Genomic DNA, 72089 nt, shown 5'->3' on the forward strand with positions numbered 1-72089 from the left:
GTCAACGAAGGATATTCCTTCTAGCGGGAAGACCCGATCAGACTCGGAATCCCGGTTACAAGACATTTCGACAAAGTAAAACTAAACCAGCAACACCGGTCGAATGTGCCGACAAATCCCAATAAGAGCTGCACATATCTCTTTCTCAGGGCACACTCAGATTGTCCAAGGTACGGGTAGGCCAGCCCAGAGTTGCCCCTGGTGGCCACCGGCAGCTGACAGGTTGGACCAACACTCAGAGGAGCACTGGCCCGGGGGGTTTAAATAAGATGACCCTTGGGCTCCGGAAACCCAAGGGAAAAAAGAGGCTAGGTGGCAAATGGTAAAACCAAGGTTGGGCATTGCTGGAGGAGTTTTATTCAAGGCGAAATGTCAAGGGGTTCCCATTATTGCCCAGCCGCGTAAGGAACGCAAAATCCGGGAACATAACACCGATATGACGGAAACTAGGGCAGCAAGAGTGGAACAAAACAATAGGCAAAAGGCCGAGCCTTCCACCCTTTACCAAGTATATAGATGCATTAAGATAACAAGATAATATAATGATATCCCAACAATAAACAATGTTCCAACAAGGAACGATCTCCAATCTTCACCTGCAACTAGCAACGCTATAAGAGGGGCTGAGCAAAGCGGTAACATAGCCAATCAACAGTTTGCTAGGACATGGTGGGATAGAGGTTTTGACATGGCAATTTGGGAGGCATCATAAGAAAGTGGTAGGCATCGTAGCATAGGCATAGCAAAAGAGCGAGCATCTAGCAAGCAAAGATAGAAGTGATTTCGAGGGTATGATCATCTTGCCTGCAAAGTTGTCAGAGTTGACTAGATCCTCAAAAGCAAACTAAACGGGCTCCTCGTTAGGAAACTCATCTCCTGGCTCTACCCAAACAAGACAAACAAGCAAAAGGAACACAATCAACCATGTGCAAAGCTCAAACAACATGATGCAAAACATGGTATGCTATGCGGGATGCGATATGTGATGCATATGCAAGATTTGACAAGGAATGATTGAACCTGGCCTCAAATTGGAAATACAAGTGTGCCACTGGAAAGGTGAGGTGATTTCGGTTGAAATCGATATAAAGAACACCGGAATCGGATGCACGGTTTGGAAATGGCAAGCAGAACAAATATGGCACCGGTCTGCGATAAACAGCAAGTAGCCATCTAAATGCATCAAGATAATTATGCTACAGCACCCAAGCATGACAACAAAATACATGGCAGGGATCCACTCATGATGCTTGACAAAAGATGAGCACTGAGCTACGGCCAATTCATCCATTAACAGGTTCAAACAAGCATGGCAAAAGTGCAATTGATAAACAGGTTTCAGACTTAGTGAAATTAACACTAGTCTGGAATTTCAGATCAGGTAGCACACTTTGGAGCATGAAAACTATAAGCTACAGGAACTTAACATGGCAAAACAAGGCTTGTCATGGAGTTACTCAAAGAGCTTAACAAAAGTCCCTTAGTGACCTTGAGCCAAAAGGGATTAGAAAATACAATTGCAAGCATGTGAACATGGCAAAAACATAATCAGATTACAGACTTAGTGAAAAACTGGAACATGCAAATCTGTTAACGAGTAGGCATGTTTACGAGCTCGATGCACTCACTACAGAGCAAGGCATGACAATCTAAGCATACACCCATCAAGAATACATATTATATAAGCTATACATGGCAAGAACAACAACATAGCATGCACGGATCAACAACAAAATCCTCGGCAAAATCGCTAACAAGTAGACAATCTGCCAGGAATCACGAAATAGCAAAAGTAGAGCTCGATTGACTCAAGCTACGGTGCTCCATAATTGCAAACAAGGACATGGATGGAGAGAGCACCACAATAATAAAAAATCGTCCTTACTGATCATCCTCAAAAGAGGCACGGATCACTAGGAAAGAACATGAACATATGGCATATTGATAAAAACAGATCAAGGACTTAGAGAAATTCTAAGTCCCTGTAATCAGCATTAACGAATGCCCCACTTTGCAAGCTTGTGCTAGTCACCACACATATCACAAAAATACATGGATAGCACCTCCGAAAAGATGGAATGGCATACAACAAAACTCATGTAGACCTCAGGACCATATCATGCACACAAAAATCATGGCAAAAATGACAAATAGCTATTTGGTGCAGCAGATCTGACAATTAACTCAAATAGCTCTCTTCAAACAGCATTTCAGGCCTCAAGATGAGCTTAAATGACAATGATGCAATGAGATGAAATGATGTACTCTCTGAGACGAACATTTTGATATGCTACACGCCGAAAACGGAGCTACGGATACAAAGATATAGCATGATGAAAAATGCAATTTATCTAGGATTTCGGTAGAAAGTCAACCGAGGAGATAAACTCAGATCTTGATCGGCACGCTTCCCGAGGTCGGATCCAAGCTCGCCAGAGGACTTGCCGGAGTTCGCACGGACGGCGGCCGGAGATGGAAGGGGCCGGCGGGGGCGTGGTCGCCCGAGTCGGAGGGAGGCTCGCCGGAGTCGGATCCGGCCGTGGCGCGGCAGGGCTGCGAGGAATGTGGCTGCGGGCGGCGTCGGCGGCGAGGTTCGGCAGGGGGTCCGGCATGGCGGAGCTTCGCCGGTGGAGAGGCAGCGCGCGGGCGGCGGTGGCCGGCTCCGAGGAAGAAGGCGGCGGGGCGCTCGGGCGCGGGCGCGGGGCGGCTCGGGCCGCGGGGGCCGGCCTTAGGCCCGGCGGGCCGGCGAAGTGGGCGCGGGACGCTGGCGACTCATGGGGCGACACATGGTGGCGGCGCGGGGATGTTGGACATGTCCGGCCCGGTTCGGACGCGTCCGACGGCGTGGGGAAGATGGATCTAGGGTTTAGGGGGGAGAAGAACCGTGAATTTCGGACGGGGTGCTATTTATAGACATAGGAGGAGCTAGGAGAGTCCAAATGAGGTGTGGTTTTTGGCCACGCGATCGTGATCGAACGCTCTAGATGATGGAGAGGTTTTTGGTGGGTTTTGGGCCAAATTGGAGGGGTGTTGGGCTGCAACACACACAAGGCCTTCTCGGTCCCTCGGTTAACCGTTGGAGCATCAAACGAAGTCCAAATGGTACGAAACTTGACAGGCGGTCTACCGGTAGTAAACCAAGGCCGCTTGGCAAGTCTCGGTCCAATCCGGAAATGTTTAACCCACACACACGAAAAGAAGGTAGAAAGGACCACCGGAGGAGATAGGAGCGCTGGAATGCAAAACGGACAACGGGGAAAATGCTCGGATGCATGAGACGAACACGTATGCAAATGCAATGCACATGATGACATGATGTGAGATGCATGAAAACGACAACAACACACGGAGACAAAAAACCGAACCCGAGGAAATAAAACAATTTAGCGCCGGAAACGGCAGGTAAATTACATCTGGGGTGTTACACCTAGGCGCAAGGGAGGCCCAAGGGGGGCGCACCAGCCCGCCAGGGGCTGGTTCCCTTCCCACTTCAGCCCATGGGGCCCTCTGGGATAGGTGGCCCCACCCGGTGGAACCCCGGGACCCTTCTGGTGGTCCCGGTACAATACCGGTGACCCCCGAAACTTTCCCTGTGGCCGAAACTGGACTTCCTATATACAAATATTTACCTCCGGACCATTCCGGAACTCCTCGTGATGTCCGGGATCTCATCCGGGACTCCAAACAATTTTCAGGTTACCGCATACTAATATCTCTACAACCCTAGCGTCACCGAACCTTAAGTGTGTAGACCCTACGGGTTCGGGAACCATGCAGACATGATCGAGACAACTCTCCGGCCAATAACCAACAGCGGGATTTGGATGCCCATGTTGGCTACCACATGTTCCACGATGATCTCATTGGATGAACCACGATGTCGAGGATTCAATCAATCCCGTATTCAATTCCCTTTGTCAATCGGTACGTTACTTGCTCGAGATTCGATCGTCGGTATCCCAATACCTCGTTTAATCTCGTTACCGGCAAGTCACTTTACTTGTTCTGCAACACATCATCCCATGACCAACCCTTAGTCACATTGAGCTCATTACGATGATGTCTTACCGAGTGGGCCTAGAGATACCTCTCCGTCATGCGGAGTGACAAATCCCAGTCTCGATTCATGCCAACCCAACATACACTTTCGGAGATACCCGTAGTGCACCTTTATAGTCACCCAGTTACGTTGTGATGTTTGGCACACCCAAAGTATTCCTACAGTATCCGGGAGTTGCACAATCTCATGGTCTAAGGAAAGGATACTAGATATTAGAAAAGCTCTAGCAGACGAACTACACGATCTTGTGCTATGCTTAAGATTGGGTCTTGTCCATCACATCATTCTCCTAATGATGTGATCCCGTTATCAATGACATCTAATGTCCATAGTCAGGAAACCATGACTATCTGTTGATCAACGAGCTAGTCAACTAGAGGCTCACTAGTGACATGTTGTGGTCTATGTATTCACACATGTATTACGATTTCCGGATAACACAATTATAGCATGAACAATAGACAATTATCATGAACAAGGAAATATAATAATAACCTTTTATTATTGCCTCTAGGGTATATTTCCAACAGATGCTTCATACAAATCAATGATTTCAGAATGACTAGTGGATGCAGCCACTAAAGTTTGTCTTCTCGGTTTCCAAGAGAAGGTCGTACCATTCAAGAAGACAAAATCAGTCTATGATGTGGGTTATGGGGATTTGATACATGCCCAACATCACTACATCCAACTATGGTCATTTCTTGATTTTTCTCATAGAACAAACCAAGATCTATGGTGCCCCGAAGATATCTTAAAAATACTCTTCACACCAACCTAATCCCATTTCATTGGCGATGCACTATATCTAGCAGATGAATTTACTACAAATAATATGCCAGGCCTGATGCAGTTTGCTAGATACGTTGGTGCTTTGGTTGCATCAAGATATGGAAACTCAAATCCCAATGTCCTTTCAGCATCACCCTTAGGTGTAAATGGGTCTTAATCTCTATTAATTAAGAGATCTCACAACCACAGTTCTTTAGCGGATATGATTTATCCATGTTGAACTTTTCAACAATCTTATGGTTAGATGCAAATTGATGAACAAATATTCCCGAAGGAATAAGATCAAGTTCCAAACTCAAGCAAAGTTTGGTCTCAAGCAAATCTTTCATCTCACACTCCGTCTTAAGATGATTTGCTTGTCTCGTATGTTTCCTATGTGGTTCCAATAACATTCAGATCATCAACATACACATAAATGAGGCAAAATCCATCTTTAAATTTCTTGATGAAAACCTATGAGCAATCATCAATGTTTGAGTAATACTTCTAACAAAGGAAGTCACCCAATTGGTTCTACAACATCATTGCCGACTACCTCAAGCCATAAAATGACTTTTGAAGCTTTACACAACACATGTTGTGATTAAACTCGAAATCTCCGTTCCCTTGGGGACTATCATATTGATATCTGAATCAAGTGCCTCATACAATTATGCAGTCATAACATCCATCAGTTTGATATAAAAATTCATTATTCTCTGCCAGTGATATGAAATATTGGAACATTAATCCACCAATAACAGGAGAATAGGTTTCATCATAAATGATGTCAGGTCTCTGCGTGAACTCCTATGCTACAAGTCTCCCTTCATGTCTCACCACATCTTTATTTTCATTCTGATACGTCCATTTTGCATCATGATTTTATATCGATATTTGTTGCATTATGGGTTGTTATTACACATTATGTCACAATACTTATGCCTATTCTCTCTTATTTTACAAGGTTTGCACGAAGAGGGAGAATTCTGGCAGGAGGAATTCTGGGTTGGAAAAGGAGCAAATATTAGAGACCTATTCTGCACAACTCAAAAGTCCTGAAACTCCACGAAAGTCAGTTTCGGAATATATATAAAAAATATTGGGCGAAGAAGCACCAGAGGGGGGCCACCCACCATCCACGAGGGTGGGGGCGCACCCTACCCCCCTGGGTGCACCCCCCTAGCAGGCCTCCGATGCCCATCTTTGGCTATATGAAGTCTTTCGCCCTGAAAAAAATCATAAGCAAGCTCTCGGGACGAAACTTCGCTGCCACGAGGCGGAACCTTGGCGGAACCAATCTAGGGCTCCGACGGAGCTGCTCTGCCGGGGAAACATCCCTTCGGGAGGGGGAAACCATCACCATCGTCATCACCATCGATCCTCTCATCGGGAGGGGGTCAATCCCCATCAACATCTTCACCAGCACCATCTCATCTCAAACCCTAGTTCATCTCTTGTATCCGATCTTAGTCTCAAAACCTCAGATTGGTACCCGTGGGTTGCTAGTAGTGTTGATTACTCCTTGTAGTTGATGCTAGTTGGTTTATTTGATGGAAGATCATATGTTCAGATCCTTTATGCATATTAATACCCCTCTGATTATGAACATGAATATGCTTTGTGAGTAGTTACGTTTGTTCCCGAGGACATGGGAGAAGTCTTGCTATAGGTAGTCATGTGAATTTGGTATTCGTTTGATATTTTGATGAGATGTATGTTGTCTTTCCTCTAGTGGTGTCATGTGAACATCGACTACATGACACTTCACCACTGTTTGGGCCTAAGGGAAGGCATTGGGAAGTAATAATTAGATGATGGGTTGCTAGAGTGAAGGAAGCTTAAAACCTAGTTTATGTGTTGCTTCGTAAGGGGCTGATTTGGATCCATATGTTTTATGCTATGGTTAGGTTTACCTTAATACTTCTTTTGTAGTTGTGGATGCTTGCAAGAGGGGTTAATCATAAGTGGGATGCTTGTCCATGTAAGGACAGTACCCAAGCACCGGTCCACCCACATATCAAATTATCAAAGTACCGAACGTGAATCATATGAACGTGATGAAAACTAGCTTGACGATAATTCCCAGGTGTCCTCGGGAGCGCTTTCCTTTATATAAGAGTTTGTCCAGGCTTGTCCTTTGCTACAAAAAGGGTTGGGCCATCTTGCTGCACCTTATTTAATTTTATTACTTGTTACCCATTACAAATTACCTTAGCACAAAACATATCTGTTACCGATAATTTCAATGCTTGCAGAGAATACCTTACTGAAAATTGCTTATCATTTCCTGCTGCTCTTGTTGGGTTCGACACTCTTACTTATCGAAAGGACTACGATAGATCCCCTATACTTGTGGGTCATCAAGTCTCTTTTCTGGCGCTGTTGCCGGGGAGTGAAGCGCCTTTGGTAGGTGGAATTTGGTAAGGATAAATTTATATAGTGTGCTGAAATTTACTGTCACTTGTTACTATGGAAAGTAATCCTTTGAGGGGCTTATTCGGGGTATCTTCACCCCGACCAATAGAGCAAAGAGTTGCTCCTCAACCTACTGAACCTACTGAAAATGTTTATTTTGAAATTCCTTCAGGGATGATAGAGAAACTGCTAGCTAATCCTTTTACAGGAGATGGAACATTACATCCCGATTTGCACCTAATCTATGTGGATGAAGTTTATGGATTATTTAAGCTTGTAGGTATGCCCGAGGATGTTATCAAGAAGAAGGTCTTCCCTTTATCTTTGAAGGGAAATGCATTAACATGGTTTAGGCTATGTGATGATATTGTATCATGGAACTACAACCGATTGAAATTGGAATTTCATCAGAAGTTTTATCCTATGCATCTGGTTCATCGTGATCGTAATTATATATATAATTTTTGGCCTCGCGAAGGAGAAAGCATCGCTCAAGCTTGGGGGAGGCTTAAGTCAATGTTATATTCATGCCCCAATCATGAGCTCTCAATAGAAATTATTATTCAAAAAAATTATGCTCGACTTTATCTCAATATTGCTCCATGCTTGATACTTCTTGTACTGGTTCTTTTATGATGAATACTATTGAATCCAAATGGGATTTACTGGAAAGAATTAAATGCAACTCTGAAGATTGGGAACTCGATGAAGGTAAGGATTCTAGTATAACACCTAAGTTTGATTGTGTTAAATATTTTATGGATACCGATGTTTTTCGTGAATTTAGCACCAAATATGGACTTGACTCTGAGATAGTAGCTTCTTTCTGTGAGTCATTTGCTACTCATGTTGATATCCCTAAGGAGAAGTGGCTTAAATATCATCCTCCCATTGAAGTAAAAGTAGTTGAACCTATTAAAGTTGAAGAAAAGACTATCACTTATAATGCTGACCCTGTTGTTCCTACCGCTTATATTGAGAAACCACCTTTCCCTACTAGAATAAACGATCATGCTAAAGCTTCAATTGTGGTTCGTAAGAGTAATACTAGAACACCTACACCCTCTGAGCAAATTAAAGTTGAACCTAGTATTGATATGGTTAAGGATCTCTTGGTCGATAAAATTGATGGGCATGTTATTTACTTTTGTGATGAAGCTCCTAGAATTGCTAGACCTGATACTAAAAATAAACATAGACCTATTGTAGGCATGCATGTTATTTTTGTTAAAATAGGAGATCATTGCTATCATGACTTATGTGATATGGGTGCTAGTGCGAGTGCTATACCTCATTCTTTATATGAAGAAATTATGCATGCTATTGCACCTACTGATTAGAAGGTAATGATGTTACAATTAAGCTTGCCAATAAAGATACTATTTCACAGGTTGGGATTGTTAGAGATGTTGAAGTCTTGTGTGGGAAAGTTAAATATCCTGCTGATTTTCTTGTTCTTGGTTCCCCACAAGATGACTTTTGTCCCATTATATTTGGTAGACCCTTCTTGAATACTGTTAATGCTAAGATAGACTGCAAAAAGGATATTGTTTCTATTGGACTAGGGGATATGTCTCATGATTTTAATTTTGCTAAATTTTGTAGACAACCCCATGATAAAGAATTGCCTAGTAAATATGAAATTATTGGTCTTGCTTCTATTGTCGTGCCTCCTAATGATCCTTTATTAAAATATTTGCTAGACCATGAAAATGATATGTTTATGAATGAAAGAAGGGAGATAGCTGAAGTATTCTTTAAACAGGGACCTACTTTGAAACACAACTTACCTGTTGAAATTCTAGGGGATCCTCCTCCACCCAAAGGTGATCCCGTGTTTGAGCTTAAACCATTGCCTAATACTCTTAAATATACTTATCTTGATGAAAAGAAGATATATCATGTTATTATTAGTGCTAACCTTTCAGAGCACGAAGAAGAGAAATTATTGAAAACTCTAAAGAAGCACCGTGTTGCTATTGGATATACTCTTGATGATCTTAAGGGCATTAGTCCCACTCTATGCCAGCACAAAATAAAATTAGAGAAATACACTAAACCTGTCATTGATCACTAACGACGGTTAAATCCCAAGATGAAAGAAGTGGCAAGAAAGAAAATACTAAAGCTTCTTGATGCAGGTATAATTTATCCCGTTGCTGATAGTCAGTGGGTAAGTCATGTCCATTGTGTCCCTAAGAAGGGAGGTATTACTGTTGTTCCTAATGATAAAGATGAATTGATCCCACAAAGAATTGTTACAGGTTATAGAATAGTAATTGATTTCCGCAAACTAAATAAAGCTACTAAAAAGGATCATTACCCTTTACCTTTCATTGATGGTTATTCTGGTTTCTCTCAAATACCTGTGTTAAAAGAGGATCAAGAAAATACCACCTTTACTTGTCCTTTCGGTACCTTTGCTTACAGACGTATGCCTTCTGGTCTATGTAATGCACCTTCTACCTTTCAAAGACGCCATATTCTCTGAATTTTTTGAATAGATTGTTGAGGTTTTCATGGATGATTTCTCCGTATATGGAACTTCTTTTGATGATTGCTTAAGCAACCTTGATCGAGTTTTGCAGAGATGTGAAGAAACTAATCTTGTCTTGAATTGGGAGAAGTGCCACTTTATGGTTAATGAAGGTATTGTCTTGGGGCATAAAATTTCTGAAAGAGGTTTTGAAGTTGATAAAGCTAAAGTTGATGCTATTGAAAAGATGTCGTGTCCAAAGGACATTAAAGGTATAAGAAGTTTCCTTGGTCATGCTGGTTTTTATAGGAGGTTCATTAAATACTTCTCAAAAATTTCTAGGCCTCTGACTAATCTCTTACAAAAAGATGTTCCTTTTGTCTTTGATGATGATTGCGTAGAAGCATTTGAAATACTTAAGAAAGCTTTGATTTCTGCACCCATTGTTCAGCCACCTGATTGAAATTTACCCTTTGAAATTATGTGTGTTGCTAGTGATTGTGTTGTAGGTGCTGTTCTAGGACAAAGAGTTGATAAGAAATTAAATGTCATCCAATATGCTAGTAAACTCTAGACAGTGCCCAGAGAAATTATGCTACTACTGAAAAAGAATTTTTAGCAGTTGTATTTGCTTGCGATAAGTTCATACCTTATATTGTTGATTCTAAAGTAACTGTTCACACTGATCATGCTTCTATTAAATATCTTGTGGAAAAGAAAGATGCTAAACCTAGACTTATTAGATGGGTTCTCCTACTACAAGAATTTGATTTGCATATTATTGATAGAAAGGGACCTGAGAACCCCATTGCAGACAACTTGTCTAGGTTAGAGAATGTTCTTGATGACCCACTACCTATAGATGATAGCTTTCCTGATGAACAATTAGTTGTCATAAATGCTTCTCGTACTGCTCCATGGTATGCTGATTATGCTAATTATATTGTTGCTAAATTTATACCATCTAGTTTCACATACACTACAAAAAAAACACTTCCGTGATGATACGTGTTTGTCACAGTAGGTCGCTTTTTTTTGTCATGCATGTACATCCATGACAAATTTATGACAGAATCAGGATAGTCATACCTGTGCTGTCGTAGAAGTGTTCCATGACATTACCAAAATTATCATCACGGAAGTGTCCATTTCCATGACGATAAATCGCGCGTCACAGAAGTGCTTTCGTCAAGGGTGACCGACACGTGGCATCCACCATAACGGAACGCCGTTAAGCTATCGGGTCAGGTTTTGGATCCGATAACCCATTAACAGCCCCGACCAATGGGAAATTTCCATGTGTAAAATTCTTATTGGCCGGACGAAACACGTGTCAACTCATCAGTGGGTCAGATAGGCGCCTATGATACGTCAACACATGGCATGGACCAACAGAGGCCCATTCCTGTGTAAAGGTCGGCCCGTTTGACTTGATCAAAAGCTGGCGGGCCGGCCCATGGAAAGCCTGTTAATGGCCTGTTCGAATATAGCCCATTTACAGTCCGCTAACCCAAGCATTACGCCCTATCCGAATTAGGCCCAGTAGCGTCATCTGGGCCATCCAATATGATTCCAGCCCGTTTTCACTTCTGGCCCATGTATGGCCCATGACATCTTTCGGCCCATATGAGGCCCTATGTAACTCTTGGCCTATTAACGGCCCGTGGTGAAACTGGCCCGTAATGAACAGTGTATCACTTTACACCCGTTAACGGCCCGTGGTGAAACTGGCCCGTGATGAACAGTGTATCACTTTATACCCATTAACGGCCCGTTATATCATTGGGCCGTTTCCAGCCCATGTTATCTTCCGGCCTTCTTCAGAGCCCATTTATTCTTGGGCTCATTTCCAGCATTCGTTTACTTACGACCCGTTACTGTTATTTTCTGCTTGTGGGCCAAATTCAGCCCGTGGTTACAGTCGGCCCGTTTGTGGTCCGTTAATATGTTGGGCCGTTTTCATAGCGTCATCAAATATGGCCTATTAACGACGGCCCGTTATGGTCGGCCCATGAACAGACGATCCCAACTCTAGCCCATTTATGGCCAGAATGCGGTCTGTTCGGCCCATGTTTGGCCAATTGATCATATGGCCCGTATAAGGCCCATCGATGATATGGCCCGTAGAAGGCCCATTGATGATACGGCCCGTAGAAGGCCCATTGTTTCTATGGCCCGTAGAAGGCCCACTGCTTCTACGGCCCGTAGAAGGCCCACTGTTTATACGGCCCGTAGAAGGCCCATAGTTTCTACGGCCCGTAGGAGGCCCAGTGTCACTATAGTAAATATTAGCCCATGGTTATTGTGGCCTAGTTTTAAAAAATAGGTCATTGCAGCCACTAGCAAACCGCAGAAAAAGAACTGCACTGACTACAAGCAAACAAATAAACAAGACAACAAGGAAATAAATAAGCAAGAAACTTAAACTAGGCTATCATGGCTATTACACATATTACATCCACTGGGCATCAAAGTTCGCCACCAGTGCAAATATAGGGAACACAACAGCATATAACGCTGCAGCAGAACAAGTCCAGAACTGAAACCACTTCAGAAGAGCTCAAGAAACAATATCCTGGGTACCCATAATGCTGGAAAGATGCTTAGCAAGCTTATTAAATTTCTCTTGTTTCGCGCTTAAGTCCTCCAGCGCTTGCTGTTGCACCAGAAAGTATGCATCTAAATTCTGCAGGGACTTCCTTAGTCCTTCGGCTTCCTGTCGCATAACATCTGATCGATGTCTTTCAACTTGAAGTTGAGACTCAAGAAGCCGAACTGATTCAGGCAACGAGTTCGAAGAGCTGGTGCCAGCAGTGGTAGCCAGTAACTCGAACACTACATCAAGACAGGACTTTGGGGTTGTCTCAGTGTCTTCAATATAGTTTTTATCAGCTTTCTTGGAGACCAACAGGGATGTCTCACTATCTTGAACCTTATCTGGATTGCTTCCTTTACCATTGCATAACAGGGTACTCTTCTCCAATATTTTATCCACGTTCTAAAAGAGAAACAAACAAACACATCTCAGGTTTACCAGTTCGGTAGTAAGGTGGACATGATAACAACATGAAACAAACATATATCTATGTAGTATGGTCATTGTATGGCCTATATCATTCTAGTTTATGTTGCCAAATCAAGATAGATACAGTTCGAATCATATCTATTTAAGACAAAGCAGCATAGACAGGTGTGGGAAACTACACAGCAATAACAACACTTGTAATGTGCATGGCATGAGAACATAACTGTTTATTCAATTGAAACTGAAATCAACATAGAGCAAGTTACAACAGCAAACAGCCAAACACGTTGAAGAAACAAGTTTAAAACATACCTGTTGCGCCATTGGAGTTTCAATTGCATCCTTCAAATTTGAAATTAGTTGGTATCAGTAAATACAGTGATGCAAGAGCAAAGTAGTATGAACCATAGATATGGAACCTGACTTGAGAACAATTCTTCTTCTGCTTTAAGCGTTGACTTCGGGTTCGGAGTGGTGGTCCTCGTGATTTGGGCACTGTAGTTGCCTTACTATCTGCTCGTGTTTGGGTGCTCTGTGGTGGAGACGGTGCTGTGTCAACGGGAACTAGGTGTCTATCTGCTGGGGTTGGGGTTAGAAGGGGTGTAGCTGGTTCTCTGTCCAACTGGGTAGGGGTACAATCTGCATGAGTGTGGGTTATGTGTGGTGGGGCTGGTTCTTGGGCAAGTACAACCGTGGTTCTACCTGCATCGACAGGTAGCACAATCTTTTCTGAAGACCGTGTTTTTACTCCCACAGATACTGCCATCACTCCCTCCAATTGAAATGGCTGATAAACAAGAAAAGTATTTGAATGTACAGAAATTGTAAGATAGACAGGTGCAATGGATAGTAGGGAAGAAAACAGGGCATGAAATAATTCACATTTATGTTGTCTAAGCAAACAGAATAGCAGGACATAATTTCACATATATGATGGCTAATTAAACAGGATAGCATGACACAATTTCACATGTATGATGTCTAACTAAACATGATAGAATGACATACATCAAAATATGATGACTATGTAAACAGGATGACATGATATAACTATACGATGTGTCTATTAAAGTGGTTGGCATGCCATAAATCACAAACATGCCGTCGATGGAAACATGATGGCATGATATAATTCATAGATAGAATGACATAATTTAAATATGATGACTATGTAAACAGGATGAGATGATATAACTATATTATGTCTTTAGAAAATGGGCTGGCATGCCATAATTCAGATACATGATGTCTATGTAAACATCATAGCATGACATAATTCAAATATATGATTTATATACTAAGGAAGTGAGCAGAGGGCAAACGCATATATGATGTGTCAACTAAGGAGATGGCATTCAATATTGTGTATATGATGTAAAAACTAAGCATTGCAATACAACATATGCATTATATGAGTAATATAACCCTGCCAAGTTTGAGCATACACCTCAGGGGGATAATAGGACTGGTCATCTGCCTCTGAATCCTCCTCTGAAGAGCTATCTGTAACCAGCAAGATATCTGCTTCAGCAGGTAGCATTGTCTGCTCTGAAGACCTTGTTTTACTCCAGATTTCTCCATCACCAATTCAAATGGATGATGCACAGGAAGAGCAGTTGAATATACAAACATTGTCGACAAAAGCAATGAGAAATACAAAAAAAGGACGACATGATATAATTCACATATATGACGCTTGCCTAAACAACATGGCATTGCATAATTCACATACATAATGCCTTGCAACAAGATAACATGGCATAATTCACATATATAATGTCTTGCAACAAGATGGCATTGCATAATTCACATATATGGTAATTAGACACTAAACAGGTGGCATTCACACAAAGCATGTCTAAACTAAGCAAATGACATAGCAATGCAAGGTACCATACACACGGTATGAGCAACATAACCCTGCCAAGTTAGGGCATGCACCTCGGGGGGGGGGGGGAATATGACTGGTCATCTGTCTCTCAATCCTCCTCTGAGGAGCTATCGGTAACCAGCAAGACATGCGCTTCGTCAGATAGCATTCTCTGCTCTGAAGACCTTGTTTCCACTCCAGATTTTTCCATGACCGTGCCAAATGGCTGATGCACAGGAAGAGTAATTGAATGTACTAAAATTGTTGACAAATTTAACACGTAATAAAAAAATGATGGCATGATATAATTCACATATAAGATGACTGGCTAACCAGGGTGGCATTGCAAAATTCACATATATGATGCCTGGTTAGACAAGATGGCATTGCATGATTCACATATACGATAAAGAAACTAAACAGATGGCATTGACACAAAGCATGTCTAAACTAAGCAGATGACATCTTTAATGTATACAGTAAGCAATGCAAGGCACCATATGCATGATATTACCAACATCAGCATGCCAAGTTAGAGCGAAGACCTCATGGGGTAAATAGGAGTGGTCTTATCCTTGTGAATCCCCCTCATAACAGTTATCTTCCTCTTGATTACGATCCGAAATGGGTGGAGGGGGGCTGCCTTTGCGCCCACCATGGAACGACGTCTGCATGAAATTTTATTGCCACGCAAGGCTCGTCTCTTTTGCTCTACATGATCAGTTCCATTGTGTACATTAACTGACATGCATAGGAATAAAACATAGTGAGATTATGTAAGGAGTGCATGCACAAATCCAGAGTGATGGTAGCAAACAGTGGATAGACCCAAAACCAATGATAACAGGCAGATAATAGCTTTAGTTAAAAAATACAGATAATGGCTCCTTTAATGTTTATTTGCACCCAACATGAAACTCATAGTAGACACTGGAGATTAACCAGATAGTAGATAGATAGTACTGATTGCTGCCCCAATATGTACCCCACAACCATTTAAAAACTCAAGTTTCAGCATTAGTTTGGAACTGACTCGGAGTCTAATAGGTGAACACGACAATAATGTAGCATGTCATCATATTAAGCGACGCATAACGTAAGCAGACACGGAAGAGTGCGACCTCTCTTGTGGACCCGTGTAGTCCCCAAGGTCATCTGCTCAGTTGATGATGGTAATGCAGTTGCCGTGGCTGCCGGCGGCGGGGAAGAAGATCTGAGGCGGCGAAAGACAGTCTATAGAGCGGATCCCTGCTGTGGTGAAACCTTCCGTCGTTGGAGCAGCTGAGCTGGGGTGGAACACAGCGCCGCAGGAGCAGGACAAACCACACAAGGTTTTCTTTGACACATATCTGTAATAGAAGTAATTGAGTAAGGGCTTGTTTGAATTTGAGGATTCTAACAATGCAGTGATAGGAAATAGACAGGAATAGGATAGGAATGCACGTGCAAAACAGAGAATTTAAAAACACAGGATTTCTACCAATCTGGGTGTTTGATTCACAACAATTGGAAGATCACAGGATGCAAAAAAGCATGGTGAGATTAAGTCAAACCACAAGAAAATGTACGGTTATAATGCTATTACTAGATCATCGATGGCGCGCGTTGCTGCGCCCGTCTTTCAGCAATAGTAAATATTAGGGGTTGATGCAATAATGTGGAAGTATTTTATCCAAATGTCAAAAATTAGTACTCTAGTATCCAATTATGTGTATATACTTTTGCATAATTTCATTTTAAAAAAACATATTGGAGGCAATCATTTTAATGTTAGGGACTTAGTCGAATGCCAAGCGCCTTGCCACATTCAGAAGGCATGTGACATGAAAGCGAAAAAACTATATCGTTGATCAATGAGTTTAAAAGTACATGCGTTAAATGTTGCAGGGACAATCTTCAGTACGATTGTCTATTCTTATATAATATTTTTTTTCAGGTGATATTCTCATATAACTTTGCATGCTAAGGCAGAAATGTTGCGGGTGATACATTTTAGTTTGATATGGTGTATCAAAATGTGATGGCAAATATTGATATTTATATAAGAAACCAGAGCCATGTACATGGGTAAGTATTGACCGAAGGGATATCATGAATGTATATTTTACACACCAATGTTTTCTCTAAATCTTGCTAGTCTATGAAAATATGTGTCTCAATACAATACATTTGAGCCTAAATGTCCTTTGGGAGCGTTTGACTAAAATAATGTAGGAAATATTTCATAGGCAGAAAACCAATTTAATACGCAGCACATCAGCAGGATATAATTCTTGCAACAAACGTTTTACTATTCTTTTGCATAATCCCCTGCTTACGTGTCTTGCTAACAATATTTCTGTTGGCATGTGCTTGTAACAGATCTGATCTCCGCGCATGCCAAAAGGCATGAGCACCCCGAGAAAAATGCTGCAAAATATGAATGTAAAAACATCAATTAATCATGCAAAATAAGCTGATATTCCTAATAAGATCATGGTGCCCTCTCAAAGTTAAAATTAAAATGGCTAAATGAAAATGGACAAATGAGACCTGAAACTTCTAAGTTATCACCCTCTAACAAGTTCAGGAGTACAACATAATTCGGTAATAATCAGAGCAATTTCGACATTGTTCTTTACTCCAATTTCAACACTTCCAATGGCTCAATGCATTACATATAGAAGACTTCAATGGGCTGAATCAGAAAGGCTAGTGAATATCGGTACTTTCACTACACAGCAATCAAAGTATTCGGGATTCAGTATCTATTCTTATAGAAAAACTACATTTCTGAGAGGAAAAACCCTGCTGAAGACTGGCTTTTAGAGTAGTCCATACCAAGAACACCAGCCATCTCGCCTTCAATCTAGCAGAATTGGCTTGGTTGCGGAGGAAAAAACAATATGCCAGTGAGGGCGGAAAATGCCATCCATCGCCTTTTCTGACGTATTGTCGCTATAACGCACATGCAAACCACTATAGGGCCGGCCCATGTAGCTGTTGTTTTACTTTTTGTGTGAATTAAAATATTCTCTATTGTGTTAAACTCAAATGTAGCATGCCTCAAAATAAAATCTCTGGTACAATAAACCTCCGGGAGGTAATTTGTTAAGCATCCAAAAATACCCGGAGAAAAATAATGTGGGCATGCAATAACATGGATCATGGAACAAAATTACAAATCTTCGTAAATTCTAGTACAATACTAACAAATGATTTAAAGAGTTAGTATTGCTCCACGTACCTAACAAAGTTAATTATATTTTCTTGTATAGCTTCCTGCAAGTAAAATTATAATCGTATATTGGCAGACTGCTCAAGTGCTCAACTATATGGTAACAAATTGATTGACCATTGAGAAATCCAGACATATAGAAACTTCAGTACTCAGTGGTTGGAGAAGTCAAAGGTTTCTTATGTACAAATAAAAATGGAGAAGCCAAAGATTTATTATGTTAACAAATAAAAATGTATGATCAGCTGTGAACTGATACAAAATTATATCCAGAACAAGTAGGCATTGCTATTTCTTTGCAATATATATCAAATCACACTTCATAATATATGTAGGTGCCAGCATATATTTAAAACTCAACGTCAAATGGTAAAATAGGCAGGAACCTAGGAATAGTCAAGACAACATGCGTATTTCCAAAGCCAAGGTTCATAGATTTTGAGAAGAGCTAATCACAAATCTATAACCTGCACCATCTCAACATTATTCGAATAATATTCAGGACTCCATGGAGGGAAAAGGAAAAGGGACTGACACAAAATACATAACAGCAAGGAAATTTAATGGTGGCTAGTGAATCATGTAAAACTATAGGTTCTGTTTCTGTTATATTTCTTGTAGCGACAAGAGGAACAGAATAAAAATAAGCTTTTATATACAACAGGAAGGCTTAGCGATCAACAACCTGAGAAATAAATCTTACATGTACTTGAGGTTCTTGAGATAACAAACTGAATTAGGGTGCTGCTACCTAGATGCCTTTCTCACCAAGTAATTGGGCCAGAAATTGAATTGTTCTGCCATAGCATGTTCATGAACAACAAACACAATCACTTCGATTAATTACTGTCGAGACATTAGCGGCAGCTCGCCCAGACTCACCACCTCGCATATGAAATTGGCCGCCACTGCCTCCTTGTCGTTCTCTTGTGGTCAGTAGTTCTGCATGATACAGAGAGAAGTGGCAAAGAAATGGAAGATCGACAAGAATTCAGCTTTGGAGATCCATGACTGATCTAGGAGGTATCGCAGGAGTAGTGGAGACATCGAACACGACGACGGAAGACCGGGTGATCAGGCGGGTGATGACATATAAATAGGAGTAGGAGGGAGGCATAGGAGTGGTGCACCTCCACTACCATTAACGACAGCTTAACTCGTTAATTCGATGGTGCACTTCCGATCGAAGCACCAGAACGATCGGGAAAGAAATGTCCAATATGTGAAACTGAATCTGCATGGTATATGAAAAATAGTTACTTGCTGACCTGAAAATCTGTTTTGTGAAGTAGGAACTCAACCACAAGAGTACCTTGTACCGAAAAAATACGTCTGAAATGAAAGGGCAACGGAAACATAGATGCTCGCTGGTCAGTGGTCACCACTCACCAGGGAATGAACGGAGCGCGGACACACGACAATTGCAAAAATTGATAGAACCAGAGGGATAATCCTAACGCTTTGTTGCTATTAAATTCAGAATCGGTGTTAGCAGCCTCCGTCATGAACTGAATCAGGTGGGTAGGATTGAATTTCACGAGATACCTTAGTCGTTGGCCTTCACTCTACAGACGGCTGTTAAATGCATCGATGGCAGGGACATCGAACTGCAATCAGGACGCGAGAGTTATTCATCGCCCCTTGTCTCTCCTGACCGTCAACCTTCACGGACGTCTTTATGAAGGGGCGGCCGCCGCCGCCTCTGGGGTTGCAAGTGTAGCACTTCTCCTTCGAATTTCCTTGTGCATCGGCGACATCTCGCAAAAGTGGCGGCACACAAAGGATTCACCCTCGGTCACAAGAGGAGAAGGATTGGGAGGGTCGGGGTTTGGGGATGAGTGGAAACGACGGCTGAAAGGGTAGCAGCGTTCCAGACGAAAGGAGATCGGGGGAGGCGGCGTACCGCGTAACGCGTACGTAGGTTTACCCGCATCGCCGCGCTCCGTACCTTTTTCTCTGGAGCATTCGCTGTGTGCGGGGAAGCCAGGGAGGTTGCTAAAGGCCCATTAGGCCCATATTAACCTGGAACGCCCAAAAAAGTTACCGGAGCAGCGGCCCGACATGGTTAGCGATTGTTATTAGCGAAGGAGCCAGATTATGAGTGATTCATTGCAAATCTGATGGCTGGAAATGCTAAAAAGTGCCGATCCGACGGCTGGGAGCGTTGATGGCCTGAGAGGGCTGGGAGGATGCTCAGTTTTAATGTATTTAAATGCTACTATCTCTTAGTTTTGTGCTTGATGAATAGGAATATTAAAAGGAGGAGAAGTGGAAATTAGAATTCCTACGGTTTTTCTTTCAAGGAGACACTAAAGGAACAAATCCTACAGTTTTCCTTTGCTCCATTCCTTTGCACCAAATTCATGAAAAGTAGTACCATAGGAAACTTTCCAATTCCAATGTTTTTCATTCACTTTTCCTTTCAAGCACTGGCGATTCTAGTAGGCAGGCTTGAGCAAGGAAAATCCTAGACTCAAAAAATGTTTTTGTGCTACTTCTATTACTTTGGACCCAGGCCACTGCCATACTAGCTCAACTCCCAGGCCCATCGACAAATGCACAGCTGAAACGCGCAGAGATGAATAATGATGGCGTTCAAGAGAGTCCATCATGGATAGCTAAGTTGCCTGGTACCTCACTGCTTGTCATATAGTAGGATAAAATAATTGTATTTCCCGTTACTACAAGTGCTCAGTGGACAATATATATAACATGTAGAGTAAAAAAGAGATGCAACAAGTGTAGAACCTCTTTGGCGAAGCCATGTCGATCTCAGCATGATTGGGTTGGCCGGTGAGGATGCTCTGGCTGACTTGGCTGTCGGAGGAGGGGAAGAAGATCTTAGGCGTCTGGAGATGGAGCCCGAGGTACTGCTCCGCTGTGATGGAGGGTTTCGTCGTTGGAGCAGCTCCGGTGAGTTTTACGACACCGAGGCTGAAGCAGGACAAGAGAGACAACGAACAACGTTAACCTGAGTGGAATTCTAATAGCATCTCCAATACATGACGTAAAATACATAACCACAAAGTGCTAGATGTAAAATACATCAGCCGCTCATCTCTGAACTTAACTGTCGAAACTGAACTTAACTGTCAAAACTGAACTTAACTATCAAAACTGAACTTAACTGTCGAAACTGAATTTTGTTGTCGAAACTGAATTTTGCTGTCGAAACTGAACGCACTAGCAAGGTGAGGCTACACATCGGTCGACTGACTTTTTCATCTCTGGTCAGTTGATTTTGCAGCAGTTGGATACGAAATCAAGGGCATGCGGTTCATCTTCAACCTCCACCCCCCTGAGCCGGCCAAACAGCAGCCCCCCGCCGCCCGCGGCCGGCGGTGTGCCGCCCCGCCCACCCTGAAAACACTCCCCACCGCCGGTCCGCCGCCGCTCCGGCCATCCCTCTCGACCACCCTATGCCGAGCTTTTTCTCCGGCGATCCCCACGCCACCGCCCCGCCACCGCCGGCGACCATTGCCCCCATCCTGAACCCTAAGATAGATAGTGGGGTATCTCTCCGACGAGCCCCCCTCCCCGTTGCGGCTGGTTCTTCCTTCACCTCGGCGAGCCCCCGCCCCACCACCTAAAAATCCACGAACCCAAAAGTCAATTCAGTCGACTGAAGTGTAGCTAAATCGGAGTAGCATCGCAAGCAAGAGCAAGAGCGAGAGCAGCAGCGCGAGCAAGAGCAATAGTAAGAGCAGACTAGGCAGGGGACCGAGAGCAAGAGCAGAGCAGCAGCGCGAGTGAGAGCTAAAGCAGCAGCAGGTCCTACTGATGTGGACGTCGCCGCCGAGGGAGCGATGCCGTGGAGGAAGTGGCCGGCGACGCCGCCGTGGATGGAGCCGCGCCGTGTCGGCTCGGGACCGAGCGCCGACAGCACTGTGAGATCGAAAGACCTCTTTGGTGGCGCCGATTAGGCCGCAGCTTCATCCGAGGAAACGGTGATAATGATGCTCTTCCGGTGGTGCAGGTGAAGACGGCGGTGTGGGAATGGAGGTGGCCCGAAAGACGAGGGGAACATCGGGGAAGCTCCTTGGAGGTGGAGGACGGGGTGGCTGAACCGGCGCGACGATGAGATTGACGACGGATCCTCATCCGGTACGGTGGATGAGGGACGTCGAGGTGTCGCTGTGGATGACGTCGTCGGGGAAGAGGCTCCGGCTGGGTGGCAGACGGAGCAGGGTGTGGGGTTTCGTCGCGGGTTTTCGCGGCCTCGGTGTACAAATGGGTGGGCGGATGGGATGGCGTGGGGAACCATGGCTTAGAGACGCGCTTGTCCGAAATGTGGGGTAAGTTACGAAAGTACCCCCACCGATTTGAGGCGGTTCTTTCGGTTCAGGGGTACCACGGGCATTTCGCATGTCTGGATTTCACAGGAGGTGGGAGTTTTCACGCGCGTTGTAATTTCGGAATAGCAAGGCGCGGGTTGACATGGAGGGAGTTGTCGGAGCACAACGAGACAAAGATATATCTTAAATATTTCGGGCTAACAAGGCGCGGGTTGAAGAGGCGGGAGTTTCGCAGCATGATAGATAGAGACACTAGCTTGAATTTTCGGCATAACAAGGCGCGACTTGAAATTTCGGAAGAACGAGCTTAACGTGTACCCCCAAAAAAGACAATTTGCACCTCAACACGCACAACACACACATAAACACCATTTAGACTAGAGTAAGGTACACGTGCATTGCACGCATGAGATTTGGCAACCAAATTATGAATAAATACCACATTATAGCATGCAAGCTTTGAGTCATATATGCATGATGTAGATATTCGTTTAATTCTTATAGTTCATTTCATTCAAAATCATCTAGTTTTTATAAGAAAGCTAATCTATTTTAAGATTCATGGAATTGTGCGTCGTAAGACATAAAGTAAAAACAAATAATGGCAAATCATGTAGAAAAACATTTGGGCAATTCTGACACGGAAGATTCTAGAACAAATAAGAAGTGCTTGTGTTTTGATGTTTGTGCATTATGCTTAAGTTCAGCCATGGAGTCTTCTAGATTATACATGTGGCGAAATCTGGTGAAATCTAGATGGTATCCAACGGCCAGTAGTGCTCAAATTTGCCATCTTTGGATCATCGGATTCGCCTCATCCAACGACTATCTTTCAAAGTTAAAGTTACCCGCACATAATATAAAAAAATATAATATATATAGGGGTGTAGATATAGATATGTGATGCAAAAGCCGCCCATCATCTCCAATTAGAATAGTGTGTCCATGCACGGATGCGATGTGGCCAAATGATGTGTGCCATCGGTATCTCAAATTCAAATCAGTCTGACCTTGTTCAATGTGTATACATTACAACATGCTCGTTTCCAAACCACACCGCGCAGATCTCCGTTATATTCATGCATGCATGGGTTTCAAACATCAGGATCTCTTATTCAAATATTTGAATTCAAGATTGATTGTGACCTCACCTATTCAGCTATTCTTTTACACCCACACAGTAGTCTTCTCTTTATAATTGTACCACTAACTTTCTCTCGTGCATGCATGCACACACACTACCAGTCGACATTATCCATCGCACGCATGCAATCTTTTTCTTCAGGTCGGTCTCCCATGAAGGCACACACCAACGCACATACCCCTCTCCATCATATCGGGCATTCTTTATCTCTCACGCGTGCATGCGCAACGATCGATGTTCCTCTATGTATGTGTGTATATAGCTAGGTCTTTCATAGTTTTCCACACAAATCGATCAATCGATATATCCAGTGAGGTCTCACCCTCTTTCCCACGTCCACATCGATCAATCTATATCTCTCTATATAGGATTAACATATATAGCTAATACACCCACATTAATTATGTATCCAACATCCCCCTCTCATCATCCATGCCTTCCTCTTCATCTCTCAGACGCATGCACAATGGCGAAGACAGGGGGCAGTAAGGGCCCTGCCCCCTCCCCCCTAACATCACTATATATCAAGGCCAATATGAATGTGATCATTAGACAATTGCTGCTAAAAATGGTTTAAGTTCATGAATTGACCCTTCTCGTAAAGGATTAGCAATGCTTGGCCCCCTAGCTCATTTATTTTTCATGGCTCCGCCACTGCGCGCATCAGCGCCCATGTTCGCCCCCTCTCTCTAAATATCGATCTCCACTTGTGCATTCCTTCATAGTCTCCCTCCACTCGGCCCCTCGCACCATCTTCTATCCCACCCACCCGATTTTGCCACATGTACAATCTAGCAGACTCCATGGTTGAACTTAAGCATAATGCACAAACCTCAAAACAACAATGGTTCTCTTTTGTTCTAGATTCTTCTGTATCATAACTCCCCAAACTTTTTTTCTAGTTGAATTGCCATTATTTGTTTTTGCTTTATGCTTTACAACGTACAATTCCATGAATCATAAAATATATTAAGGGCTTCTTTGATTCAAAGGATTCTCAAAGGAATTTTGGAGGATTCTAATCATTAGGAATTTTTCCTATCTTGGTTGTTTGATTCGTAGGATTGTAAACCATAGGAATTTTTCATATGATTCATTTGCACTAGATTTCATAGGAAACATCCCATCCACTCAAACCTCTTTGAAAGAATTCTGTGTTTTTTCTATGCACAATCAAACACTCGTACAATCCTGTAGGATTCAAGACAACATTCCACTATAATCCCATGTTTTTCCTATTCCCGCGTTCTTAGCTTTTTTATAAAAACTAATTGATTTTGAATGAGATGAACTATAAGAATTAAACAAAGGGCTACATCAGGCATATATGACTTAGAGCTTACATGCTATAGTGTGGTATTTATTCATAATTTGGTTGCAAAATCTGATGCGTGCAATGCATGTGTACCTTACTAGTATTTCGAATTTGTGCAAAACACGTAAACTAGAATACCAATGGCACGCTACACAGTGTCTCTCTTATAGTTCATGAAGCCACGTGGCACATGTGTAGGCGTTGTCGCGACCTCCTTGCGTGGATTGATCACAGTGACGTGCTGCTGGTTCCAGAAGAATGTACTCGTCCTCCCTGAGCCATACTGGCGGTACATGCACGAAGCGAAGATGTGCACGCACGCCATGCATGCACTCATTCCTCGCACGCACACGCGGGTACACGGGCGGACGCAATTTTGTACCAAGATCCACCCCATGTGATAATTTGACGCATGTAAAGTCGTTCACTTCATTGATGGTCGATTAATACAGCGCACGCAAATTGAGTGGAAGTGAGGGCGGAAGAAAGACATTATTACTCCACTACGCGCATGCGAGTAATTAAATCGTGGGTTGCTAGTAGTACCTCCATTGGTCTCCTTCATATTTTGTGCCAATTTTTGACAGTAACATACTACTCAATATTTACGTATTTGAGCAGTGTAGTACTTGAAATTTATGTTCCGCTAAACTCATCAGGAGCCGTTTCGGGCCTCGAAACCAAAACCATCAATTAATCTTTACCTTGTTCCCATCACATTCGAAAGCCTGCTCACACCTACTAGTAGTAAGTACCAAACCTGAACGTTTTCCCACTATGCAGGTATTAGTACTAGTGCTAGTACTTAGGTTATAAAAAGGGGAACTACCTAACCGAAAATCACTCTACCTTTCCTCCTCATAAGTGCTTCTTCTTCGTCCGTCGTTGCCTGGCCGGTGAGCGGAGCTCTAGGTCAAGAACTACTCGTAACAAGGGAGCGGCAACCAAGGTTGCGGAAAAAAAGAGAGGGCTCGCCGCCACGCAGAGACCTCGAAAGATCTCTCACGGGCAGGCGATGGCTCCCAGGAGCGCCCTAGATGCGGAGGCGAACATGCCGAGCCGGCAGAGCTGGAGTCGTTATCCCTCGACGGCATGCCCGATCAGCTCAATAAGCAGAAGGAGTTCATCCAAGGCTTGATGGAGTTGCTGAAGGAGAGCCTCGATGACATGCCCGCTGAGCTCCATCAGCAGGGGGAGTTGACCGCCGGCTTGGTGATGCTGCTGAAGAAGAGCATTGCCTCGGAGAAGAAGGCGACCGGCGAAATCCGGCCACTTCGGGAGGACAATGTGAAGCTCTTCCACAAGATCGACCTATTGAAGGAGAAGAACGCCGGCTGGAAGAAGCTGCATGAGAATAGTAGTTCCTCGATGAAGATGCTGCAGGCCCTCGCCATGGAACAGAAGGAAGAGTTGGCGAAGCTCTGCATCGAGCACCCGGCTGCTGTCAAGGTACGTAATATGGCCGTGGAACAGATGATGAAGGCTCGTGTCGAGAAATGTCGCGTCATGGACACAATGATGAAGATGGCGGAGGAGACGCGCAAGGAGATGGAGGTCGTGCAGGCGATGAAGACGCAGTTATGACTCCGCGGTGAATTAGATCATTTGGGGTGATAATCTTCCTTCTTCTTTTGCTCCTGTGTTTCATCTTTTGCTTCGGGTGTTTCGCCGCACGTGTCATGTTCTCTGCGAGGCATGAATAGAACAATGTTTTTTTTGAGGGAATGAATAGAACAATGCTAACAATGAGATGACTAGCAAATTAGATCATTTTTTATTGCCATATGGCACTGGGCTGTCGTGTTTCGTGCTCCTCCGTCGCAGTACTACTCCAGTGGAAAACTTGAGTATACCGCACGGTTCTTTGCTCCTCCTCGATCAGGTCGTCGACGCATTTATACGAGCAGTAAAATCACAAGGCCCCGCCTTCCAGCAGTAATGAGCCGTGAAATCACAAAGGCCCTCGCCTCTCGTGAAACAGACCATGCTAGACTGCCCCGCCCTCTAGCCTTCTAAAAAATGTATACTTTTGTACAGCAGTAGTATCGATGGATTGCGCCATGGAGCAAAACTTGAAATTAAAAAAAGTGGTACATATAGAGAGCGCTCGTCGCCAAATTATGCATATAGTACTATTAAAAAGGCTAGTCACAATAATGGTGTCCAGCACAACCGACCCCTCAAATAAAACTAAGAGGGTGCTTGGATACGTTTTAGTCCCATGACTAAAAGTAGTGGGACTAAAACATGCTAGCCTCACCCATGCTTGGATCCAAATACTAAAAAGGCTAAAATCAAGTTAATGAGCATTTATTATCCTCCAAACCCTCCAATCCAGAACTCGCCTGTGTTAAAGGAGAGGAGTTAAATGAGTAGAGAGAGGACTCATCCTGTCGGAGTAAATGGCCACGGGTAGCCTAGTCGGCTCCCCCTGGCCCTTCTGAAAAAATTACGAGCCGATCCGGCCCTCAAGAATCCAAGACGTGGGGCGGCCTTCCCCTTGCTGGCTGTCTCCCAGGCCGGCTATCGGAAGGCGACCCGACTTTAGCCCTCATGAAGAAAGCCGCAGGAGGGCCGGCTCCGAGGAGCCGGCCGCGAGAAGGCCGACTCCAAGAAGCCGGCTCCCACAAAGCGGTCAAGATCGTACCCTTGAAGTCTGCATCCACATAACGGCGATGTGACGGGGCGTGGCTACAATAAAACCTGCCACCCCCAAATCCTGGAGCACGCCTGGCACAGTGCGCCGTACGGGTGACCATGACCCGTCCGGCGCGGCACTGTTGCCATGTTGACTCTGATGTCATCCATGACGGGCTGCCAGTGTGGCCCACGGGCGGTGGGCCCCTTCAGGCAGAGAGACACCCGAAGGCGGCCAGGCCTCCCCCAGTCGGCCCACGACAGAGCCGGCTCTCCACAACCGACTTGCCACCTCCCTCGAAGGAGACGCCCCATTAAGGAGACAAGACGCGGTGAGGCTACAGCGATCACCCGCCGGACGGCGGCACTATAGCCACGCCCACCTCGGCGAAGCCCTCGTCACCAGGATTGAGCAACAGTAACCAGCCGCCGACAAGGCCCTGGACGGTGGGGCCTACCTGTCGACCAAGGAGCCGGCAGCCGGCGGGACCCACCAGCCGGCGGGCCCCAGCAGCCGGCGCAGAAGCCAGCGAGTGTAGACACAGACGGTTGGGCCCCACGCCCAGCCGGATTACCATTGTACCCCCGGGGGGTAGGCCTATATAAACCCCCCGGGACACCCATGCAAAGGGTTGATCCAAGCTAGTTCTAGACACCACATAGAGAGGGGAGGAGGGCTAGCCGTGCTCTACTTCTTCTCCTCACAAAACAGCTCAAGGAGCATCGTGTAGCTACTTGTTCATCTAGCGATCATGCGGAGACCCCGCAGAGCAGCAGTAGGGGCGTTATCTCCACGGATAGCCCCGAAGCTGGGTAAGATTCGCCGGCGTGCATGTCTTCGCCTCATCCCGCTTCCAGGCACCGACGACGTCTTACTGGCTCCCACAATGATAAGCCACCCGTTGGCATATGTCGCACCTACCACCCGACATTTGGCGCCCACCGTGGGGCCAGGTGCACCGTCGTCCGGAGACCTGTTCTAGACGGGAACCCTCTTCCTCCCCAGCGAGCGTAGCCAGCCCGGCACGCCCGATGGCGCTTTCCACGACGCGCTGCAAGGCGTCACCAATGTCTGCGCAGCGAGCGGCCTCGCCGATCTCCTTGACAAGACCCTCATCTCCGACGAGCTCGCCTCCGACGCGGGCACCGACCACCTCGTCAACCTCCTCGGCTAGCTCCACGTCTCCGGCGAGCCTGCTGTGGACTTGGAGTCGGTCGGCTCCACCGATCTGATGCCTGTCGACTCCGACACGGCCTCACTCGTCACTTTCCCCATCGACATCACGATCTACAACGACCCGCTTCCCCGGGCCGATGGCTGCAACGCTATCACCACCGAGGTGATGGTCATCGGCCACGGCGACGCTTCCGACGAGAGCGCCGACGACGCCCCGCATGCGGCGGTCCACGACTTGACCATCCCCCTCCCGGCCGATGCCGATGCCGAAGCACTGGAGGCTCGCCGCCTCGCCCTCCTCGCGGAGGGCCGGAAGCTGGCTTCCATGAGACGCCTCACTGAGGCCCACCGGCGCGAAGCCGACCGCGCCGCCTTTGGCACGCCGCCCCCAGGCGGGCCCAGCCGGGCCGGCCTTGTCAGGCAGCGCGGCGCTGCCATCGCCGACACGCTAGGAGTCGACCGCCCAGTCTACGCCACTCCACTCGAGAACCTGCGTGCCGCCCAGGCGGTCGTAGACGAGCTAGACGGATTGGGGGCCGAAGAACTCCCCCACATGACCAGACGCATCCAGCAGCTAATCGATGCGGCCGCACAGCGGCACAAAGCCGCCGCCCGCGCGGAAAGCCCTCCCCCGTGCCGAGATCACGGCGCGACGTCCTGGACGCCGACTGCGGGTAAAACCCGCGCGCGGCGCGAGAAAGAGCCGGCTGCCAGCCGAACCTAAATTTCCATCGAGCGAGACGCAGAAGGCCACCCCCGGGCCGTGGAGTGGCGGGGCAACCCGCCTCCGCCTCGGCCCCGTGGGGAGAGATATCCCACCCCACCTCCTGTTGCGCATCCGACTCTCAGCGGCCGACTAGGTCGCCGCGAAGGAGTCGGCGAGAACTACGCCCGCCATCACATCGACCGCCTAGCGCGATCCTTGGCGCTGAAAGAAGATGATGTTGGCCCGCCTTGCTTCGGCCCCCGCATCCGCGACGAGCCTTTCCCTAAAGGGTTCTCACTCCCAAGAGACACGCCCAAGTACAACGGCTCCGTGAAGCCGGAAGATTGGTTGATCGACTACTCCATGGTGGTTAGCATAGCAAACGGCAACATGCGCGTTGCCGTGAAGTACGTGCCCCTCATGCTGCAAGGCACGACGCGGACCTGGCTCAACAGCCTCAAGCCGTACAATATCAACAGCTGGCTAGACTTCACAGAAGCCTTCGTCCGCAACTTCACCAGCACCTACAAGCGGGCTCCCAAGCCCAGACAGCTCTCCTTGTGTGTACAAGGCCCCGCCGAGTCCACTCGCGACTACCTCACGCGTTGGGCCGAGCTCCGCAACTCTTGTGAAGGGGTGCACGAGGTGCAAGCCATAGAATACTTCACTGCCGGGTGCCGAGAAGGCACCCTCCTCAAGCACAAGCTTCTTTGCGATGAGCCGACTACCCTCGACGAGCTTCTGGACATAGCTTACAAGTACGCCACCGCCGACTCCTCAATGAAGACCGGGCTCCGGGTAGACACGTCCGGGAAAGTACTCAACCCGGCGCCCAAGACGCCGGCTGGGGATTCCGGCTGACGCCCACACCAGAACGACCACAAGCGCAAAGGCCCGTGCCGCCCTCCACCAGTCGGCAGGTGGCCACAGTCGAAGACGAGCAGCCCGAAGGGTGGCCCGCATCCAAGAAGTAGAGGGGCCGCAAGCCGGCTTGGCAGCCGGCCTTCTCCTACGAGCAAACTCTCGACGCCCCATGCAAGTTCCACAGTGGCGCGAAGCCGTCGAACCACACAACCCGGAAGTGCTACTGGCTCACCCAAATCTCCAAAGGCGAAGGGCTCGCGCCGCCGTCGCCTGCCGGTCCGCCGCCTCCGGCTCCGCAGCCGCCGACCGCTCGGCCTACAGTCAGAACCGTGCATGATGAGTTCCCCGAAGAGCATGCCACCTATGTCGTCTTTACAAGCCAGCCCGAAGACCGGCGCGGCAGACGCCGAGAGCACCAGGAGGTCAGCATGGTCGCTACCAACCCTGCCGAGCACATGCACTACTCAGAAAAACCTATCAGCTGGAGCCGGGCCGACCACCCAGAGGTGATGCCATCTCCCGGCTCTTATGCGTTGGTTCTGGATGCCACCCTTGCAACGGACAGATGCGCCGCCCGTTTCTCCCGCGTGCTGATAGACGGCGGGAGCAGCATCAACATCCTGTACCGTGACATCCTGGAGAAGCTGAACGTCAAGACGAAGCAACTCATGCCTACTCGGACTGTGTTCCATGGCATCGTACCCGTCCTGTCCTGCGCCCCCATTGGCAAGATCAAGATTGATGTACTCTTTGGGGACAAGGAGCATTTCTGCCGGGAGGCGATTTGGTTTGAAGTGGTGGACCTGGAGAGCCCCTACCATGCATTGCTTGGCCGACCTGCCTTCGCCAGGTTCATGGCTGTTCCCCACTACGCTTACCTCAAGATGAAGATGCCGAGCACCAAAGGCATCATCACCATAGCCGGCGATTACAAGAGATCTTCCGAGTGCGCAGCAGCCAGCAGCCGGCTGCCGAGTCCCTTGTGATTGCCGAAGAAAAGAAGATGTTGGACCGAGTCGTGGCCATGGCCGGCAAACTGTTGGCCTTGTCCCCCGATCCCAAGGAGTATGATGCCCAAGGATCCTTCCAGCCGGCCAAGGAGACGAAGAAGATACCTCTTGACCCCGAGCACCCAGAGAGGTTTGCCGTCATCGGGGCAAACGTAAACAACAAATAGGAAAGCAAGCTCGCCGATTTCCTCCGTGAGAATTGGGACATCTTTGCATGGTCCCCCAAGGACATGCCGGGTGTTCCGAAGGAATTCGCCGAGCACAAGCTACATGTCCGAGAAGACACAAAACCAGTCAAACAACCCCTCCACCGACTGTCGGAGGAGAAAAGAAGGATTATAGGAGAAGAGATAGCCCGGCTTCTGGCAGGCGGCTTCATTATGGAAGTTCTCTTTCTAGAATGGCTCGCCAACCCGGTCCTCGTGCTAAATAAGAACAACAAGTGGCGGATGTGCATGGACTACACGAGCCTCAACAAGGCCTGCCCCAAAGATCCCTTTGCCCTGCCAAGGATTGATCAAGTGATAGACTCCACGGCCGGATGCGAGCTGTTGAGTTTCTTGGATGCGTACTCAGGATACCACCAGATAAAGTTAGATCCGGCAGACTGCCTGAAGACCGCATTCATCACGCCATTCGGAGCCTTCTGCTACCTGACTATGACATTCGGCTTGAGAAATGCCGGTGCCACTTTTTAGCGTTGCATGCAGAAGTGCCTCCTCAAGCAGCTCGGCAGAAATGCCCACGTCTATGTAGACGACATTGTGGTGAAGACGGAGAAGCGCGGCACCTTGCTGGAAGACCTCAAGGAAACATTTGAGAACCTACGCCGGTTCCAAATCAAGCTCAACCCCGAGAAATGCGTGTTTGGAGTGCCAGCCGGCCAACTCCTAGGCTTCCTGGTTTCCGAACGTGACATTGAATGCAACCCAGTAAAGATCAAGGACATTGAGAGAATGGCGATTCCCACCAAACATCGAGACGTCCAGAAGTTCACCGGATGCTTGGCCTCCCTGAACCGCTTCATCAGCCGGCTTGGAGAGAAAGCTCTCCCCCTCTACCGCCTCATGAAGAAGACCACTCACTTCGAGTGGAATGACCAAGCCGACCAAGCTTTTCACGAGCTGAAGAAGATGCTGGCCACGCTGCCTGTCCTGGCGGCGCCGACTGAGAAAGAGCCCATGCTCCTCTACATTGCCGCAACCAGCCGGGTGGTCAGCACCGTCATCGTAGTCCAACGACCAGAAGAGGGCCGAGCCCAGCTGGTCCAGAGGCCGGTGTACTATTTGAGCGAGGTGCTGTCTACCTCGAAATAGAACTACCCGCACTACCAGAAGATGTGCTACGGCGTGTACTTTGCTGCCAAGAAGCTGAAGCCCTACTTCCAAGAGCATCCCATCACGGTCGTATGCACCGCCCCGCTGGCTGAGATCATAGGCAGCCGGGATGCATCCGGCCGGGTGGCGAAATGGGCCATCGAGCTGGCCCCTTACACGATCTTCTACCAGCCTCGCACCGCCATCAAGTCCCAAGCATTGGCCGACTTCCTCGTCAACTGGGCCGAGACCCAGTACCTGCCGCCAGCTCCCGACTCCACTCATTGGCGCATGCACTTTGATGGGTCCAAGATGCGCACCGGCTTGGGAGCCGGCGTCATCCTCACCTCTCCCAAAGGCGACAAGTTCAGATACACACTGCAAATTCACTTTGCCGCCTCCAACAATGTGGCCGAGTACGAGGCGCTCATACACGGGCTCTGGCTTGCCAAAGAGCTCGGCATTCGCCGGATCCTATGTTATGGCGACTTGGACTTGGTGGTCCAGCAATCATCCGACGACTGGGATGCCAAGGACGCAAATATGGCAAGCTACCGCTTCCTCGTTCAGCAGATCAGTGGGTATTTTGAAGGATGCGAGTTCCTCCACGTACCGCGAGCCGACAACGAGCCAGCTGATGCCCTGGCTCGAATAGGCCCCACTCGGCAAGCAAAACCAACCGGTGTCTCTCTACAACGCCTCCTCAAGCCGTCTATCAAGCCGTCTCTAGAGTACGATTCCATCTTCGTGCCGCCTGACCCCGATACAGCCGGGACCGGCTCGAAGTACCAAGAGGGTGACCCGGGGACTTCGATAGTCGGCCAAGGGACATCAGCAGGCGGCTCGGGGACTTCCGTAGTTACGCCCGACCCGAGGACTGCCACACCCGGCTCGGGGACTGCGGTAGTCGGCCCGGAGACTGCACCAACACAGCAGGCGGCGGCCGACTCCAGCATTTCACCACCCAGCCCGCCCGCCCTGGTCGCAGTAGCCGTGTTGGCAATAGAAGAAGTCGTAGCTCCATCATGGGCTCAGTCCATCCTCAACTTCCTAATAAACCAAGATCTGCCGGCTGACGAAACAGAGGCAAGACAAGTCCAACGCCGAGCCGGAGCATACACTATCGTCAACAGAGAGCTTGTCAAGTGCAGTGTCACTAGAGTCCTCCAGCGATGCGTCGAGCAAGAGAAGGGCATTGCAATCCTCAGAGATATCCACCAAGGAGAATGCGGCCACCATGCGGCCTCAAGATCACTCGTCGCCAAAGCTTTCCGCCAGGGTTTCTTTTGGCCGACTGCTTTGGATGACGCCAAGGAGTTAGTTAAACATTGCAAAGGGTGCCAACTCTTCAGCTCCAAGCAACACATGCCGGCTTCGGCACTCAAGACCATTCCCCTCACTTGGCCCTTCGCCGTTTGGGGACTGGACATGGTGGGCCCATACAAGACGGCGCGCGGCGGCATGACACATCTGCTTGTCGCTGTAGACAAATTCACCAAATGGATTGAGGCAAAGCTGATCAAGAAGCTGAATGGACCAACTGCCGTGACATTTATCGCAGAAATAACAACTCGGTACGGCGTGCCACACAGCATCATCACCGACAATGGCACGAATTTCACCAAGGGAGCCTTGGCACGTTTCTGCGTGACGCAAGGCATCCGATTGGACTTGGCGTCCGTTGCCCACCCGCAATCAAATGGCCAGGTCGAGCGAGTCAACGGCCTCATCCTTTCCGGCATCAAACCCCGATTTGTCATACCACTGGAGCGTTCGGCCGGCTGTTGGCTCGATGAGCTGCCGGCCGTCCTGTGGAGTCTGCGCACTACCCCAAACAAGTCAACCGGCTTCACTCCTTTCTTCCTCGTGTATGGTGCCGAGGCGGTCATCCCAACTGACATCGAGTTCGACTCGCCTCGGGTAACCATGTACACGGAGGCGGAGGCCAAGGAAGCATGAGAAGACGGCGTCGACCTGCTGGAAGAAGGCCGACTGTTAGCCCTCAGTCGGTCTGCCATCTATGAGCAGGGCCTGCGCCGCTACCACAGCCGGAAGGTCAAGCCAAGATCCTTCCAAGAGGGTGATCTTGTGCTCTGGCTGATCCAGCGAACAGCCGGCCAGCACAAGCTCTCGGCCCCTTGGGAGGGCCCCTTCGTCATCAGCAGAGCTTTAGGCAACGACTCCTACTACCTGATCGACGCGCAGAAGCCGAAGGCACGAAAGAGAGACGACTCCGGCAAGGAGTCGGAACGACCATGGAACGCCAACCTCCTCCGAAGATTTTACAGTTGAAATGCAGTATGTATCACGCTAACTTTTGTACTAAGTACGAGACAATAGGCCCCCCGAGGAGAGCTCGGGGACTGCCATCTTTTATCTATTAATGAAGAATATCATGCTTATGACCTTGTCATCACATTTACTTTTTTCGTCCGGCACCGGGTTCGACTAGTCGGCCCGGGGAATGGCCGCCTAGAGTTATATTAAAAGTCCTACCCATGGCCAGACAAGTAGTGTGCCGGCACCCAAGCCTTCTCTTGCCAAAAGTCGCAGTTCGAAGAACCGGCTGTCCGGCTGGCAAGAGTTAAAGGCAGGAAAGGACGCCCACACGAAAAACGGCTAGGGACTAACGGACTAATATAACAAAAGACGGTTTTTCTCCCACCACCGACCGACTACCAGAGTAGCCGGCCGGCCGGCTTCCATTCACCTCGCTTCAATCTAAGAAAGCTCGAGTACTTGCCTTCCCAAAAGGGGAAGGCGGCAAAGGAAACAGCCTAAGGATAAAAAGCATACACGAATGGAAACCAAACACGCACACAATCATATTTACACAAAAGACCTTCAAAAGGTCAGCATTCAACATAGTTCGAATACACCCCCAGTGGGTGGAACTGCGCAAGTTTAATAAAAATTGTTCAAAGGATAACAAGCAGGAAAAACAAGGACGACATATTAAGCCAGGGGAGCGACTGGCGAGTCGGGCAGGTCAGTGGAGACGGCAGTGCCGGCTGGAGGAGTGGCCGGCTGACGAACCTCGGCATGATCACCTCCCGCAGAGGGCGTGCTAGCACGCGCCTCGTTGCTGGAAGCATGGTCAGGCTGAGGCTGGCTGGCCGCTTCACCGGCCGGCTCAACGTCTTCGCCTTCCTCTCCTTCGTCGTCTTCGCCTTCATCGCTGGAGGCGATCTCCTCTGCCGAGTCCTCACCCGCTACCGGGTCCAACCCGAACCACTCCTCCGGCTGGGCAACGCCGTCGTCATTAATTTCAGGAGCGAAGACACTGATGTCAGTGCACTCGGCGATCGTTGAAGCACGCTGAGCGATAGCCGGCCGCACCTCCTCCATCTCCTTGTCGGCCTCAAGCCACCAGGTGCGCAGCTGGTCCAAGTTCAGCCCCGGATACCAGGCCCGGACGAACTCCAGCGCCCGCCCAGCTCCAAGCCGGGCTGCCGATGCCTTCCAGGCCTCGAAGCGGCCAACCACAACCTCTAGCCAGTCGGCAGTCCGACTCGGGGTGCGGGGAATCGTCTCGCCTGGCCAGAGGGCGGCCAACACCTGCGCCCCGGCGCGCTGGAGGCGGCGGAGCATACGGTGAGCCGGCTGCAGCCGGGCTTGGACCGCAAGAGTTGCTCCTCAAGTGTCCGGCTCGCGTCCTGCGCAATTTCAGCCCCCGCCTGCCGACGCGCCTCGCGATGGGCCTCGATGGTTTGGGTGGCGAAGATGGAGTAGCCGGGAAAGTAGTCTGCACAGAGAACAAAAAGCAGCACAAGTCAGAACACAAATCAGGGATCAAGGGGCAAGCAAGGAGTGAAGAAGGCGGCTTACCATCGATCAGATCCTCGATACGACCGAAGCCCTCACTCAGCGCCTGCTTCGCATTAGCCCAACCCGCCGCTTCGGTCTCGAACTCGGCCTTCAGGGCGTCCTCGCTGTCCTGCGCCTTCTTTAGGGCCGCCTTGTGGCTCTCCTCCTGGTCGGCCAACTTCTTGGCCAGGCGGTCACGCTCCATGACCAAGGCGTTGTACTCGGCTTCTTTGGCGCGAAGGGCGGCCTAGGCCCCGCTGAGCTGCCCCCTCAAGTCGGCATTGGCTCCTACAAGCATGAAGACAAAGGAAATATCAATAAGGAAGAAGTCGTCGAGAAAGATCCGATCAGCTGCTCAGCAGTCAGCCCGAATCTCGGGGACTACACCCAGTGGGTGCGCTGACGCGCCCCCACAGGAGATGAATGAAACCAAGCACGCACTCCGGCTGCTGGTCAGGTCTTCGGTTCTCCGGCCTAGCTCCTGAGCCTGGGAGTTGAAGGCAGCAGCGTGGAGGTTATGATACTCCTGGAAGATCAGACAGGAGGCGAGAATAAGACAGTTGTCAGGACCTAGTAAGTTCCAAGCAGCCTGCGCAGCAGCCGACTCGGAACTCGGGGACTACACCCAGTGGGTGCGTTGACGCGCCCCCATGAAAGAAATCAAAAAGAGCAAAACAACCAAGGCCAGAAGACTCACCCGGATGACGGCCCGCGTCGCGAGGAACTCATGGTTGTATCGCTGCAGCGAGGCGGCCTGGATTTGAAGCCGGTTTCGGACCTCCTGGGCCGCCGCATTTAGCTCGCCCGTCCCCCCGCTGGGAGTCCACTCGGACGTGCTGGCGCTGGCTGCCTCCAGGGCCTCCGCCGTCGGGCTGGCGCCCGCAGCTCGGTGTGGCCCTGGTGCGGAGGTGCCTCCCCCTGCGCGCCGGCGCAATGCCGGCTGCACCTCGAGGCCGGCCCCTGCCTCCGGCTCGCCCCGGGCCGGCTGCTCTGGCGCCGCGGCTGATTGGCCGCTTTGGCCCACTCCAGTCGGCGTCGCCTGCGGCGCCCCCTCCACGAAGATCACGTGGTCCTCCCTCCTCTCCATCACTGGCTGGTCTTGGTCGACCTCCTCCGACGGGGGCACGGGGATGTCGGGGGCCACGGCACGGAGGGGAACGACGAGCAGCGGAGGCTGGTTGTGCGAGGCCTCCGCCTCCGTCTCCGTGGCTGCCGCCTCCGCCCGGGCCTTGGCCGCCGCGTCGGCCTGCTCCTTCGCCGCCTGGGCGGTCCTTCGCTCCGCCGCCTCCTGCTCCTCCCGCGCCTCCCGTGCATTCCGCTCCGTGGCCTCCCTAAGGTCGGCGCGGGGATCCACGCAGCGGGAGCCTGAAGACCCTCCAGTCGGCCCGACTACGGAGCCACCAGGACCCCGCTCAATGGAAAGCGGTGCCCTGTCCGGCGAGCAAAGAAAGGTTTAGAAGAGCTTCAATCGAAAAGGACAACCAAAAATATATATACACAAGACGTTCGACGACTTACGCCGAGATCGCCTGCGGATGTTTCACCGCCTTGCGGAAGCGGGCCGCCTTCACGGCCGCCTCATCCCGCTTGGTCGCCGTCGTAGAAGCCTTGGATTTCTTCGGCCGGCTGCCGAAGAAGGTCGACGCGGCCCGGCGCTTCTGCGCACCGCCACGGACAGCCGGCGCGGCAGACGGGCCCATGCCTTGATGATCAAGCGCCGGCTGGCGGTGCGGGGCGGCTTTGACCTCGTCGTCGTCCGGCCAGTCCTCGAAGCCGACCCCGAGCCCCGCGCCTCCGGCCTCGTCGCCTTCCCCCACGATGGCGTCTTCCATGGCGGCTGCTCCCAGGTCCGGATCGTCAGCGTCGTCCACCGTGCGGTCGGGGAGGAGTTGGCACTCTACCCCTGCAGCCCCGGCTGTCGGCGGAAGAAGAGGGTTCTGCTAAAGGCAAACCAACTGATCACAGGTCGGCTATCATGAGGCCGGCTACAAAAAGGAAGAAAAGAAGAAAAACTTACGGCAGGCGGAGGGTTGGCGCGAGAATACGGCTCCTTGCCGTATTGCCAGTCCTCGGCGAGCTTGCAGTTGAAGATGTACTTCACCATGTAAGACACCTCTGCATGAGGCATCTCCCTGGTGCTCAGCCGGCATGGGTCGAAGCGGCCGCTCATCTGGAAAATCATGTGAGGCCGGCCTTGGAGCGGAAGTACCCGGCGCTCCACGAAGGCGGCCACCAAGTCGGCTCCAGTCAGGCCCTCCGACTGGATCATCATCCGGAGCCGGGAGACGGCTGCGTTCCCGGCCTGAGACAGCGACCTGGCCCGGTAGCTCCACGAAGGTTGCCTCCCAGCCGGCGGGCCGGCTACGTATGCCGGCAGGTTGACGTAGTCGCCTTGCGGGGCGATGTTCCTCACGTAAAAGTAGGACTTCTGCCAGAGCTTCACCGACTGGATCAGCGGGATGGGCGGGAACGGATTGTTCTCGCCCGCCCGCCTCATGGCAATGAAGGCTCCGCAGGGGGCGGGCATGCCCGCGAGGACGGTGCCGAGCATGCTCTGGAAGAATTCTCCCCAGAGCTCGAGCGTGGGGAGAACCCCAAGAAAGCCCTCGCACAGGGTGACGAAAGCCGACAGCAGCATCACCGAGGTGGTAGAATTCAAGGAAGGCTCGAAGGAATCCGCTCGCCGGGAGGCCGAAGCCGCGCAGGCAGTGCGAGCGGAAGATCACCCACTCGCCCTCCTCCGGTACCGGCGAAATCTCCCTCGCCGGCGCTTGACGAACCCGCACGAACTTCTCGCCCGGCAGGCGCCGCGTCCGGCGGAGGAACTCGACGTGGTCCTCGTGGACGTTGGAGCCATCCCACGAGCTCGACAGCGCCATTGGAGCGATGCGGCAAGGAGCAAGACGATGCGACGGCGGAGATGTGCACGTCCCCGCTACGGCGGGACCAAGGGAGCCGAGATGTCCGGCGGCGGAACGGCGCGGCAATGGGTTGCTGCGGCGGCGGAAGGAAGAAGAAGGAAGGCGAGAAGGGGTGGAGCGAGGGAGAGCGTGCGAGCCTCTGCCGCCCCCCCTCCTCCCCCTACTTATAAACCCGCGCGGCGGAGCCGAGGAGGCGTGGCGTGGGGGAACGTGGGGATCAACTGCGCCCACTCCCCCACGTCCCGCGATTACTGCGCCCTGATGGCGTAATAAAACCACCGCGGGAAGGCGAGCGGTCCGTGTGGGCCGCAGAAGATCCGCGCTCGGGCCGAGGGTTGGGAGTGGCGGGCCCGGGCCTGCGGCGGCGTCCCGTCACGCGCGTGCGTTGGCAGGATTTCCTTGCCACGTGGCCTGCATGATGGCGCGCGGTCAGCTCGCAGGCCGACCCGCGTTCCCGCCTATGAGGAATGGGGCTTTCCGAAGGCGGCGCGCACAAGCAAAGTCGGCCCCTCAGGATAGGAAGCTGACCAAGCTTCTCGTCCCTTTGTCAGCCTCGAAGCTCGATCAGCTTCGGGGACTACTGCCGGAGTAAATGGCCACGGGTAGCCTAGCCGGCTCCCCCTGGCCCTTCTGAAAAAATTACGAGCCGATCCGGCCCTCAAGAATCCAAGATGTGGGGCCGCCTTCCCTTTGCCGGCTGTCTTCCAGGCCAGCTATCGGAAGGCGACCCGACTTTAGCCCTCATGAAGAAAGCCGCGGGAGGGCCGGCCCCGAGGAGCCGGCCGCGAGAAGGCCGACTCCAAGAAGCCGGCTCCCACAAAGCGGTCAAGATCGTACCCTCGAAGTCTGCATCCACATAATGGCGATGTGACGGGGCGTGGCTACAGTAAAGCCTGCCACCCCCGAATCCCAGAGCACGCCTGGCACAGTGCGCCGTACGGGTGACCATGACCCGTCCGGCGTGGCACTGTTGCCATGTTGACCCTGATGTCATCCATGACGGGCTGCCAGTGTGGCCCACGGGCGGTGGGCCCCTTCAGGCAGAGAGACACCCGAAGGCGGCCAGGCCTCCCCCAGTCGGCCCACGATAGAGCCGGCTCTCCACAGCCGGCTTGCCACCTCCCTCGAAGGAGACGCCCCATTAAGGAGACAAGACGCGGTGAGGCTACAGCGATCACCCGCCAGACGGCGGCACTGTAGCCACGCCCACCTCGGCGAAGCCCTCGTCACCAGGATTGAGCAACAGTAACCAGCCGCCGACAAGGCCCTGGACAGTGGGGCCTGCTTGTCGACCAAGGAGCCGGCAACCGGCAGGACCCACCAGCCGGCGGGCCCCAGCAGCCGGCGCAGAAGCCGGCGAGTGTAGACACAGACGGTTGGGCCCCACGCCCAGCCGGATTACCATTATACCCCCGGGGGTAGGCCTATATAAACCCCCCGGGACACCCATGCAAAGGGTTGATCCAAGCTAGTTCTAGACACCACATAGAGAGGGGAGAGGGCTAGCCGTGCTCTACTTCTTCTCCTCACAAAACAGCTCAAGGAGCATCATGTAGCTACTTGTTCATCTAGCGATCATGCGGAGACCCCGCAGAGCAGCAGTAGGGGTGTTATCTCCACGGAGAGCCCCGAAGCTGGGTAAGATTCGCTGGCGTGCATGTCTTCGCCTCATCCCGCTTCCAGGCACCGGCGACGTCTTACTGGCTCCCACAATGATAAGCCACCCATTGGCATATGTCGCACCTACCACCCGACACATCCACATTTTAGTAGGGGTAAACCTGACTAAAAAAATTTAGTCTCAAGACTAGTTTTAGCCCCTCTTTAGTCAGGGGTGCTTGGAACTTTAGCCTCTTTAAGAGACTATTTTTAGTCAGACTAAAATAAGTCCCTTGTATCCAAGCACCCTCTAAGCATCCTGGAATTCTTTGACAAAACTAAGCACCCTGAAATTCTTTGACAACTAAACTACTGGCTATATGATGTTGGCCATATATATTGTACGCATATAATGTGAAGAAACGAGTGGTAGTACTATACCAACTAATAGATGAAATGTAAGAAATACTAGTATGTACGTACTAAAGAGTTAAAGTAACGAGAAGAAACATAACATAGTTCTGCTGGGGGCTCAGCACAACACACCCCTCAAATTAAATTAAGCACACCTGAAATTAAACTTTGCAACTGTTCCGGTAGACACTACATTAGAACCACTATGAGCAACGAAACTGCCACCTTACTCGGAGTCCTCGTCCACGTCCTCGACTTCGTCCTTGTCCCTCTTCCTCTTGGCCGATACTTCTTTGCTTGAACCGCACACTTGGCTATTGCTCTTCATCCAACCCTTGTAGATATTGAAGCAAAGGTAGCCATCCATTGCAGCGTACTAGATGTGGTCTATATCTAGTACATTCCGCTGCCATGCATGACGATGAAACGTGTATGGAGGATTCACCAGTTTACCGTACGAAGGATGAACCATGGCTCCTGCCAGGGTCAACATTGAAGGCTGACGAGAGGGCACCAGCCGATTCTTCTGGAGGTCGAAGGGGTTGCCTACAATGAGGCCTATCCGACCTAGGACTTCTTTGTCGTTACCAAAGTCTATAGTAACGAATTTGACTAGGTTTCTCCCAAGGAAGTCCTTAAAATCCTGGCACTCAACGTCGGCATGGCATATGTGGTAGACCAAGCATAAGTCATGCACGCAAACCTGGATCACAGCATGCTTCTTCCTCTCTTCGTCCTTTAGATCCTTCTCTCGTCCCAGGACTGTGGTGTACTCAACATCTAGCCCAATGACCCACTCATCATCTGAGTTTTCGAACATGCGCCTGAAGCGAGAAAGGCATCCTTTCACCGTTGCGGAAGAACGGGTGTAGATGACGTCGAACTCATCGCCGGTGATGGTTCTAACCTTGTACTCACCGCCGATCATGGAGATTTGGGACTCCATGGATTTGGGAGGAGGGTTAGGATTAGTGGAACTACCGTAATGTGAATGGACGGGACGACTAGGAGCGAACCTCCGTAGTATTGAAGGACGTGCGGGGACGAGTAGGAGCGAACTGCCAGCGCGCGAACGGCAGGGTAGTGGCTTTCCATTCTCCCATGATACGGGCTTCCGAGAGCCCTTGGATCTGAGATCGAATGGTTGCATGGCGTGATTCTAGACCTATGGGTGAATATCCTATCCTGGAGGGTTATTCTGCAAATTTTCAGCAACTTAGCATCCGACCGTTTGATCTCAGATCCAAGGGCTGCCAGCAGCCCGTATCATGGTCGCGCCTACCACGACCGTCGCGTCGCTCGCGTGGTCGTGCCCTTGGAGATTTAACACGGTGCGTTAGGCTATCTGATGTTGGCATGTCATACATAGTCATCACTTAGTCACTCATACTACAACAAGGTTGGCTATAAGTGTATTTTTTGTTACTCCTCTCTATCTCTTTCTTTGTACTCAAGGAAGAAACGGTGCTAGTAAGCGCGTGTATTTATTGCATTTGCCAAGGAGTGACCTCTTCCAATGAAATGGTGTTGCTAAGTTTGCTTCATTTAATTAGCTATAGACTCAAAATTGTCTTTTCACCTAGGTACACGCGCTTAGCACCGTTTCTTCCTTGGGTCACCAAACTAGTCTCTCTCTTCTTGATTAACTTGCCACATCAGACTTTATGCCTATGTGGCAAGCATAAGCACCTGCAGGAGCAAGTAAAAGTAAGTACAATAGTGCGCTTTACATGGCATTTTTGCATATGTGGAGGAAAGAGAGGCAAGGAAAAAGTGGAGAAGTGGGCTCTCATGCAAGAGCCAGCCTCTACTACATGGTGGAGCATTGGGAGAGGCACCTGCATGGAGGTGGTCAGGAATCTGGGAGACTCACGCTGGCCGTAGCGCCGCAGTTAAAATGATAATGGCAAGTCAAATCACGGGGCCCCACCTGGCCAACAGTAACTCACTGTCAAATCACACAGCCCTACATTTGCAGTAGCCTACTCCCTCGTCTTCTCGCGTCTCTGTCGAACCGACTAGGCGGAGCTGCCCCGCCGCCTACCGCGCAGGAAAAGCCCCGCCCTCGACTTTTAAATAGTATACAGTATACTAATTTTGTATCCATGGATTGCGCCCGCGCCATGGAGCAAAGCGTCTAGAAAACGGAGGAGACACGGTGGTCTTGCAATAGAGAAGAGGGAGAGGCGAGACGGTGGTTTTGGAATGGAGATGATGGAGAGGAGAGGAGGTGGTTTTCCAATGGAGAAGAGGGAGAGGAGCGTGCGGCAGCGATTTAGGATTGGACGAGAGGGCCGGCGCGCTCTGACTGGATCAAAATAAAAATCAATTTACCCTTCAATTAAGAAAGCGACCCCACATTAACTAGTCTCCCAATCTAAATGCAGCGCCGCTCCTCTCCTCTTCCATTTCAAAACCACCGCCCCTCCTCTCCTGTTCCAGTCCAAAACCAGCGCCGCTCCTCTCCCGTTCTAATCCAAAACTAGTGCTGCTCCTCTCCTCTTCCATTCAAAAACCACCGCCGGCAAGTGAAGGTGCTATGGAGAAGTAGATCGATGGAGGAGTACAACCGATACGTGAGGATCGCAGACGACGACCCTGTGAAGCTAGCTAGGATGTTGGAGATACAGTCTTGGTTTGACAACAAGGACCAACTAGCGGCGACGGCGACATCCATGGCCAAATATCTGCAACAGAGCGAAAAGGCGGTGATACTCCTGGAGGGAGTCGCGCTGGAGTACATAGAGCTGCTCCTCTGGGCCATGGAGCAAACAGATTCACCGAATCCGATCGTGAGGGAGCGGTGGTGGGAGTATCGATCCCAGATGCAGCATCCACCAGAGATTCAAGGATCGAGCATCTACAGGGTGTCGTTTGTGAGGGTGTCCTGCCAGAGCGAGCCGGTGGAGTCTTCGTCGACCGAACCCAACTGCAAGAGGAGAAAAGCAGTTGGCCCGACGATGCTTCCCCGCCATCATCTCCCTCGCCGTTCACATCGTCTCACGGGGCGGCTGTCTACCGCCGAGGAATAGGAGGGGGCTGCCCCCTCCCCCCCAGCCCAATAGTCGGGCAAGTTGTGAATTGTCAGGAGGAGCTTAGGGTTGTTAGTATTTGCAGGTTGTGAATTGTGTTTTGTGTTGTGTATTTTGAGAGTACTTTCAGATATGAATGTCTTTTGAATTTCAGATTTGCAGTATTGAGCATATGAAGTATTTTATGAATTGTAGAGATCTATTTTTAGCACTTAAAAATGTAGTTTCATAGGAGTATAAAAGTGCAGACAATGTGATTCTCAGAGAAGAAACTTCAAGTTTCAGTTTCAGATTAGAAACTGCAAGTTCAGTTTCAGATAAGAAACTGCAACTTTCAGAGGCAGAACATTTATATTAACACGGCCTTTTCAAACAGGGTTAACATCATGTTGGAAGTTTTATTCATGGTCGAAAATGGAAATACCAGCCAGTTAACATCATGCTGATCAACATTCATGCATAGCATATCTTCATATGATGCACAGTCAAAATGCCCACACAATGTCGAGTGTGCGAAACACAGAGAAAACGAGGGACGGAGTTTTGGCAAGTGTTGGATGTGGTTTTGGGCTGCCCTGTCTAGGCTTTTATTTTTAACATGCGCAGCCCACGACCTCGGATGGGAGGTCCATAGGCCTGTTTGTATTTTCTTAGGGCCGTCATGTATCGACCGGCCTATGGACCTCCCAACCGGGGTTTTATTTTTGGCAGCCCAATTTATGTATTTTTTTGAAGAAAACGCAGGGGTATGTTCTATATTTCTATATAAGAATAGGAACGCCAGGTCCAACTTATGTTTCCCTTCTAACTATATTATATATATTTAAATTATTTTATATGTTGACTGTTTAGTTCACATACTCCCTCCTTTTCGGTTTATAGGGCTTATCTCCAAATTTTAGTTTTTCAATTTTATATGGCTCAATTTGGTTGTTTTCCATCACATGTTCAGATTCCAAGGTGCATTAAATCATTGCATGCAAGTGTTAGGAGAAAATTAACCAATGCATGTACTTTATGCATGCATGCATTGCAATTTATGCATTGATAAACATAATTTTTTGAGGAAAACAAGTGCATTAATTAGGTGCTTTTGCAAACTACAAAAAGTATTCCACCATTCATCGTCTACCTTGGTTGGTGAGATTTTTGAATTGAGCCCTATAAACCGAAAAGGAGGGAGTAATTGGCAAATAGATCTCGCCGCCACCCCTCGCCTCCTGACTCCGGGCGCGCCTGCCCCCCTCAGCAAGTCCGCTCGCGCGCCCCATGGAGTCGCCGGCCATATCCACGGGGGAATGGCTGGAAGACAGGCAGATGTACAAGATGCATCTCCCACATGTCTACAAAGTCTTCCCGCGGATGCTCCAGCCGCTCGACTCCGTCGCGCCGGCGGTGCTACGGGAGACTCGAGGGAGGAGACGGAGGGAGCGGGCGATGCGGATCCGCGACGACACTCTCTCCTGGACCCAGTGCACGCGCGAATGGAGGGAAGCAGAGGAGGAAGCTGCGAGGGAGGAAGCCGAGGAGGGACCGAATCCATTCTCTGACTCGCGCAGGTATGCTCGGATGTGCAAGGATCATGTGGATTGGGAGCTGCTGAATCTAGCCCTGCGGATCTACTTCGAAGGAGATTTCTCGGAGAAGCACAGGATGCCCCACCCCAGTGAGCCGCCGATTGCGTTCGTTCGATGGGCGAAAGGAGAAGTGAATTCAGGAGATCCACACCGTGCTGCGAGATGGGAATGCTTGACTGGACTCCTGCCCACCAGCACGCCACCGGAGCCGGAGCAGGTGGATCCCCTACCTTACCTCTCCCCCAAACCTGCAGAAGATTGAAATTAGGCTTGCAATCTGCTTCAATTGAGCTGTCTGGTGGTTATTTCTGCTTCCTGAGAGACAACATCTGGCTGGAGGATGAGCAAGAACCAGGATCTCTGATGAATTTCCCCTATCACAATGGGGGGGAGCGCCGGTTGGGCAGTGGTACAGCCCACCTCCTCCCCAAATGGGGGCACAATCTGGGCATGCTCCTGTAATTGCCCAAGATCAATCTGCTGGTGGTTCTGACTCTCAGATTAGTGGGAAATCTCAAGACAAGAATCAGCAAAAGAAGAGATAAGACATCCAGAAAACTGCTCCTGCCCCTGCTTCGGGCCTTATGGCATACTCTGAGGTGATCTGCTACAACTGTGGGGAGCCTGGGCATCATTTGGATAAATGTGTCAAGCCCAAGAGTTGTTTTATCTGCAAAATGGTTACCCATAAAGTTGAGAATTGCCCTGTCAGAAGGAAAACCCACAGTTCTGCTAGATATGTTGGAAGTGATAGAAATACTGTTTACTTCCATGCAGTAGCTAACCAGAGGAGGAGGAAAACCCTCATTCACTCCCTTGATGGCCCTAATGGCCCTGTTACTGAGGTAGATGAGATGCTGGATGTGGCTAGTGACTTCTACAAAGACCTGTTTAAGAAAGAAAACTCTTCTGGGTTCTCTCTACAAAACAATTTTTTCTCTGCTTCTTAAAAAGTCTCTCCTCCTGAAAATGAGCTGCTAGAAGCCCCCTTTTCAGAGACAGAGATGAAGGAAGCCATTTTTAGCTCTTATCCTGATGGGGCTCCTGGTCCTGATGTGATTCCCTTCTTGTTTTACCAGCATTTTTGGGACTTGGTGAAAAATTATCTCTTAGATCTTTTCCAAGCCTTTCATAGAGGAGAGTTGGATCCAGCAACTTACTCATGGGGGTCTGTTGGGGTCAAGTTAAATAACTGTGAAAGTGATTTTTTCCTTGCTGCTAAAGGCCTTAGGCAAGGTGACCCCATCTCCCCGCTTTTGTTTAGTTTAGTAGTGGACGTTCTTACTAAAATGCTGAGCAAAGCTGCTGATCATAGTCTGATTGCAGGGCTTTGTCCTGAGGTCTGCCCTGGTGGCATCATCTGCCTTCAATATGTAGATGATACCATCCTTTTCTTAGACAATGACTCCACACATGCTAGCAATCTAAAAACTGTTCTAACCTGGTTTGAACAAGTCTCAGGCATGAGAATCAACTACTCTAAAAGTGAACTCATCCCTATCAACATGGATGATCAGGAGTTAGATGACTTCTTCTCTATTCTAGTCTGTAGTAAATGTAACTTCCCCATTAAGTACCTAGGTATCCCTCTCCACTATGATAAACTGAGGAGAGAGGATATCCAACCCCTTCTGGATAAAATCATTAAAAGGATTGCTGGGTGGAGTGGCAAACTTCTCTCTTACTGAGGTAGATTGATCCTCATACAAGCTTGTTTGGCTAGCATTCCAGTGTATCTCCTCTCCTTCTTCAAGTTCCCTAAATGGGCAGTGAACCTCATCAATTCTCAGATGTCTCATTGCTTGTGGAATGATTTTGAGGGAAATAGGAAGCTACACCTTGCTAATTGGGCCCTAGTCTCTATGAAAAAAGATTTTGGAGACCTAGGCATACCTAACCTCCAAGAAATTAACATCTGTCTTCTAGGGTCTTGGATTAAAAGATTCTATGAGGAAGACCTGAAACCCTGGAAGCTTCTTATTGCCCATAAATACCTAGGAAATAAACCTAATATTTTTGTCCCTTCCTCCAACCCTAAGACCTCTAGATTCTGGAAAGGATTAAAATCTATTATGCATGCTGTGAAATTTGGCTACAGATGGAACATAGGGGATGGGAGCAGAACCAGGTTCTGGGAAGATAGTTGGTTTGGCACATCCCCCCTAGCAGTCCAATTTTGGCCTATTTACTCTGTCCGCAATGAGCTTAACAAAAGTTTCAATGAAGTTTGGGACGGTCAATGCCTAAAACTCTCTTTAACAAAAGCATTACCTTTACTTCCGAGCCGGATGCCCTGATTTGGCAGCTGGACAATAAGGGGAAGTATTCCTCCAGCTCCCTCTACCATGTTATCAACTTTAGAGGGGTTCAACCCGTGTCTATCCCTGCTGTCTGGAAATTGAGAGTTCCCCCTAAAATTCATGTATTTCTATGGCTTAGGAAGAGACACATCATCAAACCCCTTGATTGTGTTTACTGCTTGGAACAAGAGTCATGTTCTGACCTATTTTTTGAATGTATAGTTGCTAAACATCTCTGGGCCCACATTAGGGAATATTTCTCTAGTCAGATTGGCTCATCATTCGAATCTGTCGCCAGTTTCTGGATTGCTACCAAAAAGTGCTCAGTTTTAAACACTGTTAACTCAGCTGTCCTTTGGTGCCTCTGGAAATATAGAAATGCTATGATTTTCACTAACACCTCCTGGATTTCCATTCCGCAGGTCTTGAGGTTGATCAGGAACATGGTGAGGAACTGGGCGATTCTCTCCTCCGGATCGGACAAGGACAAGTTGATGAGCTTCGTGGAAACCCTAACAAGATCCCTCCAGAAACCGTTGGCGATCACTTGTGGCTGAACAAGGCTCGACCTGCTCTGGGGCTGGACCCGTGGGCTCATGTCAAGATCTCTGATGAAGATGATGGGCACCTGGCACCAAAAAAGAGGGACATCAACCATGCTACGCCTTCCAGCCCAGTCTCTCTGCTTGCTTACTGGTCGCCGCAGGCTGACACGACCCCTCGGCTGAAGACCATGAAGGCTTTGCTGGACCCTCCTTGTGTCATTTGAGTGCTCTATCCGCTCTGCCTTTGGCACCGCTCGGGTGATTTGTGTTATTCAGAGAACTTGTTCATCCACCCCCTAGTTTGTAGCTTTTCTACCTTTGCTTTCGAACTGCTCTTTGAGCTGCTGTATCAGAATATGTTATGGTTTCATTCTCAGCAATGGAACCTGGGAGATGCTCCCTGTTTTTCTAAAAAAAAATATTTCATATGTTATTATATATTATTTTTATTGTCATCATATATTTAACAGATACTTACATATGTAAGAAAACAATATCCCACATATTATTAACTTATAAAAATAATTTCTTAACAAATAAAATCCTGGATTGTTTTGGCACGAAAATCCTAGTGATTGTGTACAAAAGCTTGGTAAGATTTAAGGACGAATGTAATAATATCACTTATTAATTAAATATATTTATAACAAAATGCTCAACCCCTTTTTATTTTTTTGATAACATTGCTGGCCCAACCCAACATTATAATTAGAATCAGCCCAGCAAAATCGTGTATTTCGAGAAAGTGCAAATGGCCTATAATTTTTTAGGAAATAAAATAAATGGGCTGCATGGACGCTACATTATTTGTTCACCCAGCCCAGCTAATGGCTGTAATTCAAAAAAAAGATCAAATTGACTTTAAATTCTACCGTGCAAAAAAAGACTATAAATTCTGAAAAATGGGTTGAATACATGCCACATTTTTGGAGGCTGAAATGTGGGCCAATAGGTCGAAGCCAATGCAAGTCGTTGTCAGTTTAGTCAACAAATGATTCTGACAGCGCCGTCGGGACCACCTCCCGCCTCCTGCTGCTAGCAGCTCTGCTTAGCACGCTTCGCTATGAAGCGCTACTCCACCGTTGTCCAGGCCATCCCTCCACCCCTCCACACCTCCTGTTCTTCTCCACCGACTGCCGAACCACACCGTACTAGAACCAGTAAACCCTCGTACACCTCTCCGTCTGCGACTCTACTCCCGCGTCTTCCCATCTTCGACTCGTTACTGTCCGGGGCCTCGCCATCGTCCACCACCTTGGATGCGCTTGGCGCGGCGTGGTCAACGTGGTCAACGAACGACACCATCGGAAGTAGACTGTGCGTGGAGAGGCTGACAGCTGGGTCCACGACCGCACACAAGGAAATGCCTCCTTATTACACGCAAAATAATGATTCCTCCACCTGACATCTGGGACCCACCGGAAGGGCCTCTGTATTTCGCGAAATAAAGTGCCCCCCACTGACATGTCGGACCCACTAGCTATCTTCGCACGCAAGGAAGTGCCTCCATATTACGCACAAAAAATGAATATTCCGCTTGCCAGCTGGAACCCAGCATAGTGGGAGGCTGACTTGTGGGCCTACCAAGTTGATGGGGACGGAGGGCTTTGTCAACTTAGTCAATATGAACGATTCTAGCTCCTATTACCGTACGATGTTCATCCAACGGCCGTAGTGCTTCTTCAACCTCTGGTCTTCTTGCTCCAGCCGCCCAAACCAGCGCCGGTTGTGCTGCGTGCTCCTGCCTCCCATGGCCGGCTGTGATGCCGCGTAGGCCTCACCGCCCCCTACTACTCCCACCGCTGGCCAGGCCATCCCTCTACTCACCCACACCCCCTGTTAATCTGCGGCGACAGCAGCCTCACACCGCAGCCGAACCAGTGAACCCTTGTACTCCTCTTCGTGTGGGCATCCACTTCCGCGTCTTCCCCGGCTCCGAGTCGTCCCCTTCCTAGTCCTCGCCGTCGTCCACCGCCCTGGTGCTCTCGACGCGGCGTGGTCAACATGGTCAACGACCGACTTCCATCGGAAGAGTATTGTACGTGCAGAGGCTGACAGCTGGGTCCACGGCAGCCGCAAGGAAGTGCCTCCTTATTACACGGAAAATAATTATTCCTCCACCTGACAGCAGGGACCCACCGGACAAGCCACCAGTATTTTGCTAAAAAAATCGTTTCCCCCTGACTGCTGGGACCCACCGGACGGGCCACCGTATTTCGTGAAAAAAAACGTTCCCCCCACTATCATCTCGGACCCACCGGAAGTGCCTCCTTATTACGCACAAAAAATGAATACTCCCCCAGCTAGCTGGGACCCACCTTGCTGGGAGGCTGACTTGTGGGCCTACTAAGTTGACGGGGACGAAGGGCTTTGTCAACTTAGTCAATATGAACGATTCTAGCTCCAGTGACCGTACGATGTCCATCCAACGGCTGTAATGCTTCTTCAACCTCTGGTCTTCTTGCTCCAGCCGCCCAAAGCAGCGCTGGTCGTGCCGCATGCTCCTGCCTCCCCTAGTCGGCTGTGCTGCCGCAGAGGCCTCACCGCCCCCTACTATTCCCACCGCTGGCCAGGCCCTGCGGTGACGGCAGCCTCACACCGCAGCCGAACGAGTGAACCCTCGTAGTCCTCTCCGCGCGGGCTTCCACTGCCGCGTCGTCCCCTTCCTAGGCCTCGCCGTCGTCCACGGCCGTGGTGCTCCTCGTGTGGCATGGTCAACATGGTCAAGGAACGACTTCCATCAGAAGAGTACTATACATGGAGAGGCTGACAGCTGGGTCCACGGCCACAACCCAGTTTTTTTGTGATTTGGCAAGTAAGTCGCTTTGTCAGGCCTGTTGGGCTGCAAATCTTTCAAGACGAGGAGAGCTTTCATTCGGCTGGCCAAGAAAATGGCCCATCAGTAATGAGAAATGGGTTGTACATTTTTAAAACACATCAAACCGACAATTAGTTTCAAATATCTTTTTTTCATTTCAAGATTTTAAATTACATTAATTTTTATGCCTGGAGAATTTGTTGGATTTTATATTGATATACATTTATTTTTAAAATCAGTTTGAATGTGAGTCGATATTTCGGTATTAAAAAGAGTTCGGACCACACCGAAATATGCAAAATTTCGTATAATTTTCTAACCGTTGCCACAATATGGGCTGCAATGCTAACAAAAAGAATATGGGCTCCAAAAAAACACTTTAGAGTTAGAAAATGGGCTGTAAATTATTAGAAATAATGGCAGATGGGCTGTATGCTGTTTTCCACAAATTTGAGGCTTTCCTAGAAAAAGGTTGACGCACAAGCACTAACTGTTGGATGTCCATCCAACGACCATCGTGCTTCTTCAATCTCTGCTCTTCCTGCTCCAGCCGCTCAAACAAGCGCCGGCGGGACTGCCTGCTCCCTCCTCCTTGCCACCGGCTGTGCTACCGCGCAGGCCTCACCGCCCGACCGTACTCCCATCGCTGGCCCAGCCATCCCTCTACTCACCCACACCTGCTGTTATTCTCCGGTGACAGCAGACGAACTAGTAAACCCTCATACAGTCGTACTCCCCTCCGCGTGGGAAACAACTGCCGAGTCTTCCCTGCCTTCGTGTCGTCCCCTTCATAGGCCTCGCCATCGTCCACTGCCCTGGTGCTCTCGGCGCGGCGCGGTCAACATGGTCAAGGAACGACTTCCATCGGACGTGGACTGTACGTGGAGAGGCTGACAGCTGGGTCCACGGCGGCAGCAAGGAAGTGCCTCCTTATTACGCGGAAAATAATGATTCCTCCACCTGACAGCAGGGACCCACCGGACGGGCCACCGTATTTCACGAAAAAAACGTTTCCCTCTGACTGCTGGGACCCACCAGCTACACCTTCGCACACAAGGAAGTGCGTCCGGGCAAAAAGAAACAATTCACCCCCCTGACTGCTGGGACCCACCAGCTACATCTTCGCACGCAAGGAAGTGTGTCCATGCAAAAAAACCAAAATGATTCACCCCCCTGACTGCTGGGACCCACCAGCCCCCCGACTGCTTGGACCCACCAGCTACATCTTCGCACGCAAGGAAGTGCGTCCGAAAAAAAACGATTCGCCCCCTGACTGCTGGGACCCACCAGCTACATCTTCGCAGGCAAGGAAGTGCCTGACAGTCGGGACCCACCTGGTCGAAGCGTACGTGGCGTTGTCATTCTGGTCGCGAACGTGTACATACATATATACTGGTGGATGTAGAGGCGCACACGTGTCATAGTAGAGGCGGCCAGGGTGCAAGAAAGAAAATACGGCCACGTATGTGTACATACGGGCGGGGTCTCGAACGCCTACTCGCGCATACGTACGGCGAGGGCTCGTGTACATGGCTGGGTCGGAACGGAGAAACAGCGTCGTCGTCGTGTTCATGGGGAAGCAACGGAATGCGTGGTCATGTTCATCGGGAGGGCTTAGATGGAAGAGGCGATGGAAACGAGGCCTGGTGTACCGCACAACGGAGGAAACGGACCTCCTACGGTCGAAACATGGGTCCTGTTGATCGGGAGGGGTGTGGCGTACCGCAAAACGGAGGAAACGGACCTCCTACAGTCGAAACGGGGGTCCTGTTGATCGGGAGGGGTGTGGTGTACCGCAAAACGGAGGAAACGGACTTGTGTTGGAGCGCTACGGTCTAAACGGGGGTCCTGTTCATCGGGAGGGGTGTGGCGTACCGCAAAACGGGACTCCACGGGATACTGTTCATCTCCACCATCGAACCCCTCCAGCCTCCACGAGCTACTGTTCATCCATCGTCGACCTCCTCCAGCCTCCACGGGCTCCTGTTCATCCAGCCTCCACCGCGCGCTACTCCACCGGCTACTATTCAACCACCCCTCCACCGTCTACTATTCATCCAGCCCTCCACACCACGGGGTCCTGTTCAACCACCCCTCCACGGGCACCCCTCCACCATCTACTGTTCATCCTGCCCTCCACACCACGGGGTCCTGTTCATCCACCCCTCCATGGGCACCCCTCCACCGTCTACTGTTCATCCAGCCCTCCACCACACCACGGGGTCCTGTTCATCCGGAGGCAACGCCACCGCTCACTGTTCATCCAAACCCCCCCGCAACGCTCACTGTTCATCCCATCGATCGGCTTCAGTTAGCAGCAGTAGCCAAGGAATCGCTCGATCGGGTTCAATTAACAGCCATTGATCGATCGCTCAGCTTCAGTAACGCGTAGCCTACAGTGCAATCGCTCGGGTTCAGTTAGAGCCCAACGCCTCGCTCGGGTTCAGTTAGAGCCAACGCCTGGCACACACACGCATACGTGTACGAGAGAAACACGCATCGCTCGGCCCCCGACCTCCCACCATAACCAGGAACTCCCCGAAATTTTCCTCCCCCTCACTTCTACCACGGTTTTTTCCATCATGGACGACCCAAAGAATGTCATGCAGCTACGTCTCCAGCCCGCCCAGGTCGAAAAGCCCATTTTCTGTCATGATTTTTTGTCATAGAAGTAGGAGCCCACCACATCTATGATGATACCGGGTTTTGTCACAATCATTGTCATAGAAGTGTCATATGTATGACAGGAAAAAAATTCGTTTGGCCCAAAATGTCATGGATGTGTCTTTCTTTGTAGTGATACCAGCAAAAGAAAAAGGTTTTCTATGATTTAAGAAATTACTTCTGGGATGACCCACACCTTTATAAAGAAGGAGTAGATGGTGTTATGAGACGTTGTTTACCTGAGCATGAACATGAACAGATCCTACGCAAGTGTCACTCCGAGGCTTACGGAGGACACCATGGAGATAGAACTGCACATAAGGTATTGCAATCCGGTTTTTATTGGCCTACTCTCATCAAGGATGCCCGTAAGTTTGTCTTGTCTTGTGATGAATGTCAAAGAATTGGTAATATTAGTAGACGTCAAGAAATGCCTATGAACTATTCACTTGTTATTGAACCATTTGATGTTTGGGGCTTTGATTATATGGGACCGTTTCCTTCCTCTAATGGGTATACACATATTTTAGTTGCTGTTGATTACGTTACTAAGTGGGTAGAAGCTATTCCAACTAGTAGTGCTGATCATGACACCTCCATATCATCCACAGTCTATTGGTCAAGTAGAACTGAGTAATAGAGAGCTTAAATTAATTTTGCAAAAGACTGTTAATAGATCCAGAAAGAATTGGCCCAAGAAACTTGATGATGCATTATGGGCCTATAGAACTGCATATAAAAATCCTATGGGTATGTCTCCATATAAAATGGTTTATGGAAACGCATGTCACTTACCTCTCGAACTAGAACATAAGGCATATTGGGCCATTAAAGAGCTCAATTATGATTTCAAACTTGCCAGTGAGAAGAGACTATTTGACATTAGCTCTCTTGATGAGTGGAGAACCCGTGCCTATGAGAATGCCAAGCTGTTTAAAGAAAAAGTTAAAAGATGGCATGACAAAAGGATACAAAAGGTGAGTTTAATGTAGGTGATTATGTATTGTTATACAACTCTCGTTTAAGATTTTTTGCAGGCAAACTCCTCTCTAAATGGAAAGGTCCTTACGTTATCGAGGAGGTCTATCGTTCTGGTGCCATAAAAATCAACAACTTCGAAGGCACAAATCCGAGGGTGGTGAACGGTCGAAGAATCAAACATTATATCTCAGGTAACCCTATAAATGTTGAAACTCATGTTATCGAAACTGTAACCCCGGAGGAGTATATAAGGGGCACCTTCCAGAATGTTTCAGCCTCTGAAAAGGAAGAGGTATGTAGTACGGTAAGTAAACCGACTCCAAAACAGTTCTAATAGCAATTTTTCTCTGTTTTGGAATATTTAAGAAAATAGGAAAATAAGAAGTAGTCCGAGAAGGACATGAAGCATCCACGAGGGTGGAGGGTGTCGGTGTCAAAACCTGCGGATCTCGGGTAGGGGGTCCCGAACTGTGCATCTAGGATCGATGGTAACAGGAGACAGGATTTTACCCAGCTTCGGGCTCTCTTGAAGAGAGAATACCCTACTGCTGCTCTTGTTTATATTCATATGGGTGTAGTACAGAGTTGATCTACCTCGAGATCATATGTTGTGGTCTAAACCCTAGAGGTATGATGAGTCATATCACAATAATCTATCGACTAGCCTGACCTTGGCTTATATAACATACCAGAGGCCTAGGATAACAAGAGTCCTAGTCGAATACGCCGGTGGGGAGGAGTCCTTGTCTTGATCACCACGTCTTGAGGAATCTTCCTTGTATATGCCATCGGCTGTCCAAACTGGCCCATGAGTATTCGGCCCTGGGGGTCCTCGGCCCAATCCAACTGATCGGGAGACGGCGTGGTGAGTAACCCCTAGTCCAGGACACCGTCAGTAGCCCCCTAAACCGGTCTTCAAGTTGGGGACGCTCCTCGATTCTTCCGAACTGTTCTTCATCTTCGGTCGTCGGTCTTGAAAACTGGTTCAACAAATCTTCTCATCTTCGATCTTGAGGATCACCGAAGTAAATCCGAAAAGTTTACACGTCGGGTATCCGAGGAGCCCTTTTAAGTTTTCGGCATTTATCAATGCCTTGTTATATTTTATGCCACACCTCGGGTTCGAAGTGTTTCCCGTGCGGCGGTGTCTTCTCACATCCGAGCTCAAACGCCGGACTGCATTCGAGGTATCTTTCATAGCCGAGCACAAACGTCGGACCACTTCCGAGCTCCAACGCCGGATTGTATCCAAGCTCCAACGCCGGACTATGTCCAAGCTCCAACGCCGGACCGTATCCGAGGTGTCATAGAACACCTCGGTTCAAAAAAGTTGAAGGCGTTTAGCCGAGCTTAATGCCGGAAATGCCCTCTATGGAGCCAGCCATTCGAATCCGAGCTTTATGCCGAACTGCCTCCGAGGTGATGCACCACCTCGGGCTTGGGCTGATTGTTTACGGATTTTATTTTCTATGCGTGTAAATTTATTCGGTGTCAATATGTATAACTAGTAGCCCTCAAGGTGTGTGTTGGTCTAAAACCCGAGATGCACCTGAAGGAAAACATGAAACCGCTGATCCTAGTAGCCCCTGAGACTCAGGCCGATGCGCAAAATTGGCCTGAGGATCAACTCCTAGCTCGCTAGCACACATAGGAATAGAAACACAGTTTTATATATTAGAGATAATAGTGATTGGCGAACGGGCCCTTGAAAGAGGGTCTTGAGAAGTTGCCGCAATATATTAGCTTGATGCTAGATAGGTCCAGATGGTACCTATTGTTGTCCGAAGACACGTTTGCCATAGTTCAGCCAAGCCGAACACTAAGCACTTTGAATTTTCTGTATTGAACAGGCAACGCAGTAGTCCCGAGACACTGGTCGGGTGGCAACACCAAATCAGGGGATCGATGTGCCCCTTTATTATTTGTAAATAATAAGCCCGAAGCCCAGTAGCCCCCGAGCCTTAATGCGGGCACGGGTGGCCGAATTAAGGATCTATATCCATTTGATAGAGAGAAAAAAATTGTGTTTCACACAAACTTCTCGGAAAGAGAATAAAGATCTCACAAAGGAGTTGGAGCTAACGAAAACTGAGCTCGCCAAGGTAGGCCTCAAGGGGCTCAATAGATTGGGAATTAATGCCAATAAGGAACTACGAGAGCATTATGTCAGCTGCTCGGGTGTCTCGAAGAGACTGTGCCATTGACTCTTTAAAAGATTGGCTGAGAAAAAAATTGATTTTTGCTCACAATTTATGTGTAATGATTCTATGTACCCAAGTACTTTACATCATTAATACTCGGATCCGCATTGTACAAAACTTTGTTGACTGACCATCGGCTTCAACCTCTTCGGTCAGTAGCCGAGGAGTGTTTTCCTACTTTATATCGCCGTGATAAGGGCAAAGATTTATGAAAAATAAGGCAATCCGGCCATACAGTTTTATAAACAAAGGTACGCATAGAGATATGTTATATTATTTTTTAACGTAAGAAATGTCTTCCAAAGAAAATAGTCCAGCTATCAGTTCCTTTCTTTGGGTTGTCATGCCGACCATGATCATGAAACCTCACCTCCGATCAATGCGGGAGAAAAATATTGAGGATTTAGTTCGGGGAAAGTTCCCGAACTCTATGGTATTAATAAACCAAAATTTTCACTTCCGTCGTTGCTGACAATGTGATCCTTTAAGATTGCTAGCTTTCGGCTTCACCCAGTCTAAGGTACTTACTCGGACGACCCGGTAGTAACAATCACGGAGGTGCTCCCTTTACCACCTAGCCGAACAATCGGGAACGTATGGGTAAGCACAGGAGCCAGACAACCTAGCTTGGCCAAAATCTTAAGTGAAATTGATACATATTTATGGCTTTATAACGATAATTGAAGAAGGCAGCGCTTGTATACTGAATACAAATACCGGTGATACATGTTTATTTTATGTATAATGATTGTACGTACCGAAGTACTTATATCATATCTGTGTTCACCCGAACTTTGAACACGTCTTAACCGACCGTCAGCTTCCCCCTCTTCGGTTAAGGGCCGAAAAGTGTTATGTACTCCACCTGTCGAGAATATCGACGGTGTTTCTGATAATCAGGCAACCAGGCCATAAGGCTATAACAGACAAAGCACACTCAGGGAACTTATGCTATATTACTGACGAAGTGTACGAAGCATCTTCGAAGAAAATAGTACCTCCACTGATACCTTTCTTCGGTGCTCATTATTACCATGAGACTTGTGCAATTGATTTTTTGTACTCATTAGTTACATTGTGTGCTGACCATGATTGAAAACAATAAGAGCGCTAGCTTTCGGCTTCACCCAGTCTGAGGTCGGAACTCGGATGACCCAGTCGTGCCAATCGCAGAGGTGCTCTCTTTACTCCCTAGCCGAACAATCGGGAATGTAGGGGTAAGCACAGGAGCCAGGCAACCCAGCTTGCAGAACACTTAGGTCAATATGGTGCATATTGTGGCGTAATACACGAACAAGGAACGAAGTCGTACAAGTATAATCATATGCAAAAGGAAAGGCTTTATAAAGGAAGCCCCCAAGTGAACGGGATATTCGAATTTGTGTGTCACAAACAGAATTTTGACAAGGAAGTATAATGCTTGGTCGAACCGAAGAAAAAAATTAAAACCGAAAGCTTTTGAGCTTGAAAGCGACATAGCTTGTTAATGTGTTCGGCATTGATGATGCGGTCCAAGCTTGATGCGGGACAAAGTTCCATCCCCCAAGCCGGCCCCAAGGTGGCAGAGCGAAGAGCTCGGCAATCTGAAGTGGTGGCATAGCACGGCCAATGCAGGCTGGTAGAGTGACGTCGAAGCCCCTGGTGTGGGTTAATGAAGTGTTGACAAAGCCTCCCGTCCAGCCGAGGAGACAGCACTGCCCCACCCGAATCATTTATCTGTGGATAAAAATAGTGCAAACCGGAGATAATAATAATAATGATGAATCAAATTGTTGCATAATAAATAATTAATGCAAAGTGAGTAATAAAAGAAGTATGGCCTGTGCGCCGAACACTCGGTGAGGTAGAGCTCTTTCGGCGATGCCGAAGTCCCCGAGGCAACCGAACACGTCGGTATGGCAACACAACAAACAAGGTGATCACGCAAGCCGATTTATGCCAATTTGAGACAGCGGCGTTGGCTTGCCGAAGCGACCGCGTAACACAGTCGAAGTCGATCACCTACACGCATAAAATAGTGCGGTCCAAAAAGAATAATATAAATATATATATATAATCCTTGCATAATAGCTTTTCGCAAAAAAAATTTATTTAAAGTCAGTGTCGTCGGCGTGATGCGGTAAAGGCGTGGTAAAGCCCGAAGTCACAGGTCGGTCCGAGTTCCGGATGCGGAGTTCGCCGAACTATGTACGGAAACTGACCGAACCACCACGCGACCATCATTAATGCGGCCATCATTTGATAGACCTGTGTACAGATGATGGAACAAACCGGAGTAATAATTTTTTTGGAAAAATAAACCCAGACAAGCAAAAATTGCTAGGATTAATAGCACCTGGTTTATTTGTTGTAGCAGTCCGAAGAAAGGTTACTCCCAAAATTGGGACTCAATCCGCACACCCATTGCCTGATGGGTGATGAAGCAATGGCATGGCGACGCCGACAAAGATTGTCTCGCCGAGGCAAAGCCCCCGGTCCAGCTAACGTAACGAAGCTAGTCGGCTGGTGACGCCGAAGTCTCCGGAGTAGGTTGATGAAGAGGACGGTATGGAGTTGCTAACACAGGGCAGCACGCCAAGGTAACGACACAATTATGTCGACGAAGGTGGGACTGCCGAGGTGACAGCGCGTCCTGGTCTGAACCAATCGCCTACACACACAAGATAGTGCAAGCCAGAAATAATAATTATAATAATAATAATAATATGCTTTAAAAAATTCTTCTACTTAATTAATTTAAGTGAAGGAAATAATTAAAGAAATATGGCCTGAATGCCGAGGTGACGGAGCAGGTCGGTAAGTGATGTTGCAGCCGTAATGCCAGCCGATGTGTCAAAGCTGATCGGCCGGTGACGCCAGAGTCACCGGAGCATGTTGATGAAGAGATAGCGGAGGCCCCGGTCCAGCCGAGGTGTCGAAGCCTCCATGTCAGCCGATGTGTCAAAGCTGATCGGCCGGTGACGACGGAGTCACCGGAGCATGTTGATGAAGAGATAGCGGAGGCCCCGGTCCAGCCGAGGTGTCGAAGCCTCCAGGTGAGCCGATGAGTCGAAGTAGGTCGACGTGATGGACACCGGCTTGAAGAAGCAACATCGCGGCCATGCCAATGCAGGTCGTGGCTCGTGACGTAGTCAATGCCGTCTTGCTGAAGTGACCGTGCGGCGATGCCGGTGTGCCCGCTCCGTGTAATCCGTGGGGTGGCGATGTTGGTGATGATTTATATTTCGCGATGCTGAACTCTTGTTCGGCTCGCAGAGATGATGATCCGAAGAAGTTGAGCTCGACTCAACAAAGCGACGACGTGTCTAGCACAAGTCGGCAGCCGCACAACAATATTGCCGGACTGGTTTGACACCAGCTTGATGGTGAAAAGTACCTCATAGAAGGATTAAAATTTTATGGCACATGTTTAAGTACAACGCGCAATACCCTAGAAGGAAATTCCTTTCAAAAGGTTGTCCAATACCTCGTTCATGAAGAAAGATGAATTCGGGCCGGATTCTTATTCGCGCAGAAAACAAATCCGAAAAGTGATGCACTAATCGATAGGTTCCCGAAGTTTGGACAGTCGGATCGAGTTGAAATTTTGAGGGGTGGAAGATATGAGAACTGTGCCATCAATCAACGGTTGGATCATCCAAAGGATGTCCGAGCTAGTCTTTGGAGACCGCGCCCTAAACTCATCCAGATTCCCGTCCAGACTTCGACAGGCCTCCAGTATATCATATATCACCGAAGATTTCTCCATCGGAACGCGATGAAATTTTACAGGGTTGCTATATACCCAATGCCGCACTATTCCCCTAAAGCAATCGTCCAACCGACGCTCAAGGAGGCGGTGACGGTGAATACGAGTTCGCTTGTCCAGAAAAACAACACGGTCGCACGAGGGCAATGTTGACGTTGAGCCCCCGGGCTCCATGGATGATTCCTCCATGATCTTGATAGAGATCAGAGTTGATGACGATGAGGACATATGTCCGATCTTGACGATCCGAAGAGGAGCCTGGCCATCGGACCAGCTGAGGTGACTAGGCGAGTCGGTGACGAAGATGCCGGCGTCGCAGTTAATCTGCAGACAAGCCATCGATCCTTTGCCGATCACATAGCGGAACTCTCAATGAAAGCACCAATGTCGGTGTCAAAACCGGGGGATCTCGGGTAGGGGGTCCCGAACTGTGCGTCTAGGTTCGATGGTAACAGGAGACGGGATTTTACCCAGCTTCGGGCTCTCTCGAAGAGATAATACCCTACTGCTGCTCTTGTTTATATTCATATGGGTGTAGTACAGAGTTGATCTACCTCGAGATCATATGTTGTGGTCTAAACCCTAGAGGTATGATGAGTCATATCACAATAATCTATCGACAAGCCTGGCCTCAGCTTATATAACATACCAGAGGCCTAGGATAACAAGAGTCCTAGTTGAATACGCCGATGGGGAGGAGTCCTTGTCTTGATCACCAAGTCTTGAGGAATCTTCCTTGTATATGTCATCGGCTGTCCAAACTAGCCTATGAGTATTCGGCCCTGGGGGTCCTTGGCCCAATCCAACTGATCGGGAGACGACGTGGTGAGTACCCCCTAATCCAACTGACCGGCAAAAACAGTTCTAATAGCAATTTTTCTCCGTTTTAGAATATTTAAGAAAATATGAAAATGAGAAGTAGTCCGAGAAGGAAACGAGGCATCCACGATGGTGGAGGGCGCGCCCTCCTGCCTCGTGGACACCTCGTGTGCCCTCCAGACTCTGTTTTCTTGCACAATACTTCTTTCGGTCGGCAAAAATTCATTATATAATCTCTCGGAGGTTTTGACCACTGTACCACGCAATTATCTTCTGTATTTGTTTCGAGCTGTTTTCTGCCAGAGTTGTCAAGGTCGGGCATCATGTCATCCCCCTTCTCCAATAATGAGGGCGACGATGCTTGGCTAATGAAGATAGAGCTGAAGAGAGAAGAGCCCGGAGATATCAACAAGGATGATGGGATCAAGAAGGCCATGGAGGATCAAGTTCCAGCAGCACTAGGAGAAGACTGAAGGAAATATGCACTAGAGGTAATAATAAAGTTATTATTTATTTCCTTATATCATGATAAATGTTTATTATTCATGCTAGAAGTGTATTAACCGGAAACATAATACATGTGTGAATACATAGACAAACAGTATGTCACTAGTATGCCTCTACTTGACTAGCTCATTGATCAGAGATGGTTAAGTTTCCTAACCATAGACAAAGATTTGTCATTTGATTAATGAGATCACATCATTAGTAGAATGATGTGATTGACTTGACCCATTCCGTTAGCATAGCACTTGATCATTTAGTTTGTTGCTATGGCTTTCTTCATGACTTATACATGTTCCTATGACTATGAGATTATGCAACTCCCGTTTACCGGAGGAACACTTTGTGTGCTACCAAACGTCACAACGTAACTGGGTGATTATAAAGGTGCTCTATAGGTATCTCCGAAGGTACTTGTTGGGTTGGCGTATTTCGAGATTAGGATTTGTCACTCCGATTGTCGGAAAGGTATCTCTGGGCCCTCTCGGTAATGCACATCACTTAAGCCTGGCAAGCATTGCAACTAATAAGTTAGTTGCGGGATGATGTATTACGGAACGAGTAAAGAGACTTGCCGGTAACGAGATTGAACTAGGTATTGAGATACCGACGATCGAATCTCGGGCAACTAACATACTGATGACAAAGGGAACAACGTATGTTGTTATGCGGTCTGACCGATAAAGATCTTCGTAGAATATGTGGGAGCCAATATGAGCATCCACGTTCCTCTATTGGTTATTGACCGGAGACATGTCTCGGTCATGTCTACATAGTTCTCGAACCCGTAGGGTCCACACGCTTAAAGTTTCGGTGACAATTGTATTATGAGTTTATGTGATTTGATGTACCGAAGGTAGTTCAGAGTCCCGGATGAGATCGGGGACATGACGAGGAGTCTTGAAATGGTCGAGACATAAAGATCGATATATTGGACGACTATATTCGGACATCGGAAAGGTTCCGAGTGATTCGGGTATTTTCGGGGGTACCGGGGAGTTACGGGAATACGAGGAAGAAGTAATGGGCCTCATGGGCCAAGTGGTGGAAGAGAGGAGGCAGGGCGCACACCCCCCTAGCCCAAACCGAATTGGACTAGGGGGCCGGCCCCCCTTTCCTCTTTTTTCCTCCTTCTCCTTCCTTCTCCTTCTCCTCCTTCCTTTCCTCCTCCTAGTAGGAGTAGGAAAGGGGAGTCCTACTCCTACTAGGAGGAGGACTCCTCCTCCTGGCGCGCCCATAGAGGGCCGGCCGGCCTCCCCCGTTGCTCCTTTATATACAGGGGCAGGGGGGACCTCTAGACACACAAGTTGATCAGTTGATCTCTCCCAGCCGTGTGCGGTGCCCCCCTCCACCATATTCCACCTCGGTCATATCGTAGCGGTGCTTAGGCGAAGCCCTGCGTCGGTAGAAACATCATCAGCATCACCACGCCATCGTGCTGATGGAACTCTCCTGTGAAGCTCTGCTGGATCGGAGTTCGCGGGACGTCATCGAGCTGAACGTGTGCTGAACTCGGAGGTGCCGTGCGTTCGGTACTTGGATCGGTCGGATCGTGAAGACGTACGACTACATCAACCGCGTTGTGCTAACGCTTCCGCTTTCGGTCTATGAGGGTACGTGGACAACACTCTCCCCTCTCGTTTCTATGCATCACCATGATCTTGCTTGCGCGTAGGAAATTTTTGAAATTACTACGTTCCCCAACAGTGGCATCCAAGCCTAGGTTTTATGCGTTGATGTAATATGCACGAGTAGAACACAAGTGAGTTGTGGGCGATATAAGTCATACTGCTTACCAGCATGTCACACTTTGGTTCGGCGGTATTGTTGGATGAAGCGGCCCGGACCGGCATTACGCGTACGCTTACGCGAGACTGGTTTTACCGCCGTGCTATGCACACAGGTGACTAGCGGGTGTCAGTTTCTCCAACTTTAGTTGAACCGAGTGTGGCTACGCCCGGTCCTAGCGAAGGTTAAAACAACACCAACTTGACAAACTATCGTTGTGGTTTTGATGCGTAAGTAAGAACGGTTCTTGCTAAGCCCGTAGCAGCCACGTAAAACTTGCAACAACAAAATAGAGGACGTCTAACTTGTTTTTGCAGGGCATGTTGTGATGTGATATGGTCAAGACGTGATGAGATATAAGTTGTTGTATAAGATGATCATGTTTTGTTGAAGTTATCGGCAACTAGCAGAAGCCTTATGGTTGTCACTTTATTGCATAAGATACAAGCGCCAAATAATTGCTTTACTTTATCGCTATGCGATAGCAATAGTTGCAAGAGCAATAGTTGGCGAGACGACCATGTGACGACACATTGATATAGATCAAGATGATGGATATCATGGTGTCATGCCGGTGATGATGGAAATCATGACGATATTTTGGAGATGGAGATCAAAGGCACAAGATGATGATGACCATATCATGTCACATATTTTGATTGCATGTGATGTTTATCTTTTATGCATCTTATCTTGCTTTAATTAACGGTAGCATTGTAAGATGATCTCTCACTAATTTCAAGATAAAAGTGTTCTCCCTGAGTATGCACCATTGCCAAAGTTCATCGTGCCCAGACACCACGTGATGATTGGGTGTGATAAGCTCTACGTCCATCTACAACGGGTGCAAGCCAGTTTTGCACACGTAGAATACTCAGGTTAAACTTGACGAGCCTAGCATATGCAGATATGGCCTCGGAACACGGAGACCGAAAGGTCGAGCGTGAATCATATAGTAGATATGATCAACATAGTGATGTTCACCATCGAAAACTACTCCATTTCACGTGATGATCGGTTATGGTTTAGTTGATTTGGATCACGTGATCACTTAGAAGATTAGAGGGATGTCTTTCTAAGTGGGAGTTCTTAAGTAATATGATTAATTGAACTTAAATTTATCGTGAACTTAGTCCTGGTATTATTAGCATATCTATGTTATAGATCAATAGCTTGCGTTTAGCTCCCCTGTTTTATTTTTTGATATGTTCCTAGAGAAAACTAAGTTGAAAGATGTTAGTAGCAATGATGCGGATTGGATCCGTGATCTGAGGTTTATCCTCATTGCTGCACAGAAGAATTATGTCCTTGATGCACCAGTAGGTGACAGGCCTATTGCAGGAGCAGATGCAGACGTTATGAACGTTTGGCTAGCTCAATATGATGACTACTTGATAGTTTAGTGCACCATGCTTAACGGCTTAGAATCGGGACTTCAAAGCCATTTTGAACGTCATGGAACATATGAGATGTTCCAGGAGTTTAAGTTAATATTTCAAGCAAATACCCGAGTTGAGAGATATGAAATCTCCAACAAGTTCTATAGCTAAAAGATGGAGGAGAATAGCTCAAGCAGTGAGCATGTGCTCAGATTGTCTGGGTACTACAATCGCTTGAATCAAGTGGGAGTTAATCTTCCAGATAAAATAGTGATTGACAGAATTCTCTAGTCACCACCACCAAGTTAGTAGAACTTCGTGATGAACTATAGTATGAAAGGGATGATGAAAACGATTCCCGAGCTTTTCATGATGATGAAATCGATGAAGGTAGAAATCAAGAAAGAGCATCAAGTGTTGATGATTAACAAGACCACTAGTTTCAAGAAAAGGGCAAAGGGAAAGAAAGGGAACTTTAAGAAGAATGGCAAGCAAGTTGCTGCTCAAGTGAAGAAGCCCAAGTCTGGTCCTAAGCCTGAGACTAAGTGCTTCTACTGCAAAGGGACTGGTCACTGGAAGCAGAACTGCCCCAAGTATTTGGCGGATAAGAAGGATGGCAAAGTGAACAAAGGTATATTTGATATACAGATTACTGATGTGTATTTTACTAGTGTTTGTAGCAACCCCTCAGTATTTGATACTGGTTCAGTTGCTAAGAGTAGTAACTCGAAATGGGAGTTGCAGAATGAACAGAGACTAGTTAAGGGTGAAGTGACGATGTGTGTTGGAAGTGGTTCCAAGATTGATATGATCATCATCGCACACTCCCTATACTTTCGGGATTAGTGTTGAACCTAAATAAGTGTTATTTGGTGTTTGCATTGAGCATGAATATGATTTGATCATGTTTATAGCAATACGGTTATTCATTTAAGTAAGAGAATAAATTGTTGTTCTGTTTACATATATGGTTACACACCCAATGAAAATGGTTAGTTGGATCTCGATCGTAGTGATACACATATTCATAATATTGAAACCAAAAGATGCAAAGTTAATAATGATAGTGCAACTTATTTGTGGCACTACAGTTTAGGTCATACTGGTGTAAAGCGCATGAAGAAAATCCATGCTGATGGGCTTTTGGAATCACTTGATTATGAATCAGTTGATGCTTGCAAACCATGCCTCATGGGCAAGATGACTAAGACTCCGTTCTCCGAAACAATGCAGCAAGCAACAGATTTGTTGGAAATCATGCATACTGATGTATGCGGTCCGATGAATATTGAAGCTCGCGGCAGGTATCATTATTGTCTGATCTTCACAGATGATTTGAGCATATGTGAGTATATCTACTTGATGAAACACAAGTCTGAAACATTTGAAAAGTTCAAAGAATTTCAGAGTGAAGTGGAGAATCATCATAACAAAATAAAAGTTTCTACGATATGATCGCAGAAGTAAAATATTTGAGTTACGAGTTTTGCCTTTAGTTAAAACAATGTGAAATAGTTTCACTACTCACGCCACCTGGAACACCACAGTGTAATGGTGTGCCCGAACGTCGCAACCGTGCTTTATTAGATATGGTGCGATCTATGAAGTCTCTTACTTAGTTACCGCTATCGTTTTGGGGTTATAGAGACAGCTACATTCATGTTAAATAGGGCACCATCTAAATCCGTTGAGACGACACCGTATGAACTATGGTTTGGCAAGAAACCTAAGCTGTCGTTTCTTAAAGTTTGAGGTTGCAATGCTTATGTGAAAAAGTTTCAACCTGATAAGCTCAAACCCAAATCGGAGAAGTGTGTCTTCATAGGATACCCAAAAGAAAATGTTGGGTACACCTTCTATCACAGATCCGAAGGAAAGATATTTGTTGCTGAGAATGGATCCTTTCTAGAGAAGGAGTTTCTCTCGAAAGAAGTGAGTGGGAGGAAAGTAGAACTTGATGAGGTAACTGTACCTGCTCCTTTATTGGAAAGTAGTTCACCACAGAAATCTGTTCCTGTGACTACTACACCAATTAGTGAGGAAGCTAATGATGATGATCATGTAACTTCAGATCAAGTTACTACCGAACCTCGTAGGTAAACCAGAGTGAGATCCACACCAGAGTGGTACGGTAATCCTGTTCTGGAGGTCATGTTACTTGACCATGACGAGCCTACGAACTATGAGGAAGCGATGATGAGCCCAGATTCCGCGAAATGGCTTGAGGCCATGAAATCTGAGATGAGATCCATGTATGATAACAAATTATGGACTTTGATTGACTTGCCCAATGATCGGCGAGCCATTGAGATTAAATGGATCTTCAAGAGGAAGACGGACGCTGATAGTAGTGTTACTATCTACAAAGCTAGAATTGTCGCAAAAAGGTTTTCGACAAGTTCAAGGTGTTGACTACGATAAGAGTTTCTCACTCGTATCTATGCTTAAGTCTGTCCGAATCATGTTAGCAATTGCCGCATTTTATGAAATCTGGCAAATGGATAAACAAAACTACATTCCTTAATGGATTTATTAAAGAAGAGTTGTATATGATGCAACCAGAAGGTTTTGTCAATCCTAAAGGTGCTAACAAAGTATGCAAGCTCCAGCGATCCATCTATGGACTGGTGCAAGCATCTCGGAGTTGGAATATACGCTTTGATAAGTTGATCAAAGCATATAGTTTTATATAGACTTGCGGTGAAGCCTGTATTTACAAGAAAGTGAGTGGGAGAACTACAACATTTCTGATAAATATATGTGTATGACACATTGTTGATCGGAGATAATGTAGAATTATTCTGCAAAGCATAAAGGAGTGTTTGAAAGGAGTTTTTCAAAGAAAGACCATGGTGAAGCTGATTACATATTGAGCATCAAGATCTATAGAGATACATCAAGACGCTTGATAAGTTTTTCAATAAGTACATACCTTGACAAGATTTTGAAGTAGTTCAAAATGGAACAGTCAAAGAAAGAGGTCTTGCCTGTGTTACAAGGTGTGAAACTGAGTAAGACTCAAAGCCCGACCACGACAGAAGATAGAAAGAGAATGAAAGTCATTCCCTATGCCTTGGCCATAGGTTCTATAAAATATGCCATGCTGTGTACCAGATCTATTGTATACCCTACACTGTTCTTGGCAAGGGAGTATAATAGTGATCTACGAGTAGAACACTGGACATCGGTCAAAATTATCCTTAGTGGAATAAGGATATGTTTCTCGATTATGGAGGTGACAAAAAGGTTCGTCGTAAAGGGTTACGTCGATGTAAATTTTGACACTGATCCAGATGACTCTAAATCTCAATCTGGATGCATATTCAAAGTGGGAGCAATTAGCTAGAGTAGCTCCGTGCAGAGCATTGTTGACATAGAAATTTGCAAAATACTTACGGATCTGAATGTGGCAGACCCGTTGACTAATTTCTCTCACAAGCAAACCATGATCACACCTTAGTACTCTTTGGGTGTTAATCACATAGCGATGTGAACTAGATTATTGACTCTAGTAAACCCGTTGGGTGTTGGTCACATGTCAATGTGAACTATGGGTGTTAATCGCATGGTGATGTGAACTATTGGTATTAAATCACATGGCGATATGAACTAGATTATTGACTCTAGTGCAAGTGGGAGATTGAAGGAAATATGCCCTAGAGGCAATAATAAAGTTATTATTTATTTCCTTATATCATGATAAATGTTTATTATTCATGCTAGAATTGTATTAACCGGAAACATAATACATGTGTGAATACATAGACAAACAGTATGTCACTAGTATGCCTCTACTTGACTAGCTCATTGATCAGAGATGGTTAGGTTTCCTAACCATAGACAAAGAGTTGTCATTTGATTAATGAGATCACATCATTAGGCGAATGATGTGATTGACTTGACACATTCCGTTACATAGCACTTGATCGTTTAGTTTGTTGCTATTGCTTTCTTCATGACTTATACATGTTCCTATGACTATGAGATTATGCAACTCCCGTTTACCGGAGGAACACTTTGTGTGCTACCAAACGTCACAACGTAACTGGGTGATTATAAAGGTGCTCTATAGGTGTCTCCGAAGGTACTTTTTGGGTTGGCGTATTTCGAGATTAGGATTTGTCACTCCGATTGTCGGAGAGGTATCTCTGGGCCCTCTCGGTAATGCACATCACTTAAGCCTTGCAAGCATTGCAACTAATAAGTTAGTTGCGGGATGATGTATTACAGAACGGGTAAAGAGACTTGCCGGTCACGAGATTGAACTACGTATTGAGATACCGACGATCGAATCTCGGGCAAGTAACATACCGATGACAAAGGGAACAACGTATGTTGTTATGCGGTCTGACCGATAAAGATCTTCGTAGAATATGTGGGAGCCAATATGAGCATCCAGGTTCCGCTATTGGTTATTGACCGGAGACATGTCTCGGTCATGTCTACATAGTTCTCGAACCCGTAGGGTCCGCACGCTTAAAGTTTCGGTGATGATTATATTATGAGTTTATGTGATTTGATGTACCGAAGGTAGTTCGGAGTCCCGGATGAGATCGGGGACATGAAGAGGAGTCTCGAAACGGTCGAGACGTAAAGATCGATATATTGGACGACTATATTCAGACATCGGAAAGGTTCTGAGTGATTTGGGTATTTTTGGGGGTACCGGGGAGTTACGGGAATACGAGGAAGAAGTAATGGGCCTCATGGGCCAAGTGGTGGAAGAGAGGAGGTAGGGCGCATGGCCCCCCTAGCCCAAACCGAATTGGACTAGGGGGCCGGCCCCCCTTTCCTCTTTTTCCTCCTTCTCCTTACTTCTCCTTCTCCTCCTTCCTTTCCTCCTCCAAGTAGGAGTAGGAAAGGGGAGTCCTACTCCTACTAGGAGGAGGACTCCTCCTCCTGGCGCGCCCATAGAGGGCCAGCCGGCCTCCCCCCTTGCTCCTTTATATACAGGGGCAGGGGGCACCTCTAGACACACAAGTTGATCAGTTGATCTCTCCCAGCCGTGTGCGGTGCCCCCCTCCACCATATTCCACCTCCGTCATATCGTAGCGGTGCTTAGGCGAAGCCCTGCGTCGGTAGCAACATCATCACCATCACCATGCCGTCATGCTGATGGAACTCTCCCATGAAGCTCTGCTGGATCGGAGTTCGCGGGACGTCATCGAGCTGAACGTGTGCTGAACTCGGAGGTGCCGTGCGTTCGGTACTTGGATCGGTCAGATCGTGAAGACATACGACTACATCAACCGCGTTGTGGTAACGCTTCCGCTTTCGGTCTACGAGGGTACGTGGACAACACTCTCCCCTCTCGTTGCTATGCATCACCATGATCTTGCAAGTGCCTAGGAAATTTTTGAAATTACTATGTTCCCCAACAAAGACATCCTTCAACCTCATTACAATCTTCTTACGCCTACTGAAATTGAAGCTTTCAAGATGATTCAAATAGTTCGGGTGTAGAACAAGTATCTAACTCGAGAAAATATTTTGTTGCAAGAGCATATCATCGCACTCAAGGGCATTATTCGTAAGTTGGAGCACCTCCTATGCTCGATGTTGGAAGACAAGCATACATCATCAACAACTCCATGATCACTACCACCACAGGAGAATTGAGTATTGGGTATGGGCACTCCCCTTGGCAACTGCCAAGCTTGGGGGAGTACCCTGGTATAGTATCACCATCACACTTTTATCTTTACCATTTTTTAGTTCGATCCTTTTGGTAATATCTTGATCTAGTAGAATAAAGTTTTAGTATGATCTAGTTTTGAGTTTTTCTTTATGATCCTTCTATGTAATCGAGTCCGTGAGCTATATAATAAAGATTAGTTTTGAGTCAAGGGCTTGGTTATCTTGCTATGATCTTGAGGGAAAAAAGAGAAAGAATAAAAAGAAATAAAGAGATCATATCGATCTTATGGAGAGTAATGACTTCACATATAAAGAGTATGATGAATAAAAGTTGTTCAGAGTTGACAAACATAGTTTTGGTCATCGTTGCAATTAATAGGAAGTAATAAAGAAAGATAGGTTTTCACATATAAATATACTATCATGGACATCTTTTGTGATTGTGAGCACTCATTAAAATATGACATGCTAAAAAGTTGATGTTGGACAAGGAAGACACCGTAATGGGTTATGTTTTCTTACATCCGAAATAAATTATATTGTCATGGATCATCCAACATGTTGAGCTGGCCTTCCCCCTCATGCTAGCCAAATTCTTTGCACCAAGTAGAGATACTACTTGTGCTTCCAAATATCCTTAAACCCAGTTTTGCCATGAGAGTCCACCATATCTACCTATGGATTGAGTTAGATCCTTCAAGTAAGTTGTCATTGTTTCAAGCAATAAAAATTGCTCTCTAAATATGTATGATCTATTAGTGTGGAGAAAATAAGCTTTATACGATCTTGTGATGTGGAAGAAATAAAAGAAATGGACTGCATAATAAAGGTCCATATCACAAGTGGCAATATAAAGTGACATTCTTTTGCATTAAGATTTCGTGTATCCAACCATAAAAACACATGAAAACCTCTGCTTCCCTCTGCGAAGGGCCTATCTTTTATTTTTGTCCTATACTTTATACAAGAGTCATGGTGATCTTCACCTTTCCTTTTTACATTTTATCCTTTGGCAAACATTGTGTGTTGGAAAGAGCCTAATATATATATAGCT

Source organism: Triticum urartu, chromosome 4A (genome assembly GCF_056163025.1).
Source record: "Triticum urartu cultivar PI428250 chromosome 4A, HENAU_Tu73, whole genome shotgun sequence".
NCBI lineage: Eukaryota > Viridiplantae > Streptophyta > Magnoliopsida > Poales > Poaceae > Triticum > Triticum urartu.